The sequence below is a fragment of the Sorex fumeus genome, unplaced genomic scaffold (assembly GCF_029834395.1).
Source record: "Sorex fumeus unplaced genomic scaffold, SorFum_2.1 ptg000007l, whole genome shotgun sequence".
Taxonomy (NCBI): domain Eukaryota; kingdom Metazoa; phylum Chordata; class Mammalia; order Eulipotyphla; family Soricidae; genus Sorex; species Sorex fumeus.
The window spans coordinates 25,309,552-25,381,640 of NW_026606064.1; the positions used below are offsets into that span (position 1 = coordinate 25,309,552).

Sequence of the window (72,089 nt, forward strand, 5' to 3'; positions counted from 1 at the left end):
ATTCTCCCCTATTACAGTGACTATTGTTGAGACCGAATGAATGCTTCCTCTCTGCACCAACACTAACGAGGGCAGTTTTAAAGAGATCATCTCATGTAATCACACAAGAACCACATGAAATCTTGTTTCCCAGACCAAGAGTTATTCCTATTTTAAGGATATGAAAACTGAGGATGAAAGTTATGAAGAGGCTCATCCAAGAATCTTTATCACTTGTAAAAGCCATAGGTCACCTGCTATGTGAGAAGGAAAGGAAACAAATCAGCAGAAGCAGTTATTTCCACCTGTTTTGTAATCCTGTGTTGTATTAGGAGAGTGTTAGTGCTTGGTATTGGAGAGATAGTACAGAGGTATAGACACTTGCTCATCTCTTGGCCAACTCCATTAATCCCAAGCAGTGCCAGGGAAGTGACTCCTGGGCATAGAGCCAGGGTAAGCCCTGAGTAACCAGGTACAACCCAATTCCTCTTTGTCTTACACACACACACACACACACACACGCACACATACACACACAAAGAGTAATAGTGTTAGAATAAGAAAATTTAAAAGTACAGAGGCCAGAGAGATACATAGAACAGTTGCTAGGATAGCTTGTCTTGCACATAGCAAACCTGCATTTGATCTCCAGCACCACATATGGTACTCTGAGCACTGTCAGGAGAAAACCCTGAGCACCACTGGATGTGACCCCTAAAGGAAAAATTAAACAAAGAACACCAAAAGCAAAAAAGAAAGAAAGAAAGAGAAAAAGAGAGAAAGAAAGAAAGAAAGAAAGAAAGAAAGAAAGAAAGAAAGAAAGAAAGAAGGAAGGAAAAATGAGAACATAAACATACTTAAAAAAACACACACACACAAAATTGTTTTTAACATTTTGGAATCCTATTCATCTACTTTATTCTGCTTTTTAACACAGTTGCAGTGGTCTTATTTATCTTGTTTTGTGCTCTGCCTTTGAAAAATAGTTAACATTGCCACAAGTATTACTTCTGGTCATTAAAATTTGTCCAAAAATATTATTTGCATGTTGTTGGTAAAGGTAAAGGTAAAGGTAAAGGTAAAGGTAAAGGCCCTCCCGTTGATCGTCGATTTGCTCGAGTGGGCCCAGTAATGTCTCCATTGGAGACTTTGTTGTTACTGTGTTTGGCATATCGAATACTCTCGGTAGCTTGCCGGGATCTCCGAGAGGGGCGGAGGAATCGAACTCGGGTCGGCCATGTTGGCCGCTTGTAAGGTGAACACCCTACCCGCTGTGCTATCGCTCCACCCATAAATATGATTCCACTGGTTGTTGAAACCTTTTCCTCTGGCCAGCAAAGCAGTGTGTAAATTTGGATGTTGTCAATGTGTCAGTATCACTACACAAGGTCTCTGCTGCCTTGCCCAAAGCACTGCATTTGCTATTTGGAGGTAAATTTCCTTCAACCAAAGTCACTCCTAACATTGTTCAGTGCAAGTCACAATGAGGTGTTCAGGTGAATGAGGCTGATATCATGCACCTGCTGGCAGATATGCATGGAGTGGGGCAGCAGGGACCCATAATGAAGAACTGCACCAAGTACAGTGAGAGAACCTGTGGCTACTGCTCATTTGCTCGTGCACTGATGGTTTCCTGGGAAAAGCAAGGTGCCAGGGTGGAGAGAAAAATAGGAGCTCACATGTTCTCCTGGACCCCGGAGTTAGTACCCACCAAGACACCTCATCTGGACACTTGGCAATAGTTACTTGGCTGGGGTTCAGGGATCTGGACTGGGTGCACTGCACTTCCTGTCACCCCCAAAGCCTCTGCCTTGCTTCTGCAGTAGACGTCCCACTACACACCAGTGAAGAGAACACAGGGTAGCGCTTAACAAACAAAATTCTCCCTTTCACTTCCTCTCCCCTTCTTTTCCAGTCTTCTCAGTTGTTCTAAATCACCCTATTCAAAGAAAGAAGACTCTCCTCTTAGGAGGGCCGAGGAAAAAGGAGCGAGATGAATACAAAAGATCTAGGACGCTGCATGACCAGTTTTATCTGTCTTCATGCTTTCCTTCCTAAAGTGTCCCATTTCCACTTTCATATTTTACTCAAAAAAAAGCTCACCGAAGGTATGCCACATGCCAAGCACTGTTTATTGTGATGAAGAATGGAAGCGATCGAAGCTCAGTTGAAAGCAAAATTCCACACACATTTGCTCATATTGGCTTACTCAAAAATTCAGGCTATTGTCTACATTAATGGTTCTAGATATGAGAACTATCAAGTCGTTTACTAAAAGAGATCTGAACATGTCTAGCCTCTAGGACTTGAAATGTCATTAAAATGTCATTTCCTCACTTTGTACCAAGAGTCCAAGAGTGTTCTGATTCAGATGGCCAAATGTAACAAACCAGAATGCAGGACACCCAGTTAAGCATGAACTACAGGTAAACAAATATCTTTAGTGTCTTTCATGTAGTTGCTCAGTGCTCAAATATCCTTAGAGACATATTTATATTAGAAATTGGGTTGGAGTGATAGCTCATTGAGGAGGGTGTTTGCCTTGCATGCAGCCAACCCAGGTTTGATTCCCAGCATCCCATATGGTCCTCTGAACACCGGCAGGAGTAATTCCTTAGTGTAACTCCTGTGCATCACTGGGTGTGACCCAAAAAGAAAATTATTTGAGGGATGGTGGCTGGACCGATAGTAAAGTAGGTAGGGCATTTGCCTTGCACACTGCCCACCCAGGTACAATCCCAGGCACCCAGTATAGTCCATTACTATCGGGAGTAATTCCTGAGTGCAGAGCCAGGAATGACCCCTGAGCATTGCTGAATATGGTCCACAAACAAACAAACAAACAAATAAGCAAAAACTCAATGATTTTTTTGTGGGCTAGTTACAGTACCTGGGGTAAGGAATATTTACTTTGCATGTGACTCACCCTGGTTCTATGCCTGGGCACCCCATATGGCCCTTGAACACTGACAGGAATGACCCTATGCAAAGCCAGGAGTAAGCCCTTTACACAACTGCGTGTGGCCCAATAATTCTCCTCCCTAATTATTTGTGACATATCTAAAATTCATTTTTAATCGTCTTAGGTGTGAAGTGATGGGCTGAAGGTGACACGGGATCATGATGCTGAGGTGGATTGGAGAAAACAAAGAGAAACCTTGATACTTTGGTCGTGGTGAGGTGTAGTAACTGTGTATATCTAGACCATAAAACACACTATCTTAACTGAAGGAGAGGCTGATAAAATCTCTCAGAGGCTGAACTAGGCTGCCAAAACAAAGAAGGACAAAAATGACTGCCTGTACCTTCAACACACATATGCTGACATCAGATGCATCCATGGAGGACCTGCTGGTACAAGCGTGAAAGATCAAGTACGACCTCATTGGTCTGACTGAGATGAGAAGGCATCAAACACATCATGCCGTTTTTGACACTGGAGAAAAACTGTTCCTCGGAACATGCGACAAAAGAGGCATCGGAGGTGTCAGTGTCCTTGTCAACACGAACTTGGCCATGAGCATTGATTGGTTCATTCGAATGCCTAACAACCCAAATCAGACGATTACGCTTGAATAGATGCGGTTCACTCTCAGCAGTTTCTATCTTCATTGTCTACACACCAACATCGAATTATGATGAAGGAGAAATTGAGAAGTTCTACATAAGCTGGAGAAGTTCTATAAAGAAGACCACACCTTCTACAAGATCATTGTCGGTGATTTTAGTGCCAAGATAGGACCCAGAAGATCAGCCGAAAACTCCACATCGAGACTCATGGCCTAGAATGGAATGAACAGGATGAGAGACTGTCTGAGTTCATCATGTCGACCAAGACCATCCATGATAACCCACAGTTCCAGAAGGCCGAATCTAAACGTTGAACATGGGAGTCTCCTGGTGGACGGTTAAACAACAAAATTTACCACATCATATTCAATCGACAGTTTTGCCTGATCAATGTCACTGTTGTCCCAAAATTCCAAATGGGATTGGACCACTGTCTCCTTCGTGCAAAATTCTACTTCACAGAGTGGGGAGAAAGGGCTGCAAAGTTTAAGAAGAGAACTCCCAGAATAACCACCCACTGGGAGCTCTTTGGCATTATTGCAGCAACATGGGAAGATGCCGTCATTGACAACATTGAAGAAGAATACCATTAACTGGTTCAGCATCTCCATGAGTGTGTGAAGAATGCCAAGAGATAGCCACAAAAAATATGACTGTCTTTGAAAACTTTTGAGCTCATTTGCCAACGTGGCTTGGCGCAAGCCTCAGGCAACCGGAAGCCAACATCTGTGCTCTCAAAGCAGTGCAGAGATGCGATCAAGGAAGACCTCAAAGAGAGAAGAGCAGCAGTGCTGGTAGATGCGGCAGAAGCTGGGAAAAGCATTCGCAACGCCCACCTATCCTTCGCCAACTACAAGACCAAGATGACTGCCCTCTGATGTCCTGATGGATCTATCACATCTTCCAGAAGGGCAATGGAGAAGATTATCCATGACTTCTACTCAGATCTCTTTCATAGCCACATCTACCTACCCACATACCAAATTTCGAAGGATGAATATGTTGTTCCCAAGGTTCTCCCTTCCGAAATCTGACACACCATCTCGTCAGTAAAGAAGCAAACAGCACCTGGCCCAGACAAGGTCAGACCCAAACCTGAAGAACCTGCCGTCAGTACTCATCAATACACTAGCTCAGCTCTTCACATGCTGCTATCTCTCTGAATGCAAGGCTCCATCCCAATGGAAAACCAGCAGGACTGTACTACTGTACAAGAAGGGAGACATCCATGACATTCGCAACTATCGCCTGATCTGCCTGTTGTCTGTCATCTACAAGCTGTTCACTTGAGTCATCCTGAATAGGATTGGCAGAACACTAGATAAAGGACAACCATGCGAGCAAGAGGGTTCCACAAAAGATTCAGCACAATTGACCAAATCCACACGATAACCAGACTCATTGAGGTTTCTTGGGAGTTCAAGATGCTGCTCTGTTTAACGTTCATTGATTTAAAGAAGGCCTTTGATTCTCTTAAGATGGAAGCAGTCATCGAAGCCCTAGCCAATCAGGGCATTTAAACTCAGTACATCAGGATCCTCTGTGAGCTGTACTGTGGATTTACTACCAGGATCTCACCATTCTACAAAGAAGTGATCATCCACCACGTCAAGAGAGGGGTTCAGCAGGGTGATACCATTTCACTGAAACTCTTCAGCGCCACCCTCGAGAATGTCATGCGATGTCTGGAATGGGAAGGAATGAGAATGGAGATAGATGGTCGGCAACTACACCACCTCCGCTTTGCTGATGACATGGTTCTAATAACCCTAAAGATTAGCCAAGCAGCACAAATGCTGGTCGACTTCAACCGTGAGTGTGGAAAGGTTGGACTACAGCTGAATCTCACGAAGACAATGTTTACAAGAAACAGTCTCCTTCCTGACGTTCCATTCACTCTCAATGGAACGAACATTTCTGAATGTAACAGTTATGTGTACCTAGGTCGAGAAGTCAACATGACGAATGACCTGGCACCTGAGTTGCTCAGGAGGAAGAGAGCAGCTTGGAATGCTTTTAAGAGCACCAAAGAAATAGCTAAGAGGATGAGGAACCTCTGGCTCCAGGCACATCTCTTCGATTCCACTGTTCTTTCTGCATTAACATACATGCATTAACATCCTGGACCCTACGAAAACAAGATGAGAACGCTATTCAGGTCTCCCAATGAGGAATCGAAAGAACTATGCTTGGAGTATCATGCTTCACTCAAATGAGAGAAAAATTCATTGACGATCAAGAATCAGGAATGCTGTCTTGGCATCATTGCCAAGACATCGAAAATCAGGTGGATGGACACATAATGAGATTTGGAGATGACCGCTGGACCAGAGCCATTACTGCCTGGATTCCACGAGATATCAAAAAATCGCGTGGCCGCCCACCTATGAGATGGTCAGTCTTCTTTGTCAAGACCCTGAACAATTGGTTTGAGGCTTTTTGTGTTCCTGGAATAAGCAGACGCCATTGAGCTATGCTAGCATGTAGCAGGGATGAACGGAGACATTACTGGTGCCCACTTGAGCAAATCGATGAGTAACGGATGTCAAGTGATCAAGTGATTTTTTTTTTTGCTTTTTGGGTCACACCCAGCGATGCTCAGGGGTTACTCCTGGCTCTGCACTCAGGAATCACTCTGGGTGGCGCTTGGGGGACCATATGGGATGCTGGGAATTGAACCCAGGTTGGCTGCATTCCAGGCAAAGGCCCGCTTCGCTGTGCTATCACTCCAGCCCTGACCAAGTCATCTTGACTGAAATAAATCTAAAACATCACAAACAAAAACTTAGCATAAAATTTGACTGTATTCCTGTTTATCTGGCAATGCTATTGCCAGTGAATAAAGTGTTTTGGTGGATCCTCAACATTTTAAGATCAATCTCCAGAAATTTAAGATAAAAAAGGATTAATGTATTACACAGTAATTTTTTTTTACCATGAAGGTGATTTGTACTATCTCAGTGTTAAATGAATGTAAAAATGCATCTTCAATGTGTTGTTTTTGGCATTATAGTTTGAAAAGTAATATGGACTTATTATTGGCCTCCTGAACACTACTGATATAGCCTTCATGACTAGCTAGAACCACTGGGTTTGGTCCCAGTGGTCCCAGTACCAGTGGGTCTGAGCAATACCACTTTGATGGAGCTGACGACTATACCATCAGGCCCACCAGCTGGGACAGTATCTTTGGTAGTGTATAGTGTACTCTAGGTCCCCGTAGATTCTAGGAAGACTGTCTCCACTCCCAAAGAGTACCAATTATTGAGTATCTGCATCAAGCACAAATCTTGACATCTTTATAGTGAAGGCATGAATAACGCTGGAAAATAAAGCTTCTTGAAACTAAGTGACTTGTGTTAAGCCAAAAATCCAGTAGTAGAGACAGTATTTAAATTCAGGGCTGTATGACACTAAAGCTTATGTTCTATTTTTCTGGATTATAAACACTTATTAGGGAACTTGGACTACTTCTGATTGCTTGTTGAACACACAACTTGAATCAAAAAAGGTGAGAAGGTGAATTTGCTTTTCTCCAATTAATATGTGGGATAATAGCCTGCACCCTTCCCTCTCTCCCTCTCCATCTCCCTGCACCAAGGTGCCCCTAAAGCATTTAAAACAGCACTCCAGCCCTACCTAAGAAATGAGTTCTTAAAATGTATACCTTCTCCAAAGCAGGTCAAATGTGTCACTGGACGTTTGTAGTAAAACATCGCCCTCTTCTGGACAGATGGGTATCATACAAGGGCAATGGATACAAAAGACTTCCTATTTTAAGACAGAACAAAAGTAACATGTGTAGTCTGTAACACAATGGAAATCTGTTTTCACTTATCAGGTGTGTAGCTTGTTCTTCAAAATGATCCTTCTTCATGGGTTCAGATAGGTCTTTTTGTAACTTACTCAACAATGGTTTTCCATCCTTTATGGAGGCGACTGAGTGCTGGGAATAGTAGGTAAAATCATTAACAACAGGACATGTTATAAACACAGTGTAATAAGACACAGACCATCAGGATGGAACAGCTCCAGTGAATCCTGCATACAAAGCACTTCCCATGGAGAGAGAAACAGAGACAGAGGGAAGTGGATGTAGGTCAGCATTTGCTCTTTGGAGTCAAAGCGTTCTAACCGATTTTTCCGTCTGCTTTACAAGCTTTGTGACTTAGGAAAGTTTTAAAACCCTGAGCCACAATTGATTCCATTTGTAAGATAATAATTATAAAAAGTATCTGCTTAAGTAAAATAAATAGGAGAAAGACAAATACTGTATGGCATCACTTACAGGTGCAATTTTAAAAAACAAAAACAAAAACAAAGATAAAAATCTTTGAAGTAGCAGAAGAAAAAAATTTTAAAAAGCCAGGGACTGACAGGTGGGAGAAATAGGGAGAGGGTTGAATAGTTTAAAAATTTCAGCACTATGATGAAATCAGTCTGAGAACCTCATGTAAAACATAAGGACTACAATTTATAACACCGTATTGTATAATGGGGGGTGGGTAGCAGCTAAGTAGGACGGGGGGAGGATGAAATAGCCCAAAACCTAACAAAGGCAGCTTGTTGCTATGAGTTAGACTCAATACAGGTGAACTGGTAGTTTATTCTTAGGTCTGCCTCAATTATTAATAGGAGAGAAGCTGCTATTTTTAGTTTTGTAGCACAAAGCTAAAATGTCTATAATGTAGATGTAAAAAACTTTTCTCTGGTCTTGTTTTATTTTTACTGAACAGCAAAGGCTTAACATTTAACAAATCACATTTTTCTCTAAACTGTCCAAATTTTACAGCAGCATTTTTTAAAGGAAATCAATGCTGCCCCTACAAAGTTTTTTTTTATTTTAATGGAATCCTTAGAAATAGGTGAACCTGTGGATACATGGCAAAGATCATAGACATTCTGTTTTATCTTATTCAAAGAAGAAAAGAAGTGTAAAAATACACCAATATACAAAAATATCAAAATAGATGAAAGCATTTAAATATTCTTATCATAAAAGATTGATACTGCTTAGCTTTTAGGCTGGGGATGTAGCTCAGTGAAAGAGCACATGTTTGAGTGTGTGGGGTCCTGGTTCACACACACACACACACACACACACACACACACACACACACAGAGTATGTTCCTTCTCCAACCACACGGAATTAAGTGCCCTATAAGGGCAGAAGGGCAGATCTGTTAATGCTCAAATTTAACTTTGCTAGCAGTATGTTATAAATTGCCTGTCTGATAAAATTATAGGCCTTACACTAATTGCAAAGTTTATTCAGACTCATTTATTAACAATTTCTAATATTTAACCTAGGTTATAGCTATGAAGCATAGGATACGCTATATAATGAACCAAATATTCAAGCATTCAAATACAAGGAATTCCAGCCTAAACACCCAAATACTATACCTTAATTATGTTTCATATTTTCATTAGTGTTTCAGACCCAGTGGGAAATTACTAGTCCTTTAAATGAGGTTTTAGTTAAGTCCCTGAGAACTATAAAGAAGATTTTATAAGTTTAGCTTAAAGGACAACTATTTGCCCTTTAAAGGCTTAGTTAAGTCTTTAAGAACTATATTGAAGATTTTACAAGTACTAGAAAAGGAATAGAGATGTGGGTGCAGGTAACAAGTTTATCCTCCTTAAACTAGATTGAAGTTCCAATAACATCTATTTTAAAAGTCCCATTCAACTTTGAGTTTTTAGTTGTTTTTATCTTCATATACTTAGGACAAACTCTCCATTTTGTCACTGCTTTGTATTTACTTAATGACTCATCATGGGGAAAACTAGAAAGTGATTTAGTTCAGTTACTGAAAAGTCTGGACACTACTCCCACGACCCAGCCGTCGCCACACTCCAGGATGCTTTCTGGACCCGCGCGGCCGCTTTGCAGCCACACGACACATCATAAGACATTAAATACCCATCTTCCGGAATTGTCATACCGTATTTGATAGGGTTCAAATATGGTAACACCTACAAGGGTGATTAGAGGTCGCCCCAAAAGCCTCTATCCCTCTTGGGAAGACTGGCAAGCTACCGAGAGTATTCCGCCCGCACGGAAGAGCCTGGCAAGCTATCCGTTGTGTATTCGATATGCCAAAACCAGTAACTACAACTGGTCTCATTCACCTGACCCTGAAGGCTTCACCGACATGGCAGCACTGAGAAGGATGAGAAAGGAGAGGCCGATAAAATCTCAAGGCCGAACTAGGCTGCCACAACGAAGGAAGACAAAAATGATCCTCTGTACTTTCAATGCACGTACGCTAGCATCAGATGCATCCATCGAGGACCTGATGGTACAAGCGTGAATGATCAAGTACGACATCATTGGTCTGACCGAGACAAGAAGGCACGAATCTCACCATGCCGTTTTTGACACTGGAGAAGAATTGTTCCTCAGAACATGCGATAAAAGAGGTGTTAGAGGCGTCGGTGTCCTTGTCAACACAAACTTGGCCAAGAGCATTGATTCATTTGAATGCCTAACAACCCGAATCGGACGTTTACATTTGAATAGATGTGGCTCACTGCCTGCAGTTTCTATCTTCGTTGTCTACGCACCACCATCTCATTATGATGAAAGAGAAATCGAGAAGTTCTACATGGAGCTAGAGAAGTTCTATAAAGAAGACCACACCTTCTACAAGATCATTGTGGGTGATTTTAATGCCAAGATAGGACCAAGAAGATCAGCTGAAGAACTTCACATCGGGACCCATGGCCTAGAATGGAACGAACAGGGTGAAAGACTGTCTGAGTTCATCATGTCAACCAAGACCATTCATGGTAATTCACAGTTCCAGAAGGCAGAATCTAAACAATGGACATGGGAGTCTCCCGGTGGATGATTCCACAACGAAATAGACCACATCATATTCAATCGACGGTTTTGCCTGACTGATGTCGCTGTTGTACCAAAATTTCAAATGGGATCGGACCACCGTCTCCTTCGTGCAAAATTCTACTTCACAGAGCGGAGAGAAAGGGCTGCAAAGTTCAAAAAGAGAACTCCCAGAATGACCACCAACTGGGAACTCTTTGGTACTATTGCGGCAACATGGGAAGATGCCATTGTTGACAACATTGACGAGGAATACGATCGACTGGTTCAGCACCTCCATGAATGTGCGAGGAACACCAAGAGAGAGATAGCCACAAAAAATCGCCTATCTTCGAAAACTCTTGAGCTAATTTGTCAGCGTGGTTTGGCGCATGCCTCAGGCAACTGCAAGCTAACGTCCGAGCTCGCAAAGCAGTGCAGAGATGCGATCAAGGAAGACCTCAAAGAGAGAAGAGCAGAAGTGCTGGTAGATGCGGCAGAAGCTGGGAAAAGTATTCCTAATGCCCGCCTGTCCTTCGCCAACTACAAGACCAAGATGACTGCCCTCCGACGTCCTGATGGATCCATCACATCCTCCAGAATGGCAATGGAGAAGATTATCCATGACTTCTACTCAAATCACTTCGATAGCCATGTCCACTTGCCGACATACCAAATTCCACAGGATGGATATGTCATTCCCAATGTTCTCCCTTCCGAAATCCGACACGCCATTTCGTCGGTAAAGAAACAAACAGCACCCGGCCCAGACAAGGTCAGACCTGAACACCTGAAGAACCTGCCGTCAGTACTCATCAATACACTGGCTCGGCTCTTCACTCGCTACCTGTCTGAATGCAAGGTTCCGTCCCAATGGAAAACCAGCAGGACCATACTACTGTTCAAGAAGGGAGACATCCATGACATTGGCAACTATCGCCCGATCTGCCTATTGTCTGTCATCTACAAGTTGTTCACTCGAGTCATCCTAAATAGGATTGGCAGAACACTAGATGAAGGACAACCATGTGAGCAAGCCGGGTTCCGCAAAGGATTCAGCACCATCGACCATATCCACACAATAACCAAGCTCATTGAGGTTTCCCGGGAGTTCAAGATGCTGCTCTGTTTAACGTTCATTGATTTAAAGAAGGCCTTTGATTCTGTTGAGATGGAAGCGGTCATTGAAGCCCTAGCCAATCAGGGCATTCAAGCCCAATACATCAGGATCCTCCGTGAGCTGTATTGCGGATTCACTACCAGGATCTCACCATTCTACAAAGAAGTGATCGTTGATGTCAAGAGAGGGGTGCGGCAGGGTGATACCATTTCACCGAAACTCTTCAGTGCCACCCTCGAGAACATCATGCGACAACTAGAATGGGAAGGAATGGGAGTGAAGATAGATGGTCGGCAACTACACCACCTCCGCTTTGCTGATGACATTGTTTTAATAACACCAAACATCAGCCAAGTGGCACAAATGCTGGCCGACTTTGACCGTGAGTGTGGAAAGTTAGGACTACAGCTGAATCTTACGAAGACAATGTTTATGAGAAACAGCCTCGTTCCTGACGCCCCATTCGCTCTCAATGGAATGACCATCTCTGAATGCAACAGCTATGTGTACCTAGGTCGAGAGGTCAACATGACAAATGACCTGGCACCCGAGCTGTGCAGGAGGAAGAGAGCGGCTTGGAATGCCTTCAAGAACGTCGAAGAAATAGCTAAGAGGACGAAGAACCTCCGGCTCCGGGCACATCTCTTTGATTCCACTGTTCTTCCTGCATTAACATATGCCTCAGAGACCTGGGCCCTACGCAAACAAGATGAGAACGCTATTCAGGTCTCCCAAAGAAGAATAGAAAGAGCTATGCTTGGAATATCACGTTTCACTCAAATGAGAGAAAGAATCTGGAGTTCTGACATCCGTCGACGATCAAGAATCAGGGACGCTGTCTCATTTGCCAAGGTATCAAAAATCAGATGGGCTGGTCACGTAATGAGATTTAAAGACGACCGCTGGACTAGAGCTGTTACTGACTGGATTCCACGGGATGTCAAAAGACCACGTGGCTGCCCACCTACCAGATGGTCAGACTTCTTCGTCAAGATCATGAACGATCGGTTTGAGGCCCTTCATGTTCCCGGAGCGAACAGATGCCATTGGGCTACACTAGCACGCGACAGGGACAAATGGAGACGTTACTGGCGCCCGCTCGAGCAAATCGACGACTAACGGGAAGTTAAGTGATTAAGTGTGACTGAAAAGTCTGAAGTTGACTACAGATAGAGGTATTGAGGTACTCAGTCTTGGACTTTGTCTTCTAATTTTATCTATGTTGTTTACATTTTAAGATAAATTGATCACAATTGGCATTCAAATTATTTGCTGGAAGGTCTAACTTTAAATACATAATTCTAACAACTCTCATTGATAAAGAGCATTTTTTTTCTTTAGTCAATGGATGTTGGCTATGATTTAGTCAACTGTCATTGGCTATGACTGACTGGACTTAGTCATGTATCTACCCCCAAAGCATCCACTAAAACTAGGAGATATTGAATTCTCTAAGGCCAAGATTTGGAGATGCTCATATCCCCAAAACCCCAAAGTGAGGTCTACACTACTTGAACTACACTGACTGAGAATAGAACAGTGATTGCTCAGAGGTTAATTGCAGTTTTAATACCACAAGGAGAAATTAATGCTGGGTCTTCAGGACACCATGACTTGTACTAAAGATGGTGTGAACAAAATAAAAATGAGGAAAATTAGCTTGAAATTGATTCAAGAATGTTGAATCAGAGAAAGAAAAATTGTTAAATAAGAGCAAGTAATTTTTAAAATGACACACATATATACATACATATATGTATATATATACACACACACATATATATATATAATTGACTTACCTAATCACAGAAAAAAATCTAGCAAAAGGTTTATATTATTTGACTTAGAGTCAGCATCTTTCCGGGAACCAATTTGGAATAGACACTAATTAGGTTATTGCATTGCCCAAGGTTCTCTTGAGAGCAAGAACAAATAGGATGAGTATATAGAGAAATATTAAAGGAATACACGGTTATGGGCCAGGGAAATCTAGGATTCTAGGGAAGAGTTGATATTACAGCTTGAGTCTGAAGACAGTTTGCAGGCAATTTCTTCTTCCTTTGGGTCCTTTTTAAGGCTTTTGATTACATAAGGGCCATTCAATCTGAAAGGAAAGTTTTTAACTTAAGATCTATTGACTTAAATACAAATTACTTATTAAAAATGCCTTCACAGAAACATCAAGAGTAATATTTTAGAGTAATATTTGACCCCAAACTAGATGCCATAGCTCACCCATGGTGACACATAAAATCAACCATAACATAGGGTTGGAGCGATAGCACAGTGGGTAGGGCGTTTGCCTTGCACACGGCCAACGCGGTTCGATTCCCAGCACCCCACATGGTCTCCCGAGCACAGTCAGGAGTAATTCCTGAGTGCAGAGCCAGGAGTAACCCCTGTGCATCACATCACTGGGTGTAACCCAAAGAGCCAAAAAAAAAATAAAACAATGATAACAGTTAATTACCTGAATTCTGAGTGAATCCTTTATGATGTTGGTTTCCCCAAAGCAAAGACTAAGTCCCAGTATAATTATCAAAATATAATAATCAATATTAATAATAATAAAAATTTTGATAATAAAAAAATCTAAGTTTTATGCTGAGGTAAATGCATTTTTTGGCATTCCACAGTTTATATCAAAGTGTATTCAACCTTGCAAAACACCATTGTAGTGCAATGAGTTTTCAAGAGTGGTTTCTAGACTAGACACTACAATCTTCCCTGCAAAGTCTTCTTGGAAAAGAAAATTTGGTTACCCTCTCCCAGACTCACTAAATCAGAAATCCTGGGGGTTAACTCTGGCCCCATTGTTTGACTTAACAAGTTAATACATGCATTACATGTATTAGTCTTTAGTCTCTTTAAACACAAAGGGCAGCTAGATTGATAAGACTCTTTAGGAAGGAATAATCCTCATAAAGGTTTTCCTGAGTAACAGAGAGTTTGTTTTAAAGTTGTGTACAAAAGAAGGATCCGACTTCGTGGCTAGATATTGTTGAGATTGGTTATTTTCAAGCTATTCATTCTAATGTCAGCAAAGCTGGAGAGCTGCTTGTTGCATCCCTCCCTCCCCCAAATAGGTACTGAACCCTAATTTCCTAAGATATTGTCCTTTATTTTCTCTTTACTATTACTTATGTTCTTTCACCTTTAACACCTTATTTAAGTCCCTGAGGAAAATCTGACTCCTTTAAGGTTAATTAACTTGCCTCACTCAGTGTTTGCTTTTCTTTTTCTTTTTTTTTCTTTTGGCTTTTTGGATCACACCTTGCTATGTTCAGGGGTTACTCCTGGCTCTTTACTCAGGAATTACTCCTGGTGGTGCTCGGAGGACCATATGGGCTACCAGGGATTGAACCCAGGTTGGCAGTGTGCAAGGCAAACACCCTACCTGCTATATTATGACTCCAGCCCGCAATGAGTGCTTTCTGACCAAGGTAAAGATAAACTCTCAGGGCTGGAGTGATAGCACAGCGGGTAGGGTGTTTGCCTCGCACGTGGACAACCCGGGTTCGATTCCCAGCATCTCATATGGTCTCCTGAGCACTGCCAGGAGTGATTCCTGAGTGCAAAGCCAGGAGTAACCCCTGAGCATTGCCAGGTGTGACTTGAAAAGCAAAAAAAAAAAAAAAAAAAAAAGATTAACTCTCCCACCAAGCCCAATCATTTGGGGCAGGAGAAAAGAAAATGTGGAATGTTACAAATCTCAGGCAGGGGATATGGTTCAGTGAGAGAACATACACTATATTGTAAGCCTTGCTTTGATCCCCCGGCAACAAAAATCTGGAAAACTCCAAACTCCAAACCCAAATAAATTTTCTAGGGCGATTTTCTTTCCATCTGGACAGTCTCCTACAATTGATGGCCAGAGCCTGAGACTTGGTCTGTTAGGGAAGTTTGTTCTCTGACCCTTAAAACCTGTCTACACAACAGAAAGGAGACGTTAGGTACTTGTTCAACTACACCTTCTAGGAATGCATTGGAAACTTTCACTAGAAACTTTTGGAAACGTATCCCTTTCAGCATTTTATTGGATGCTCTCTGACACAATTTGGGAATGAGACAAGTCAAATTTTCCACACTCTTTTTTCCAAACCCCAACGGGTGTGTGGACTACACCTGTTGGTGCTCAGGGGACCATGTGGTGCTGGGGTTGACCCCGAGCCTCCTGCAGTGCAGAACTCTCTCCACCACAGTCCTATTGGTGTGTGTGAGACTGAAGGCTTATATATATATTTTTTTAATTTATTTTTTTATTAGTGAAACACCATGAGGTACAGTTGTAGATTTACAATTTTTTGTGCTTGGGTTTCAATTATACAATGATCAGGTACCCATCCCTTCACCAGTGCCCATTTTCCACCACCATGGATAATATCCCCCCCACCCCCATTCCCCCATCCCCCCCTGCCTCTGTGGCAGGACAATCCCCTGTGTTCTCTCTCTCCTTTTGGGTGTTGTGGTCTGCAAAAGAGGCATTGAGTGGCAAACATGTTCAGTCCATAGTCTACTTTCGACATGCATCTCCCCTCCTGGGAGGATCCTCCAAACACCCTTTATTTGGTGCTCCCTTCTCTATCTGAGCTGCCCTTTCCTCTAGAATGTGAAGGCTTATATTTTATGCAGAAATTTTCTCTGCAGGGTCTCTCATTCACTAATGAATGAGATTCATTAATGATCAGAAACTTGTTGGCATTAAAAAAAAACACCTCATTTAACCCTTCTCCCCCATGTCAAAAAAAAAAAAATCAAGTGAATTTTGTGTAGATCATTTCAGATTGGCATGTTAAATTCTTTTACTGATTTTGCCATATTAAACTGAACTGAAAATGAGATATATCCCAACCAAACCAAAAGGCTAACCTTTGCAAAGGATGTAAGATTGATATTTAAAAAGCCTCATTGATGCCATTATCACTGAAATCCTCAGTAATTTTAATGCCAAAATAAAATCTGTGGGGCCAGAGCGATAATACAGAGGTTGTTTTGCATGTACGCAACCCTAGTCCAATCTCCAGAATAGCATTTTGTACCCTGAGTCTAAGCAGGAGTGATCCTTGAGCACAGAGCTAGGAGTAAGCCATGAGCACTGCCAGGTGTGGCCCCCAAACAAAATAGAATTTGTATTTAACCAAATAGGCTTTATTTACAAAGAACAAAGTATTGCAACTATCAGTTACATTATGCCACCAAATAATGAATTTATTTTTAAAAGTTAACTAAAAGTGAATATTTTCTTGAAATGTAAATAATGTGGGCTACTAGAATTTAGTTATAACAATAATCTAACTTATCACTATGTTCAATGTTAATACATAGTTGGAGTGATAGCACAGCGGTAGGGCGTTTGCCTTGCACGCAGCCAGCCCAGCCGAGCCAGGTTCCATTCCTCCGCCCCTCTTGGAGAGCCTGGCAAGCTACCAAGAGTATTCAATATGCCAAACACAGTAACAAGAAGTCTCATAATGGAGATGTTACTGGGCCTGCTTGTATTATTTTTGAATTGACTCCTTTTATTTTTTATTTTTTTATTAGTGAAACACCATGAGGTATAGTTGTAGACTTACAGATTTTTGTGTTTGGGTTTCAGTTATACAATGATAGAGTACCCATCCCTCCACCAGTGCCCATTCCCCACCTCCAATGCTCCCCCATCCCACCCCACCCCTGTGGCAGGGCATTCCCTTTTGTTCTTTCCCTTCTTTTGGGTGCTGTGGTTTGCAAAAGAAGCATTGTGACTCCTTTTAAAGTCCTTGCTCTTAAAGCTTAGTTTTAGGTTAAGTTCTCACTTGAAAATAAAATGATCCCACAACCTTAAGGCACTGTCTAGTTTTAAAGAGAAACTTATGTTTGTGAAAAAAAAAAAAGTACTGTAGCACTGTCCTCTCCTTGTTCATTGATTTGCTTGAGCGGGCACCAGTAACGTCTCCATTGTGAGACCTGTTACTGTTTTTAGCATATGGAATATGCCATTGGAAAATTGCCTGGCTCTGCCGTGCGGGTAGGATACTCTCGTAGCTTGCTGAGCTCTCCGAGAGGGATGGAGGAACTGAACCCTGGTTGGCTGTATGCAAGGCAAACACCCTGCCCGTTATGCTAAAGAAATTAAAAAGTATCACACACCCACCATATTTAATGAACACCTGGAGTCTCAAAATTTTAAGTAGGACAAGTGAAGCTGCAGTTGGAAGGCTTTGGTCATTTTAGCAGTATTTGAAAACATTTGACTTTTGATAAATCCGTTTATTTTTGAAACATAATCCTGGAAGATTATTGCAATTATAATAAATTACAACTGTTCTTGTAGTGAAAAAAAATGAGAACAAGTCAGTTTCTCTTCAAATGTATTTATTTTGGAGGGGCTGCAAAGAGAGTCAAGTGTGTAGACTGTCTTTAACATACCAAATCTGGGTTCAGTCTCGGCACCACCTATGGTCCCCTGAATCTTGCCAGGAGTGATTTCTGAGTGCAGTGTTAGGAGGAAGTCCTGAGCATCACTAGGTGTGACCCAGGAAATATTTTTAAAAATTGTTTTGGTTTTAGAACCACCCAGCTCTGTATTCAAATGTTGCTCTCAGCAGTACTTGGGAAAGCATGTGGTGCCAGGGATAAAACCCAGGCCTCCTACCTGCATAGCATGCACTCGACACATTGAGATCTCTTCAATATCAAAACTTTATTTTCTGGGGGTTGGAGCAATAGTACAGTGGGTAGGGCATTTGCCTTGCACGCGGCTGACCAGAGTTTGATTCCCAGCATCCTGCCTGATCTCCCAAGCATCACCAGGAGTAATTCCTGAGTGCAAAGCCAAGAGTAACCCCTGTGCATCACGGGGAGTGACCCAAAAAGGAGAAAAAAAACCCCAAAACCAAACAAATAAAACAAAACTATATTTTCTAACCAATATTTTATAAATTACTCCCTCACAGTTCCAAAGGGAAAAATTCATGCATTTTAGCTGTACCATTTAAAAGGCAGTTAAGATGACTTCAGGTTAAAATGATGGTATGTAATACTAATGCACCAGAGCAATGGTTCTTTATTTGGTAAATCTTTATCTTCTAGAAATCATTTTGGTAAGATTAGCCTATCTGCACAACTGTCATTAAAAATAATTTACAAGCTGGAGTTCTATAATTTTCTTTTTAGGGTTCTCACCTCTTGGTGCTGAGGACTATGTAGTATCAGGATATCATGCTTGCAAGGTAAGTGTTGCAACTTTCTAAAGTATCTATCTTGCTCACCTTGGCTTATACACTCAGATGAAATATTAGGATTTTATTTTATTTTTTGGTGTTGAGAAAATTTACCACTGAGTTATATCTTCAGCAATTAAAAAAAAATTTCCTCCTAGCCCCTTGATAAAAATGACAGTCAAGCCCTTTCCTCCGCCATCGTTGCAGTGTGAACGTGGCTCTTGACCATGTCTTCCCACAAGACTTTCAGGATCAAGCGGCTCCTGGTCAAGAAACAAAAGCAGAATCGGCCTATTCCTCAACAGATTCGGATGAAAACTGGTAACAAGATCAGGTACAACTCCAGAGGAGACACTGGAGAAGGACCAAGCTCGGTCTGTAAGGAGAGACACATGAGGCGCATGAGATTAGCTGTGATAGGCTGCTAGCAGGTGAACACAGCAGGTGGAAAGGCACAGCAAGTCTGAAGTCATGTTTCTTGGATTAGGGAATCTGTATGTCTTCTCTAGTTTCTGTATCTTGTTGCTAACTTGGTAATAAATCTTGTGATACCATGACAAAAAAAAATGACAGTCAAAAGTGCCCATTCCTATTTTCATATCCTCACCCATATTCTTTTTTTTTTTTTATTAGTGAAACACCCTGAGGTACAGTTACAGACTTACAAATTTTTGTGCTTGGGTTTCAGTTATACAATGATCAAGTACCCATCCCTCCACCAGCGCCCATCCTCTACCACCACGGGTCCCAGCATTCCTCCTACCCCCCATCCTCCCCATCCCACCCTGCCTCTGTGGCAGGGCATTCCCTTTTGTTCTCTCTCTCTCTCCTTTTGGGTCCTGTCTCACCCATATTCTTAAAAAATACACTAAAACCTCCAGTTGGGGAAGACCCAAAAATGCTGAAAAGTGAAGTCATTTCACTTTATTTTTAAAAGATTCCTCTTCACTGTAATTACCAATGCTCACAGTTTAACTTAGAAGAGATTAAACATTTAAGATGCAGTTTACTTTCATGGAGATACCAGCAGATGTCAGCAAAAACACAGGCAGGATCAAGTAAATCTGCCCAAGCACTACCAGGAGTGATTCCTGTGACTCAGAGCAGAACCAGCAGTAACCCCTGAGCACTTCTGGGTGTGGCCCAACACAAAACAAAACAAAGAAACTGAATGTCTAAGACTGCTCAATAAGCTTATCTACAACATATCTACAACACTAAATAACAGGCCAAACTATGTTTAAATGGCCATGCTCACTTAAAAATAATGAAATGATTTCCAGAAAAGTAAGCTTACCATTCGCAGCCGCCCGACATCCTATTATCTCATTCTTACTTTGGACAACCCAGCAGGCTACCGAATATAACCTGCCCACAAGGCAGAGTCTGGCTAACTCCCCGTGTTGTGCCCAATATGCCAAATACCAGTAACAATGATGGGTCTCATTCTCCTAACTCTGAAAGAGCCTTGAATATGGTACTTTTTAAAAATTTCAGGGCTTGGGTGAAGGAGACATTACTGGTGCCTGCTCAAGGCAATCGACGAACAACAGGATGATCATGATCGTGAAGCTTGCCACCCAGGCATCCGACACAAGTGTAGATATTCTGAACAAGCCTTATTTGTAAACACATTTTTCTGGATAGTTCACTGCTTTCACCAACTTCTCAGAAACCTTGGGTCTCCAAAAAGTTAAGACCGATACCAAAAAGTTAAGATCAAAGAACTTGTTATAAATAAAAACATAGAAATTTATGATGGAGACTTTATAGGCATGCATTTCAAACTTAAATGTTCTAAAACGTATCCAGTTAAATATTCATTAGTTGAGTCCAGGCCAGAAAAGGTTTAGAAGAGATTGTTATCTATAAAGTATTCTGTATAGAATCAGACGTATTTAAAATATTGTGTATAAACTTTTTTATCGTTATAAAAAAACAAAAAAGACTACACAGGATTAGGATGTCATTTATTTTATTATAATACAACAAAATAGGGAAGGTAAAGGTATAATTTAAAAACCCATTTCAGTGGTCGAAGAAATAGTACAGTCGGGGCTGGCACTTGCTTTGCATACAAGTGGGATGCTGCGGTTTGATCCCCAGCACCAGAATTGGTGCCTGGAGCCAGTCAGGAGTGAGCCCTGAGCACAGCGTGGTGTGGCACCCAAACCAAACCAACTCAAACCACTCATTTCATCATAGCTTAGGTTCAGATTATGATTTTCTTAGGGGATCACTCCTGAGGATTTTGGACTGAAGAAGAAACAGGAAAGTATTTCCTATAATTACTCAGAATTTATACATGGTGATAAGTGAGATTTGAACTGTTCTGTTTGGGGACTGCAGTACTTTATTATCGTCATTGAAATTGTGAATCAAGAGCTGCCTCCTATAACCCACTAGTTTACACTGACCCAGACAGACTTAAAACTGACTGCTGAACAGTATCTGCCTAAATTTAAAATCAGAAAAAAAAAAATATTCCAAAGCATTCTAAATGTGAGGTCAGAACAGGCTGAGGTGGTTTTTTAAAATTTCTGTTATTTGGCAAGCAACGTTAGAACGTATCTTAGAATGACAGAATTTTATAAGCGAAAGCCTGTAAAGATCCTTTTGTCTGATACCACGAATTATCCAGCATGCTTATTATGAATGATTTCCCCTCCTTCAATCTCGATTTGCTCATACAGCCACTTGCGGTCACAGCGGCATTCGGCACCACATTTGGTAGACCCACAGGCAGGACAAGCGTAAAAACATCCCAGGCAGTCTTCGTCCAGGCAGTCACAGAGGTCCATTCCGCTGAAAATCAGGAGCCCCTGGCTGTCATAGACCTTGCTCTTCGCTGGTATCACTTGTCTAAGAAAGAAAACACAAGGCTCATGACATCTCAAAGAGACATGGCTACCAGAAGTGAGATAACAAAAATATGTAAGATACAATGGCTTAAATTTAGGGTAATGTTTTGTCAAACCGTCACATCATTTAATAGACCTGTGGCTTCTTTACGAAAAAATAGTCAACTCTAAAGTGTTGAGTTGCATGCAAAAAAGTCTCAACATGCCTTTCCAGGTTCACTTAAAAGGAAAGGAAATTTGGTAGTGGAAAAGAATTTTGTTCCAAAATAAATAAGTCTTGGTTGGAACTATTTTCCATTTTTGTCTTAAAAAAACAAAAACAAAAACAAAAACAAAAACAAACAAACCATCAAACCAGTTAGTACATTTTTACTGGCTCTGTTTTACTCTGTGAAGTATTATTTTTTGTTGAATACACTACCTGAATTGTTTTTTTGTTAGTTTGTTTGCTTGTTTTTGTTTTGGGGTCATACCCAGCAGTGCTCAGGGGACCATACGAGATGCCAGGGATTGAACTTGGGTCAACCGCATGCAAGGCAAGTATCCTACCCTCTGTACCGTTGTTCAGCCCTCCAAATTAGTTTTCATACTGTAACAAATCAGGGTTTTGTAAATTATGAACTCTACTAAATCTTGCCTTGCCTAGCCATATTTAAAACACTCAACAGGAAACTCTGAGAGACAGATTAAATGGCTTATTTAGAAAATAATTCTAAATGATTTCTACCAATATTTCCTTGTCAAATTACATTTTAGGAGAAAAACCCCCCCTCATTTAAAAAGTCATGTTTTAAAGAATTTAGTTCTTTTTATTCATTTTATTGAACATACCAAGACAATAAAAAAATATAAAAGTCATCTTGTATTCTCAAACAATTCGATTTCTTTCAAGATGTCATTCATATTATGGACACATCAATTATATAATATCAATGCTTTTCCAAAAAATAATTTTAGTCCTAAGAAGTACTATTTTACTTACTTGCTTGATACTCAGAAACTTTTTTCTTTTGGGTGGGTCTGAGTGGGGTGGAAGCATGTTGGGCCATGCTCAGAGCTAACTCCTGGTCCTGCATTCAGAAATCACTTCTAAAGCTGCTCAGAAAACCATATGGGATGCCAGTCAAACCTTTTTTGTGTAAGGCAACACCATCTCTCCAGCCCAGAAATCATTTTTATACCCAACAGCATGCCTTATTTTACATGAGGTTCTTAGTATTTCCAGATCATCCAACTTTACAAAATTGCTACCCAGAAATTTCAAACTGCAAGAGAAAGACAGGGTATACCAGATGCAAAGCAAGTGAACAAATTAACTTACACCATGAGTAGCATATACGACCTACCTGTCTGAACCTACAGATGTGTTTTTGGTAAGTCTTCTTTTTTCTCTTTTACCAGTTTCTGGAGCAAATTCGGTCTGCTTGCCTGGGTTTGCAAACTGTAAAGACCTCAAAGCTTTAGCAGTTCTTCCCTGAATAAATGAAAACAAATGATCAACTCAAATCTTGATATCAAACCTGCAGAAATATCCATTTAATGTTAACCCAGATCATTTCTAAAATTGGGGGACAGCCTATGGGGGCGGTGAGAAGAAATGAGATTTTAAAGCCCAAGACCCAGGAGCATGCTAAAAGTTGACTGGTTGATGTATTAATAATATTTTTACTACCACAGTTCAGTTTCTGGTGAGCAGAGGCAGACAAGCCTGATGAAACTACATTGGATGACCACAGGGGGAAAAAATAATCTGCTGTGTCACTCACTGGCATATAACGGAGGGTCCAGAGGAAAAACTTGCTCTTTTGGTACCCCATGGATGGAACCAGATAGGAGAATGTGGAAAAAAAAATAAGGCAGAAGGAGAAAGCCTACCACCTGATGATCACACTCAGATGTGGTCTGGTGAAGGCCAGGGAGTACAACTCAATAATATCCAATGAAAACTAACCCATATTAGATGAGAGAGTCTTACTGGCAGTGGTACAGGTGTGATATTTAACTGGAAGCCTTTGTGGTGACACTCTATCCTAGCCCTCAAGCAGATAAACATTTAGATACTTGTAGAACTATGTTACTTCAAAATAAAAAGATTTTTTTTTTAATTAAAAGCAAAACAAAAAGGGCAAAGAAGCTTAAGCAGTAGATCAGTCTCAAACTTCTTGCTTAGGATAGATTTAAACTTTGTGGGATGCATTTTCCTAATGAAAATGGGGATAACATATCTACCTCATATTATTGCTTAGACTAACTTAGGTGTTGTATACAAGATACAAGGGATAATGTAGTAAGTATTGTCTGATAAGCGGCCAACATGGCCGACCCGAGTTCGATTCCTCCGCCCCTCTCGGACAGCCCGGCAAGCTACCGAGAGTATTCGATATGACAGACACAGTAACAACAAAGTCTCCAATGGAGATGTTACTGGGCCCGCTCGAGCAAATCGACGATCAACGGGAGGGCCTTTACCTTTACCTTTACCTATTAAGCATTACTGGTATTTAAAATGCTTCTTTTTGGGGGGACCACACCCAACTGTGCTCAGGATTTACTCCTGGCTCTGTGCCCAGGGATACTCCTGGTGGTGCTGAGGACCATATGTGGCTTTGAATTCTGAAACCTCAGGGATTGAACCGAGGGTTGCCCATTTCCAAGTGCCCCCTGAACTATCTCTCTGGTGCATGACTGCTTTTGTTAAAACCAGAGAAAGGCCAGAGAGACTGTTCAAAGGCTGAGCAAATGTGCTGTATGAGGGAGGCTGCACTGCATGATCACTTGAGCACTGCTGGGAGCGATCCCAAGCAGAGACAGGAAGAGCTTCTGAGCACAGCGAGGTGTGATTGGGGAGGGGATGGGTTACTCATGGGGGGCTCAGAGGACCCTATGGGGTTCTGGGAATCGAACCTGGGTTGGCAGCGTGGAAGGCACGTACCTTACCCACTGTACTGCTGCTCTGGCCCCTCCATATCCTTCTGTATCAAAGAAAGGTTTATGAAATCCTGTTATTCTAAAATAGTTAAATAACTGAAAGTAGGGATGTAACTAAAGGAGATAGCCATGTGTTATTTAATACTTCACAATGTAAGAACGTACACTTTCTGACATTAGGAAGTCTTAAAACTAGCCATGACCATATATCAAGTGAGAATTCAAAGCCAGAAGCAAAGAAATCTCACAAGTATCTTAACAACCCAAAGAATGGGATAATGCCAAAGTTCTTCATAAACAGGAAATTTTCCTGTCATATGGACCCTTTCTTGTTCCTTTGTAATCAGAAAAGAAACTAAGATAGTTAGGTTCTGAAAGAATATAAGTTTAGTCTACATATGAGGGGTAAAACCTAACATTATCAATTGTCCAGGCTTACTTTAACATCTAATCCAAGGATAAGGAAATATTTAGAAAAGCCACGTTATTTCCACACTTTTTAATGGATTGTGCTCATCATAAGATTTCCTTATAAACAAAACCCCCTCACTATATAAATAATATAGAAGAACAATTCCTATTGTACATACATCTGAGTCAGGTTTCCTTCTCTGCCGGTCTTCGGACTCTACATCCACACTTCCGTTGATGATCTGGGTACATTTTGGACAAAGCTTCCAACCAGGAACAAGCTGCCTTCCAAATTTTGCACTCAGAAAAGTAGCATCATCTAAGTCAATCACATGTAAATTTTTTTTCGCTAATTTTTTATGAATGTTAAAAGGGTCACAACATGACTTCTGCAAATCTTCAAATCTGTCAATGTAAATCTTTGCATGATGAAAGCAGATTGTATTGTTTCCAGAAAGTGTCATTCCTGTTCTAAGTTGAAGTAAAAGCATGTCATTTGATGACAATTCCTGCAGAGTCTTAAAACCAGTGTGGCGAGTATAGTAGGTCTTATGGCACTCATTTGTGGTACGAAGCTGGACTCCCACTGAACAAGGATCCATCATTCTTGATTCAGGAAAGCTCTTTCTTTTATTCTGTCCAGCGATCTTTCTTATTGGTCAGATGCTGATCACCCTATTAAATGAAAAGAATTTGATAAGACAACAGTATCTCTTTAAAAGAAAAAGCCAAAAATCCTCTTGGGATTGGAGAGCAGTTCAGGCACTTGCCTTGCAGATGGCCACGCTGGTTTGATTCTTGGCACCACATATGAGAGATCTCCTGTGCACCACCAGGAGTGATCCTTGAGCACAGAGCCAGACCTAAGTCCTTAGCACCACCTAAGGGATATGTTCCCCCAAACCCCCGAAAGCCTTTAAGAATGCAAGGAAGAGGTATCTTCAGAAAACTAATACAGTATTATTACATTTAAATGTTATCATTTGATGTATCCTCTATTGATACTAGAGAAGATCACAGCTCCCATTTAGTGCTACTTTGCTTTATTTTATCATTTTTGAGACCATACCCAACAGTATGGTTATTCCTGACTGTAGTCAGGGGTTTCTCTTGGTGGTGCCTAAGGAACTATATGTGGTGGCAGGCATTACATTGGGGTCAGTAGCCTGCAAGAAAGAGCCTAAGCCTGAACTATTTCTCTGGCCCCTTACCAACATTTTACAAGGTATATAAAAAAAAGTAAATAAGAAATCTGACCTAAATAGCTACACTGAAAACATAAGACATTTAATAGACCAACTAATAGAACTAGATAATTCAATAATGATGCTTAAAATGAAAAACACCGTAAAATACCTTATAAAATATATAAACCTTAACGTGTGTGTATATATATATATATTTACATATACATACACATAAATATAATTTATATATACATTTTCTCCATTGGGATATATATATTACCCCAACGGAGAAAATGATGAAGTGTAAGACAAAAAACGAAACACTAGTTATAGAAATGTATCACAGGAAGTTTGGCTACAGTGCATATGTCCTCCAAAAATTTATCTATAAATTCTATACTATTTCAATCAAAATGCCTAAGTAGTCCAACCACAACCCCTCATAATTTAGCAAGTTGTTTTATATGAAAGAATAAATGTCAAAGAAGACCCTCATTTTGAAGGAAACAAAGACAACAACTTATTAACAAGCTCATTATAAATCAAGGCAAGGTGGTCGTAGTATAACACAAACAAATCCGTGGGAAGATGAGTGTATGGTATAAGACAGGTGGTGTGAGAAAAAGGGGGTTAGTTGTGAACGGGAAAAGGATTCAATAAAAAGTTGCCTGAATACCATTGGCTAACAAATGAAAAAAAAAAAAACACCAGTATCTGCTCCTGAAAGATTCCAAATGCTGTAAAGAATCACCATGGAAAAAGTTTAAAAAAAAATGTTTATAGAAAACATCAACTTTGTGACACTGGGATGAAGGATTCCTGCAAGCTCAAAAACACCTATCAAAGAAAAAGATATGGATCCCTTTAAATATCAAAATGAAACAATTTTTTGCAGAACTCTAAGGAAAAAGGGCGCACTTTCAATCTGTTACTATTGTGCAAGTTGCTTGTGGGTGCCTAGAGATCTGCAAAGTCCAGAGCTTCTTGATGTTGGGGTGGCTGCACCAGGTGGCCCTGAAGCTGTTACCATGCCACAAAATGAACATACTGAGTTACTACATAAGCACTATGGACATCATTTGGATTATCATGAGAGGAAGAGAAAGAAAGAAGATTGAGAGGCTCATGAATGTTCAAGGAAAAAAAAAAAAAGCAAAAAAGATGACTGGCTTGAAGGCTAAGCTCTACCATAAACAGTGTCATGCTGAGAAAACACAAATAAAAAAGACTTTTAAGATGCATAAAAGAGAAACACCAACCACAAGTATGACTCCACAAGGAGCAATGCCGGAGTATCTGCTGGACAGTGAGAGAGAAACAATCCTGAGCTAAAGTACTTTCCAATATGATTAAACAAAAACAGAGAGAGAAAGCAGAATGGGAAGTTCCTGTGCCCAAAGTTCGTGCCCAGGGAGAAACAGAAGTATTAAAAGTTATTCAAACAGGAAAGAGAAAGAAGAAAGCATGGAAGAGGATGGTTACTGCTTTGTTGGACACGGCTTTACATGAAAACCACCTAAATATGAAAGGTTCATTAGACCAATGGTTTATGTTTCAGAAAAAAATCCTGACCTGATGGATTGGGCCTGCAGTGATGAGACACACGGGGCCTCACGGGATGGGGTTGGAGCTGGCCCTTTCCTCCCCTTTTTCTGAGTCGTCACCCACGAATGGCCTCTCTGGCTCCTGATCAAGCTGCTTAACGGCCATGATCCAAGAGACTCAGGAAAAAATCTCGGAACCCAGCAGGTTTTGGCAGAAATCCCTCCGTATTTAACTGTTAAAATTTTGGAATTCCAAAAATCTCACGGCCACTACTGTGGCCGCGTGACATGACATGTTATTCATAACCAACAATAGAAAACAAATTGTCTACTGTTGCCTTTTTGCAGATCTGAGTGTTGGGGTAAAATCCCAAATAATAATGGTGGGTCTGGTGTTGAAATATTGAATGTAATCAAAGTAGAGAGAGAGTAATGTGGAAATCTTCTGCCCCACAGCTAGGAGGAGGGTGTGGGATGGGGGGTATACTGGGGTTTTTGGTGGTGGAGAATGGGAACTAGTGAAGGGATGGGTGTTCCATTGTATGATCGAGACTTAAACCCCAAAGCTTTGTAACTGCTCTCATGGTGATTCAATAAATAAAATTATAAAAAAGGGGGAAAAAAAAAAGTAAGGTGGAGTTCATGCCCAATTCAATCAGCCTAACCAATGGCTGAATAAATAGCAATACTCCTACGTTAAAAAAAAATATCCTGCTCCTGAGAGGTATTTTTTGACTGTTAATACTTGGTGTCAAGAAGAATCTCTCATCTCCACTTTACACTACTTTGGGTGTTATCACCAAAGCTACTAATCACCGAGGTGAATGTGACATTTGGGCCTTGACACACAGGGAGGCAAAGTTATTTGGGTAAAATATGTCTAGGAAACCAGCAATCCTGAAAATGATGGATGCATCAATGCAGTCTTACTGGTTTGACATCAGCTTATTCAAGTAACTTCTTATACCTATGGAAAACTATATACTAGTCAGGGAAGCCACCATTAACATATCTGCAGTCATCGAGAAAAAAAGCATATGATATTGCACAAAACATTAAAGTGGTCTAACTGTCTTAAAAACAAACACCCTCCCAAAAAATGAAACAAAAGAAAACTGTTGTTGGATTGTCCCAAATAAAGGAAATTTACTGAGCAAGACAGAAAAACAGCCAATGAATACAGCAAATGTTCATCTTCATAATTGTCAGTCAAATGCACATAAAACACCATTAGTCAATTTTTACTTGACAAAACTTACTTTGATAACCTAGCACTTATTAACATGATTAAATGTTACATGCATGTTATACACATTAGTAGAAAGGTAAATTACTTTTTAAAAAGGTAAACTGGTGCAACTGTCTTAGAGTGTTTCTTGTCAATTTCTCAAGCCACTGAAGTACTCACCAAGTACTTGTACATTTCATTTTAGCAAACTGTGCTAGAGAAATATATGTTCTATATTGTAGCACTGTAACACTGTCTTCCCATTGTTCATCATTTGCCCCAGCGGGCACCAGCAACAATCTCCATTGTGAGACTTGTTGTTACTGTGTTTGGCATATCAAATATGTCACAGGGAACTTGCCAGGCTCTGCCATGCGGTGCGATACTCTCGGTAGCTTGCCGGGTTCTCCGAGAAGGGTGGAGGAATCGAACCTGGGTCTGGCTGCCTGCAAGGCAAATGCCCTACCCGCTGTGCTATTGCTCCAGCCTGCATGTTCTATATATTAGTACAAGAAATATAGGAACTTTCAGCATTCACCATTCTCTGACTAAAACTGTAATTGATAAGAAATTGTGCAATGGGTAAGAAATGGTGGGTTATTTATTCATATATGTGGAGCAGGGCAACAGGCACTGGAGCAGGAAAAACTCAACCTCGCAAAATGGCCCTGAAGTGAAACCCTGAAAGAGGGAGTAACTGGGCAGAGTTAGCAAAACTGGGCGCCTGCATCATGTGTCTGGCCTTGAGCCTCACTTGATCCCTTATGCCTGAAACGCAGAAACCATGACATATGCCTTAAGCAAGTCATTCTAACTGCAACATATATCCTTGAAAGGGATTGGACGGGGGGCCAAGAAGAGAGGAAAAATTGGTAGGCCAATAGTGTAAAGCTTTATGTGAGTGGACCTCCTGTAAGAGAAGACCCTCTATAAAATATGTGTATTTGGCAAAAAAGTGAGCTGTGATCAACTGCTCCTGGAGGGGTTTCTCAGCATGCTCATCCTCCTTTGCCCCACGGCCAGGCTCCTGCCTGGCCTGGTGCCAATGTGTTTGGGCATGTTGGGGATAACTGGTCCACAACACATACAGGTTACACAGCAGATGTAAAATTTATGTAAAATTGTGAACACATAAAATAGTATGAATTTTTCATGACTAGAAACTTGAATACATACCATGATCAACATTAAGGGTAACATGCTAATGTGGAAAGTAGACTATAGACTAAATATGATTGTCACCCATTGCCTCTTTTGCAAACCACAATACCCAATGAGAGAGAGAGAACAAAAGGGAATGCCCTGCCACAGAGGCAGGGTGGGATGGGGGGGATGGGTGTGGGAGGGATATTGGGATCCGTGGTGGTGGGAAATGGGCGCTGGTGGAGGGATGGGTATTTGATCATTGTATAATTGAAACCCAAGCACAAAAATGTGTAAGTCTGCAACTGTACCTCATGATGTCTCACTATTAAAAATTTTTTTAATAAAAAAAAACCTGAAAAAAAGAGTAACATGCTAAATCTGTGGCTAATTTTAGGGATATGTACTATTATTTATGGGCTGGAGTGATATCACAGTGGGTAGGGCGTTTGCCTTGCACGTGGCTGACCTGGCCGACCCGGGTTTGATTCCTCCGCCCCTTTCGGAGAACTTGGCAAGCTACCGAGAGTATCTCGCTGGCACAGCAAAGCCTGGCAAGCTACCGTGAGGTATTTGATATGCCAAATACAGTAACAAGTCTCCCAATGAAGTTGTTATTGGGTCTGCTAGGGCAAATCACAAGGGGAGGACAGTGCTACAATGTTATTATTATTTATAACCCGGAATGGGGCTGATGAGGTAATACAAGTTGTAAAGTGCTTGCCTGCGTTTGATCTCAGGCACTGCATATGGTTTCTTGAGCTTCACGAGTTCTGTCAGGAGTAAGTCTGAGCACACTAAGGCAAGGTCCCCCAAACCAACCAATAATCAACCATCCAGGAAAAACAATACAAACCACAAGCCAGTATTAGCTATCAGCTGTGAAGCTATTACAAGTGCCCCATATCAAGATGGGCCCCAAACCCCCAAGTTCTGCATTTTAATATAATCTGCACTTATACAAAGACTGAAACGTGCTGAGATAGAGAAGAGACCACCAAGCAAAGGATGCTTGGAGGCCTTGCTCGGGATGGGAGATGTGTGCTGAAAGTTGACTACAGACCGAACATGATGGCTACTTACTGCCTGTATTGTAAACCATAACACCCCGAAGGAAAGAGAGTAAAAGGAAATGTGCCTGTGTGTGTGTGGTGGGGGGGGGGGGGGAGGGGGGCGGGGGGGGGGGCAGGAGGGATAATGGGAACACTGGTGGCTGGAGAATGGGCACTGGTGGAGAGTGGTGGAGAGATGAGTACTCGATCATTGTATGTATAACTGAAATGTAATCATGAAAGTATGTAAGTCTGTAATCCTATCTCATACTGTTTCGTTAAAATTTTTTTAAAAAGGCCGATAGGTGCTTATATGCACATTACAGCTTTAAATGAAAGAGCTCTAGGTAACTCAGTGAAAAAACAAAACCAACTCCTACACATTTACCAAGCATCTTAGCATTTATAGAAATCATTAAAAAATAAGAAAAACACACAAGACACAAGACACAGGCTATTGCCTTCCAAAAAGTCAGAAACCAGGGCCACAGGGAATTTTAAATAGGCAAATTTTGTCTTCCCAAATGGAAAAAAGTACACGTTTCAATGGAAAACTACACCTTTGAGAGCCTAGCCTTTAGGGCTTCCTCATTCTAATTGTATGGGGGCCTTTCTCCTGGAAAGGGCCTTTGAGCTATTTGACAACTGACAACTATAGGTAGGTAGATAATGGACAGCAGTGCAAAACAAACCAACCATAAAACATCCACTTTTTCTTTTTTGTTCCTGTAGACATTTACTTTCAAGTCCCTCTGTTCACTTTATTTTAATATTCCTGATTCATGAAACTGGTCTTTTGAATGTCAGTTGAACTGGCTGCATTACTACTAAACCCTCCCCTCATTGAGAGGTATGTACAAGTCAAGCATTCAAACTTTGGATCCGGAAGAGAGTCATGATTTTATATACATTATCCTTTCTTTGTGGAGGGAGTTACGTTTTTTCCCTTCTTTTGACTGTTAATTTGGAGGCCACACCTCACAGTTCTCAGGGGCTATTCCTGGCTCAATACTCGGGTGAGTATAAAATGCTGGATGAGTATGAAATCAAGCCCAGCTCTTCAGCATGCAAAGCCTGTACCCAGCCAGTTAAGCTATCTTTCTGGCTACTGAAAATGATCCTGAAAACAAAATAACAAAGTAACTTGCTTCAATGCTGATCAGTAAAATACTTAGAATTCCTCATAGGAAAAAAAAATTTTTTTTTTTTTTATGGAATAAAATGCAAACCAGTAACAACAGCTAACAACAGGAAATTATTTAGGTTCTTTTAAACTGTTTTTTTATGTTAATTTTTTTTCCTTAAATTTTTATTAGTGAAACTCCATGAGGTACAGTTGTAGACTTACAAATTTTTGCGCTTGGGTTTCAGTTATACAATAATCGAATACCCATCCCTCCACCAGTGCCCATTCTCCACCACCACCAGTCCCAGTATCCCTCCCACCCCATGATTATTGGAGATGACTTAGTTTTGCTTCCTTTTAGGAAGGTGTCTCTAAGATACCAATGAGATGTAAGTATTCAAGTACTTCAAACTTTGTCTTTATGTAGGATTTATAAATATTGACATTTATTTAATTTCTGAGTGGGTCAGTGAGTTTCCCAAAACTTTCCTATACAGATGTTTGGGTGAATTTTCATTTGTGTAACTTTTTTCCTTTCAAACAGTACAAAAATGTTTTGGACACATCTAACTTTTGTGAGACCTGTGCTCATGTTTCTCTAACACCCATGGTTAAGAAATTCTTCCAATATTTCCCCATGATTCTGTGAGAATCCAGAACTAGGACAAAGACCCTCTAAATTCCCATTTTCTGCTTCATATATTATGAATTTATGATTAGATGAGTTACTTGTCCTCAATGATCAACTGAAATAAAATGCTTGTTAATGGAACTGTAAGTCCCTCTCCTTTGAGGTCTCTGAATTTTAGTTAATAACAGGCTGTAGTTTCCTTCTAGACTGTATGGCTCAGACAGTTTTGGACCTACAATCAGCTCCGTCAGTTTTACTCTGTGAGATGCTGCTAGGCCTTTTTGGTCAAAGAGTTTTCACCCAAGTTTGGAGGATGACTTAGAAGCTAGAAACTGCTTTCAAAGTGTGAAGTCTTGAGTCTGATGCCTGGGAGTGGTCACAGGTTCTCAGGGTAGTTCTTGTGGTTCTGCTGTCTGGAAGCCCTGCAACTGTGTGAGATCTCCAGCACACAGCCATGGGCACAAGCACTGCAAGTAAGGTGCTCAATCCCCAGTGAGCACCAAGTTTAGGAGTGTGGCCCCCCAAAAGGAGTGTGAGCTCTCTGGTGACCTCCAGCAATACTACAAACAGAATGCATGTCAGCAATACAAAGAAATACATGTCACACCCCACCCATCCCCATCATTCTCAGATAAGTGTTTAACAACTGGTGAGCATCATTACCAAAAATGCATGACAGCAAATCACAACAACAGCAACAAAGGGGAAAACCAAAGCAAACCAAAACCAAATAAGAATTCTCTCCATTGCACTCTACTTCCATCCCCTTGCAATAATCCTACTGAATCAAGCCTCTCCTTTACCAACTCTGGAATTGCACTGTAACAACTTCTGGCAAAGATTTTGCAGTTTGGAACTTCTTTTCTTTTTAATTTTTTAAATTTTATTTTATTATTATTTTTTTATTAGTGAAACACCATGAGGTACAGTTATAAACTTACAAATTTTTGTGTTGGGTTGCAGTTATACAATGATCAAGTACCCATCCCTCCACCAGCGCCCATCCTCCACCACCACGGGTCCCAGCATACCTCTCACCCCCCATCCCCCCATCCCACCCTGCCTCTGTGGCAGGGCATTTCCCCTTGCTCTCTCTCTCTTCTTTTGGGTCCTGTGTTTTTGAGTGGCAATCATGTTTGGTCTATAGTCTACTTTCAGCATGCTTCTCCCGTCCTGAGAGGATCCTCCTAACACCCTTTATTTGGTGCGCCCTTCTCTATCTGAGCTTCCTTTTCCCCTAGCACATGTGGCTGGCCTCCAAGTCATGGAGCAAAATTCCTGGTACTAATCTCAGCCATTCCTGGGTGTTAGTCTCCCATTTTGTTGTTTTATGTTCCCCAGATGAATGCAATCTTTCTGTGTCTATCCCACTCTTTGTGACTCATTTCTCTTAACATAATACTTTCCATGTAGTACCACTTGTATCTAAATTTCATGACTTCATCTTTTCTAACTGCTACATAGTACTCCATTGTATAAATGTACCAAAGTTTCTTTAACCAGTCATCTGTTCTCGGGCACTCAGGTTTTTTCCAGATTCTGGCTATTGTAAAGAGTGCTGCAATGAACAAACAATTGCAGATGTCACTTTGACTATACTTTTTTGCCTCTCTGGGATATATTCCCAGGAGTGGTATTGCTGGGTCAAATGGGAGATCAAATTCTAATTTTTTGAGAATCGTCCATGCAGTTTGGAACTTCTTTTGCCTTAGAAAGGTCAACACTTACTTTAGTCTGTAGCCCCAAGATGAAGAGTTACAATATTACAAAACAGAAGAATTCAGAGAGCATGAAAGAGATACAGTGCAACATTAGAATCATTTGCTCCTCTCAGGGTATGAACAAAGCAAGCTCATGGGATCAGTTTTCCCGCATTACTGCTTGCCACTACACATTACCAGCTATAGGGTACATGAGACACAATGAAGGGCTTAGTGAAAACCTCTCGTTGCCAGAGAAATTTTTATGCAATCCCAGGTATGTGGGTATATAAATGTACAAATCAAACATTTACTGCCAATAAATCATTAAGTAGTTAATTTAAAAGAATGTATTCTATTCAAGGGCCTCACTGTTGTAGCCTGGGGGGTTCGGGCAGTTCAGTGCATGGGTCAGAGGATGCGATACTGCCTAGGTCTTAGGTGCAGTGATACTTGGGCTTCCCTAGTGGTGCTGGGGGCTACCAGGGCCACAACTAGATGTACCTGGGAATGCTTGGGGAGGAGGGTAGGGAAGATGAGGCACAGGGAATCAAAACCACTAACCACTATAACTATCTCCTGGTCCCTTACAGTGAATTTTTAAAGTTCCGTGACCCCACAGTTAAAGAAGCTCTGGGCACAATGGCTGTGGATTAGAAACTCTAAGCAAACTCATACAAGAGCACACATCACTAACAAGCTTTCTATAAGTCCAGTACATTTTCTCAAGACTCCTATCGGATTGAAAGCAGAACAAAAGAGTCATTGAGACTAAGAAAGGATCAATAAGAAAAACAGAGAACATTGGGGCAGGTGAGACAGTACAGAGGGTAAGGTGCTTGCAGAGCGGGGCTTATCTCATCCCATACAGTTTTCTGAGCCCACCAAGAGTGATTTCTTAGTGCAGAGTCAGTCAGGGGTAACCCGGGAGCACTAATGGGTGTGGCCCCAGATACAAAAACAAACAAACAAACAAAAGAGAAAAACAGAATTTAGAGCATTTGGCATAAACTTCTATAGTGTTAGGTATAGCAATAAGTACAAACAGCACCACACCTATTTATCCTCACAATACTAGTCTTGTCATCCCTATTTACAAATGCAATAACCGAAGTGTAGAGGGTAGGGTCAGTTTCCAAGCTCTAGGAGAGTGACTCTTAATTCAATGAAGCATTTGCTAAATTTAAAAAGAACAGTAAGAGAATCACCTTTACTGTGAAGAATCTCGTCGGTGCTAATGACTTACTCTAGGCCCAGATTTATAAACGTTTAGTCCAGTGTACTTTCAGACTACTTTTGGAATAATTCGGTGAACTGTTCAGGTTTCCAAACCCGATTTTCAATTTGTGTGTATATCTGAAAGTTCTTAAGGTCAAAGAAAATATTAAGAGGAATTTCAAAAGAGTTTTCATGCGAATGTGACCAAAAAGAATGAGCAAAAGCTAATGTCATTTTACCTAATTCCAAATCGCAGCAAAATTGCTGGTTAACAGTGGATGCTGGGCTAGCCTTGTGAAACTAAGCCGTAAGCCTTTAGAAAGGTCCTTAAGACCTTTCTAAAAACAGTGGGCTCCATTACACGTGATACTTGTTCCAAACAACACACCACTGCAAGTCTAAGTACACTATCTGCAAAATGCTTTTATACTCTGTCTTTTTATTTGTCTTTTTTTCTCGTGGCCCACGGCTCTTTCTTTGCCAGGCAATGCTAAACTTAGCAAGACAGCTGCAGAGTCTGGGTGACCCACAATGTGCTGAGTTACTCAAATACAATATTACACTTCCTTCTTCCCGAGTTTTCCTACACTTTCTGGATTATGGAAACTTTTCCTCTACTCTCAACTGCTGGAAGACAAGAGTTCCAGGGTTCTTTTATGCATCATCCAAAGCAAAAGAAAAACTTCAGGGACTTCCTTGTTATGGGCTTGTCACTTGTATTACTATTTTTTTTTTTGTTACATATTAAAATCTGTCGAGTCAAGAGATCACATGAGCCCTGTTTACAGTTTTGGCACCCTTGACCAGCTCGACAGAGCACTCAGTGAACACTTAAGCATCTTCTAAACAAACACAAGTTGAGAAACTGCGTGAATTTTACCTCCAGCAAGCGGAATCGCCTCCAAACCAACGTACCCAGGTGCCTGTAATTACTTCCACCCTAGCCCTGGGTCACTAGCATCATACCTTTAGCTCAGTTTACCAGTATTTCAAGCCAACAGGTAAGTCCAGTGAGCATTTAATAGATTTATGCTCTCAGGAAGGTATAATGCTATGGATAATTAGGTTCACGATCTCAGAGGTACTCGTCTAAATCGTGGAGGTCCAACTCAGATTTGAGAGCTTCGAGTCTTCGGGAAAGCCATGACGGTCTCGGGAACATGCTAGGCCTTGGCACGGGTGGCAGATGAATGGGGCGAAGGCGAGGAGGCTCCAAGGAGGCCCCAAACAGCTGCTGATAATCCCCGGTAAGCGCCTGGGCCGTCCCACGGGGACCTGCAAAACACCATGCAGACTCCCTCTCCTCCCTGGGGCCCGATTCCAGATCCCCGATCCTTTCCAGAACTTCCCCGGGGCCCCACGCTACCTTACAGCGAGTTCTTCTCCGCCCGAATCCACGCACCTAAGCCTTGACTGGCCGCTTCGCAGCGCGTCTTCGCGTTACCACCGAGAGGACGGCGAGCGGGGGCTAGAGAAGCACAAGGCGACCATAAAGAGAGGCCTGTCAGCGGCCTAGAGAGGACCCGAGCCTGGTTGCCTTCTGGGTGCAGAAGGCGGGGCGGCGCGAACTCGCTGGTGATTTAAGGTGAGGCAATAGTTGCTTCAGAAGTTCACTCACTTTTGTCGCTGGTTCTCGGAGCACAGGGAATTGAAAGCTCCCTGGAGTCATCCCTTACAAGACACAGATTTGGCTAACTTGGGCTGTCCTTGCAAAACTCAGCTGTAGATGATAAAATGTTTGCCCCTCCTAATTCCTAGAGGAGAAGCGAATCAATGAAAAGGACGCCAGGAAGAGAAACTTTATTTAAGGTCTCCCGTTTTATTTTCTTAGCATTCAACCGGAATATATTCCCCCAGTGCGTCTCCTTTATTGTAAACTTTAAAAAGCAGCGAGGTTTATTACTTTCAGTGAAATGTGGGCTCCAGGAAATGCTTGTGAATTTACTGGGTGGGTGGGGGATGGGGAATGAATTCGTCTTTTAAGTACCCCTGCCTATTGTCTATGCCATCTAGTGCTTAAAGTTTTAATTTTTTTTTCTTTTTGGGTAACACCCGGCGATGCACAGGGGTTACTCCTGGCTCTGCTCAGGGGACCATATGGGATGCTGGGAATCGAACCGGGTCGCTGAGTGCAAGGCAAACGCCCTAACCTCTGTGCTATCGCTCCAGCCCCTAAAGTCTTAATTTTTAAAGCCGATTATTAATTTGGAACCACGTGTTGTGAGATGTCTTGACTGAAGAGGCTCAGCTCTAATCCATTTTGTTTTTAAAGGTGGGGTGAGATGGGAGAAAAAGCCCAAACTGTGTGTGTGTGTGTGTTTTAATTTAGTAACAAGTCTCACAATGTTACTAGGCCCGCTGGAACCAATCGATGAACAACGGGAGGACAGTTACAGTGACAGTAAAGTGATACATTTACAGTGATACAGTAACGAAAAAAGAAAATGAGAACCACCAAGATTCAGCTTGTTAATGTTTACATACTTGCTGTAATTTTTTTTTTCTGCTGTGACTACTACAACATCTCACCAAATAGGGAATGGGGAAAGGCAAAAATAATTCCACCACCGTTCTTATCTGTCTGCTGGAAGTCAGTCCAGTAGTTTTTAAGCATCTCCTTTGTTGTTGGTTCATTGCCAAATTTTGAGCTGAAAATAATAAAACGTTTTACAGCTTTCAAAGATTTCACAGACCATGAAATGGGTAGAGTTCATCACAGTGTGATATGATGAAAGGCCAGAACAGAAACTTAAGGCTATGAACACCATAGAATGATAGGTGCTAAAGCAGTTGTCTTCTGGGAGGCGATTCATGTTAGAGTTGAACAGCCATAAGAAAAACTAACTTGGTGGAATGGTTGCCTCCAAGAAAACTACTAGGCAAACTATCTTTATTTAATGATACCAAGGATTCAAAACTGCAGGCTTCCAAAACATGGTATATTGAATCTCTTTAAATACCTTGTATTAAAGGGAATACCCTGCCACAGAGGCAGGGTGGGATGGGGGAATGGGGAGTGGGAGGGATACTGGGACCCGTGGTGGTAGAAAATGGGTACTGGTGGAGGGATGGGTGTTTGATCATTGTACAATTGAAACCCGAGCACAAAAATTTGTAAATCTACAACTGTACCTCATGGTGTTTCACTAACAAAAATTAAAAAAATAATGTAAATGATGGAGAATGGGCTCTGGTGGAGGGATGGGTACTGGATCATTGTATAACTGAAACCCGAGCACAAAAATTTGTAAGTCTACAACTGTACCTCATGGTGTTTCACTAATAAAAATTTAAAAAAAAATTAAGGGGCATGCAAAGAAAAAAAAAGAATAAAATATTTCAAAAACTAAAAAAATATAAATACCTTGTATTTAAAGCAGGAGAAAAGAACTGGATTAAGTTGACACACAGGATAGGATGTTAGTACGTGGAAAGTCATCACCACCCAAATCACAGGTTATGCCTTGTTTATATATCTTTCATTATCTACCTTTTCCATCTGCTTTGGAGAACCAGCAGTTTTAACCAGGAGATCCACAAGTGGGAAGTTTTTAGAGCCATTGGCTGACTTTGTTAATCAGACACAGGGGAAGTATGCTCGCCCCCACAGGACTCAATAGACTTTTCCTGATGACGTGACACGGGTTTTATTTGGATTTCTTTATAGAGTGTTTGAACACTTAGGTACCTGTGAGGGACTGGTTTAGGGGTGACATAGCTGTCAGTCAGGAGATGGCATAATTCATCATATGTTTTGACTATAAAGCATCTTCTTTTCCTTCTTGTTGTAAATTTATTTTAACTTAGCCATGCCTTAGAGTTTTCTAATTTTCTGTGTATATTTAATGTAATTCTTTTTTGTTTGGGGATCACATCTGGCAGTGTTGGGGACTTACTTCTGGCTCAGGAATCAGTCTTCGTGGACTCGGCAGACCATATGTGGTTCAAGGGTCAAACCTGCAAGGCAAATGCCCTACCACCACTGTACTACCATTACAGCTACATATTTAATGTAATTCTGTGTAAGTTTCTTTTAGTATGTGCTTATTTTTAGAACTGTGTCAGTGTCTCACTATCATCCCATTATTCATTGATTTCCTTGAGTGGGCACCAGTAATGTCTCCACTTGTCTGGGCCCTGAGATTTTAGCAGCCGCTCCTTATTTGTCTTTCTCAATGCTAATGTATTGGAGACTCTTTCATGGTCAGGGGAATGATACCCGTTATTGTTACTGTTTTAGGCATATTGAATACGCCACGGGTAGCTTGCCAGGCTGGCTGGTGATACTCTCAGTAGTTTGCTGGACTCTCCAAGAAAGATTTATTTTTATGATTTATTTTTATACCACATATAAACTTTCCTAAGAGTTTTGCATTTATATCTTAAGCTACCAGTGTACCTACAATCTATATTAACACCTATTGTGAGTTTCATCCATTCCTAAGGAAATTGTAAGAAACTTACTAGGGCTGTAGTAATAAGCTAGAAAGGCAAGTAGAGGGACAGATGATGCCCCCATATGCCATGTTGAAAATGTTCAATTTTTATCCTAAGGAAAACTATTAAATTATAAGGAGTGTAGTAAATGGGGTAGATGCACTTTTAGGCAAAAGTCCACTGCAATCTCTTGCCCTAATGCAGGTAATTAATAATGAAATCCTTAATCAGCTAAGACAGTGGCTCTATGGGATCTGACATGACCCTCTTCCATCCTCATCAAGATAGTTGTTAATGTGTGGAGTATTTTTATTTTCCCCAACAAGGGAGTGCTACTGTTATTAACAGCATGAGATAAGGGAACCAAATAAAACCTGTACTGCATGAGATAACTCTTCACAACAAACTGGATCAGAATTTCAATAGTGTTAAGATAGAGACATTCTGAATGGGAATTAAGAAGCAGAGAAGGGATCAAAGTTCAGCAGATTTGTTTGGAATTCATAGATGATTTAGGGAACAAAGGTTTTAGGGTTCTAGCTTTTGTAAATGGAAAGATGAGAGGAGGAATGAGTTAGGGAGAATGGAGACAAGAAATTAAATATTGAATATGTATATTCTGAGATAACCAAGTAAAGATGCACAGTTGCAAAGAAGGCAGTAAGAAAAAATCGGCAGATAATGGAAATCTGAGTTGGAAGATGAGAGCTCAAAATTAGTTGGAATGTAACAAGATCTCTGCAGATAGTATCTAAGAATTTGTTGTTTAGCAAGAAATTAGGAGATTTGCAGCATCCTAAAATTTTAGAGTGCTGTAATAATAATGGTATTATTATTTTATTATCATTATTTTGTGGTACCAGAAATGAACCCAGTGCCTCACTCCTGTGAGACATGTAGCAAAATAATAGATTTAGGGCTCCAGAAAAGGAGTTAGAGAAGATGCTGTGGGAGAGTAGGAAAACTAGAGGAAAGCAGAGTCCTGCAATCAAAAGTAGAGAGGTGAAGCAGGATTTATCAGTACAAGAGGACTGGCTACCTGAAGCAGTAGAGCAAGTCACATATGTGATTGTAAATATTCTAGTAGTGGTTCTAACAAAGGTTAAAAAAAGAACCTTGTGAAATCTGTTAGCTCTAATAAGAAGGCAGTGAGTGCTAGTGCAACAAAAGTCCTTCACTTAAGTCATGGGAAATTAAACATTATACCAACTCAATAGAGCAGATTTTCAAGAAGCTTTACTACTGCTGTACTTGGTCTTTTTGGGTATCTTTGATTATGATTATGATAAATTGAACGTCAAAAAACAAGATGTAGTTTTTATTGTGGGTTTACACACTTACATTTGGGTTTTTTTTTTTTTTTTTTTTTTTTGCTTCTGCAGAGAGTTGCCCTAGCCCTGGGAACAACTAGAAAGGATCCCAGTTACTGCCTGGAAACAGTGTCTCAGGCAAAGATCATTCAGAGGTCCCTAAACAGAGATGAGGGATACCATCAAAGGGAGGAGACCGAAATGGAGATTGAGGCAAATGCAGGCAGTCTGAAAGAAGGAAGTGACAAGAGAGAATTTTGGAAACACACGGAAGTGTCATCTTAAACCTTTGAGTAAACTGTGTTCTAGTTTCTATTTTTTTTCTTTTTGGGTCACACCCGGCATTGCATAGGGGTTACTCCTGGCTCATGCACTCAGGAATTACTCCTGGCTGTGCTCAGAGGACCATATGGGATGCTGGGAATCAAACCCGGATAGGCCGCGTGCAAGGCAAACGCCCTACCCGCTGTGCTATCACTCCAGCCCCCTGTTCTAGTTTCTTTCTTTTTTTTAACATGTTTGGGTTTTTTTTCTTTTTTTTTTCCCTTTCTTTAGCTTTTTGGGTCACACCCGGTGAAGCATAGGGGTTAGTCCTGGCTCATGCACTCAGGAATTACCCCTGGTGGTACCTGGGTGACCATATGGGATGCTGGGAATCGAACCCGGGTCGGCCGTGTGCAAGGCAAATGCCCTACCCACTGTGCTATTACTCCAGTCCCCTGTTCTAGTTTCTTAAACTGAGGATCATGACCCCACATGTGTTCACAAAAGTGGATGTGAGAATCATGAACCAATTGTAAAAATATATTTTATGGTTTCGTATAAATAAATGTCTGATTTGCTTACATGCTTACCCAGGGCCACATAACTGTTTCTCTTGTGAGAAGTTGTTGTGAGGCCCAAAGTTTAAGGTGCCCTGATCTAAGCAGTAGCACTGCACTGTAGCACTGTCCTCCCATTGTTCATCGATTTGCTTGAGTGGGCCCAGTAACGTCTCCATTGTAAGACTTGTTGTTACTGTGTTTGGCATATCTAATACATCACGGGTATTTGCCTTGTGGGCGAGATACTCTTGGTAGCTTTGCCATGCAGGTGAAATACTCATGGGAGTTTGCCAGGCTCTCCGAGAGGGGCAGAAGAATCAAACTCAGGTCAGACAGGTCGGCCACATGAAAGGCAAAATCCCTACCTGCTGCGCTATCACTCCAGCCCATCTAAGCAGTAAGAAGGTGAAACTGCTACCAAAAAACAGCAGGTCAGCCATTTCCTGATGTTTCTATAGGACTTGCGATGGTTTGTCTTTCCATCAACTAGAATGGAGACACCTTGAATAAATCATATCTGCTCTGCCAATCAAAATGAGGAGAGTTGTTTCCAGCCAGCTTCTTCCTTCTCCTATTCCTGTCCTTCAGAATTCTCCACATGGTCTCTTGAGGCTAATGCGGTCTCCCTTGCAGGGTGCCAGTGGTAGTTTGACTTCTAACTTGGTGGCTTAGGGCTCCCTGTGCTTGTGTGCTAACCTCTCCGAAAAGCAAGTGCTAACCTCTTCGAAAAGCAAGATGAGAGCTGCTTTGCCATTTCTCCTTGTCCCTGGAAGTTCTGCAGCATTGCTTCCATGCTGTTACGTTGGTTGTATGTGGCTTCAAGGTGAGGAAACAACCTTCACCTCTTAGCGGGAAGAGTATTAAAACTTTTCTGTTTTAAAAATCCCAGGTTCGTACAGGCAGAGGAGATGGTACAAGAAGCGAAGCCTTTACCTTGCATGCAGATTGCAGATGTACCAGGTTCAATCCCAGTACCACATATCCCTAAGCACTGTCAGGGAATCACTCCTGAGAACAGAGGTGGGAATAAGCCCTGAGCACTTCCAGGTGTGACCCCCACAAGCCTCAAAGTTAAAAAAAAAAAAGCCTCAGAAAATGGCATAGACTAATGCTAAATCTTAGATTTTTGCAGATGCCGATTATAACTTCACCATACACAAATATAATATACATCTTTTTTGTTGCTAGTTTTTTTTGTGCTTAATGCAAGTTAGAAATTCATTCCTGCTTTAATGCAACAATAGTTGTCACTGATGAATTGTATTTTTTATTAAATGAAGGAGGCAAAATTTTATTTTTTAATTTTTGTACACTGGAATGATTTAATGTGATTTTAATAGTCCAGCTGTGATTTTTTTTTCTTTTTGGGTCACACCTGGTGATACACAGGGGTTACTTCTGCCAGTGCTCGGGGGACCATATGGGATGCTGGGAATCAAACCCAGGTTGGACGCATGCAAGGCAAACATCCTACCTGCTGTGTGATCGCGCCAGCCCCCAGCTGTGAACATTATGTCTTTGGTGTACACTCACTAAATGTGAAGTGAATTCACATTTTTGTTTGTGAATGTATTGTAATGGTGTAAGTATTATGAAATTGTTGGCTTATATTGGGTATGACTTAAACTGTCAGAAAAAGTTTTCAAAGTAGCTGTACAAATTTACAAGGAAATGGGTTTACCAACACTTGAGATGATTATTTGTCTCCATTTTCTGGTAGGTGTGTAAATGTCTTCTAAAGTTAAGTTGCTTCATTGTGCCTGGAAGGTGGATACAATACACTAATCATAATGACTGATTCCTCTGGCTACAAGCCCTTAAGCTTCAGAGTTTTTCCAGTAGATTCTTCATTACTCAGGAAAGAACATGTTATTATTATGACTAACAATAGAAGTTGCTATCACTCTAGCACTGAGAATTCTCAGGGATGAATGAAGGCTGATATATATATATATATATATATATATATATAAATGTGTGCTCTGTAAATATATATATATGTATATATTTACAGAGCACACATTTATAGTCATGCACATGCATAGTGTGTGGCACATATTAAGCTGTCAATAATGGTAGCTATAATTCTTCTTGCTACTATGTACAGGCCTCCAATTATATTTGCAAATCTGGAAACACTGGAATGATCAGCTCACACATTCTTTCAAGACATGCTGTATTTCTACTTTGAAACATGTATATTAAACTGAGAGGTGTAGTTATGATTTGAACCTATATATCCTGTCTTTCCTCTTATCAATTTGTACACCCTCCCCTTTTTTTTTCAATGATTATGTTGGAATCAATTGATTTAGAGAAATGTGCTATAGTGAATTTAAGTAATGACTGGATGGTAGGACAGATTGAGATGACATTTTTAGCTTCTTATTTTTCTCATTTGAAGTGAAGATTTCAGATTGTTGTGGGGGTGGCGTAGGGAAGAAATATAGATCTGTTCACAGCTGTTACTCAGAATACTAGCCACATAACCAGGAGAGAATTTGGCACAAATTAAAATCCTGGGGCTTTTCATTGCCATAATAATAATTATTGTATCAATTAAGATTAATTTTGGTGTCCACAGTATATCTGGCATCACATCAAGAAAGGAAGCTGATGATCACAGGAATGGTTTCAACCATTTTGCTTATATTTGAAGATGGTTCAAATGGTATAAAGAAAAAACAGAAACAAATCATTAGCATTTTACAATTTAATAGCACTTGGAATCACGATATATTAGAATATGAAGAGAATCCAACAATTGAGTTGCATTGGCTCTTTATTTAGTGATGTATGAAATTCGGTTCCAGAAATGATAATCTTACACAAACCTATATATAAGTGACAATTAGTAAAGCTTATATACTCAATATCAGGGAAGTCAAGACATATACCCAGGTCTTATAACTCAGAATGCTATTTTCATGACTCTGCAAGGCCACGTCTGGTCTATAAATAATGATAATATTCTTAGAATTCCAGAAAATATAATTTTGAATACATCTCTTTTTGAATCCCAAAACCAAGAACCAACCCAGTAGATTCTACTGATCTATAATTCCCATCTTAGCTTGTATTAGTGTTAGGGATAAATTCTACTAATGGCTTTGTGGGGATGCTTTTATTTGTTTAAATTATTATTGACAATAGTAATTGTTCCTTATTCAGGGGCAAAAGACATAGTTCAACAAAGAGCTGAGCATATTTTCAGGATGACAGAGTTCGGCAGCATGGCAAAAATCCCCTGAAAACTGCTGAGTATGATGCCTGAATGTTGCCCAAGACAAAGCAAAATGACATTTTTAACTATTCTGATGAACAGTGTGAACAATTCTAAATATTTTTGGTCATCCATAGGAACAGCCTTTAGTCTTATAGCAGACACTTGAAGCAATACTTGAAGAAGCCAGCAGAGGGAGAGCGGGACATTGTTTTGCTCATTTTGATCAGGTTTCTCCTCACTCTGTTTTACCTTTTATTCTTCCCCGCCCTGCCCCACACACCTTCATTTCATATGTACTTTGACAGTAGGGAGAAAAATACTACCTTTTCCCATATTTACCCTCTACTAGGGTAAATAGAGTCTCTATCACTAAATTAAGAGTTTGATTTAACTAACAGCTCAACACACTACCAGATGAGCTGAATCTTGAAAGTTGTAAGCATAAAAGAATGGGGATGGATGACGGGCACTGGTGGAGGGATGGGCACTTGATCATTGTATAACTGAAACCCAAGCACAAAATTTGTAAGCCTATAACTGTACCTCATGGTTTTTCACTAATAAAAAAAGAAAAAAAATACTAAATAGCTATTAAAAAAATAAAAAATAAATTAAAAAAAACCTTTAAAAAAAAAGAAACTTATTTGTGTGACATTACTATGCTCTTTTCCATAATATTGGACAACTTTAGTGATTTTATTCAAGTCAAGCATATAGATTTTTTCCACTTCTAATAATTCTAAAAGAAAGTAACACTGTAATAAGATTTGGAATTACCTCACTGCTTGTTTTTCTCTGTTAGAAGAGAAATGTATACTGACTCAAAATACAGTTAAGATGATGACTTTTCATAGTGGGAGTTTCAGAAATTTCAAGAAATTTTAATTTCAATCGATTCCCTACTTACCTTTCCAGAAATCTTTGAGCAAGTGTACAAATTTATTGCTGCTCCCCACCCCCCATTTCTGTTTTTGGAGCTATACTTGGTGGTGCTTTGGGATTACTCCTAGAACTGAGCTCAGGGATCACTCCTGGTTGGACTCAGGGGACTATGGGGAGCTGGGGATTGAAATCAGGTCAGCAGCATGCATGCAAGCATGTACTTTCCAACTGTACTATCTTTCCAGCCTTTTCTTTTTCTTTTCTTTCTTTCTTTCTTTTTTTTAATTCTCAGAGTCAGAGTTGGAAACTGAATATGATAACACTTGTTTTCAAAGTGTTCAGTAGGAAAAGCTTATGGAAAATATAAGGACAGCATTAGATCATTAGACAGTAAGGTGCATAGAACAAAAGCACCCAACTCAATAGAGGAGTCTACGGTGCTTCTTGGAAGAGTATCATCACCTCAGCTGAGTTGTAAAACTTAAGCAGGAATGCTTTCTATGCAGTATATTCCGTAATTTGCTCAGTTAACTTTCCTTAACTTTCCTAGGTGCTTCCTTCCTTTATCAGATGCTTATGTGGAAAACCAGTGTTCATACACTGCTGCATTGTATTCCTTGTCTATACATTTTTAATCCATAAGTAGGTACCTGAAGCAGATGAGGACAATTAGTATCATAGGATTAGTTCATAGGATTTTTCAGCATAGGATGTAGTGAGGGTTGAGAGCTGCCAATTGTTCTCTGTTCTTCAGTTTGCAGAAAAAAATAAAACAGCAATAAGTGTCACACCCCAAAACATACACACTCACACACATGCACGTGCTCATGCTATTGGAGAACACATGTTGTCAGCATTCAAGCCTCCATTTTGATTGTTGCCTGCAGTAGATGTGCAACCACTTCTCTGTCCTTCTGTTTCAATGAGATGCCTCAGTAGCCTTTTAATAAATCTCTTTTTTTTTTCAAGACAAGCTGGTTTGAATTGGCTTTCTTTCCTTTGCAGCCACATGAATTCCCGCTGGTATAAAGGATTACAGGGGCAGAGAGAGGGTGAAGGATGTTTCAAGGCCAATGAAGCAGAGACATTGAAACATTAAAAAAACAGGGGCTTGTACAGAGAAATATAAATAGTTCAGCATTGTTGAAACAAAATGAAAAAGAGTGCCAAGACTTGGAAATGGATATCTAGCATTTTAGGGAGTTAAACTTTACCCTGAAGGCAATGAATAACTGTAGAATGGCTTTTATAGTCAGTAACATAGTCAGATTTGTGGTTTAGATAGTTCACTCCGGCAAGGGTTTCTTCAGTTTCTTCCATCTCTGGGTTGATTATCATGTTATTCCCACATATAGGACCCTAGAGCAAGGGTTTGAATTGGGATTTACCTCACTAACCTGTGGAAACCCCAATTTCATGACTTTCTTAATGGCTTTCTGTCTTCCCTTTTTTTTCTGAATAAATAAGTAGTGATGAAGTAGAAGAGATAAAAAAAAATAGGATGGGGCTGGAGCAATAGCACAGTGGGTAGGGCATTTGCCTTGCACGCGGCTGATCTGGGATTGATTCCCAGCATCCCATATGGGCCCCCGAGCGCAGCCAGGAGTAATTCCTGAGTGCATGCGCCAGGAGTAACCCCTGTGCATCACCGGGTGTGACCTCCCTCCCAAAAATGTAAGGGTATATTTTGGAAGTAAATAGTAAATACTTGATGAGTTTGATAAAACTAGCTACATTTCTTGAGTATGATGCATGAAGCAAGAGGCCTAGTGCATGTTTCACATATAATCCTTTAATCTTTATTACAGCAATTCTCAGTGTAATATGTACCATACTCTTCCCATTTTAAAGGTTGGGGAAAAGCTTTAAAAGACTAAATACTAGCTTGAACCTTGTAGAATTTCCATATAATAACATGCCCAATATAGCCAGTGAGTTAGAAGCAAGGATCTGACTCACCAGGCTCTATGGTTGCACATAGATGTAATGGGGAGGGACAATAGAGAATTTATAATGGTCCTCAGAGTAGAGAGATTTCTCAAAGTGTATAGAGCACATGCTTGGGGTCTCGAGTTTGACCCCTGGTACCATGTAACTCCTCTTGTGTGGCTGGTGGCTCTCAAATCACCGATATCTTGGGACTTCATTTTGGGATCTCAACATGGCAGAGGATCCGCCAAAGAAGAATGACACCAGAAGAATGTTTTCTGAAGTCAGGAATACAGAGCAAGAGCACCAATACCTGTGAATAAGTATAAATTTAATGTGAACTTGGGACATGCAGAGAATACAAATTGTGGAATTACTACATGACACTGATCAGCTGTGTTCTATGGGTCTATAAACTTATTGTTGAAGAGTTGGATGTCATTGATTATTAGGTTGCCAGTGAAATTAAAATATTAGGTGAAATCTAAGAAAAGTTACTTGGTGAGATGGGTACTGAATGGAGAAACACATCTTGAAAATATTGCTAAGACACAGAAATGAGAAAATCCAGAAAATGCATTCAGTGTTTCCCTCCCTCCCTTGCTTTGGGCACTCCAGTTTGCAACACAGGTATTGAACGCATCTCTGAGAAATAGGGAATTTTGGAATGAAGAAACAGGAAAAAATGATCTGTGAAGACATATACAGCAGAGAGTTCCTGTAAAATAGGTACTGAAAACTTCCAGTTTGATCTAACAGCCAGTGTTGTGGACCTGAATTAGCACAGTGTTACAGTTGTTGGGCAGAAGCCATACTACCTGTTACTGACTGAAAAATATCAATAAGGATAAATAATTGTAAGGGGTTTTCATTATGAAGGAAAGAGGTAAAATAACAATTTGAGGAAGATTCCGGGAGGAAAAATAAGACATTTATGTTGAGTGAGAGTGAGAGACAATGCATGTGAGCTATAGGAAAGAAACCAGTTGAGACATCAAGGAGAGAAGAGTTATTTTGGAATGGAGGTCTCACAAATGAGAGAGGATGTAAGATAAAACTCAGAGATAGAGGAGTTCACCTTGATGAGTTGGGGCTCTGAACTGTTCTTGAGAAAAATTGGTAGGGATGTATGTGAATTGTATACATGGAAAAGAACTTTGAGAGACATCCTTCTTTCCTTTAACTTTCAAAAAAATTGAGCACTGTGAGGTACACAATACAAAGTTGTTCATGATTGGGTTTTAAGTGATACAATGTTACAACATCTGTCCCTTCACCACTACTTTCCCACCACTAGTGTTCCCAATTTCCCTCCTGCTAACCACCCCCACAACTCCCAGCTTGCCTCTAGGGCTGGGCTGGCAGGCACTCTAGTGTTCTCTCTCTCTCCCTCTACCTACCCTCCTCCTCCCCCTCCCTAACCCCGCCCCCTCTCCCTCCTTCTCTTCCCTTTCTCTCCCTCTCTCTTCCTCCCTCTTTCCCTACCTCCCTTCCTGCTTTCCTCCCTCCCTTGCCTTGGGCATTCCAATTTGCAACACAGGTATTGAAAAGTTATCAGAGACACCATTCTTGATGAGCTTGATTCTTTTGATTTATCAGAAATAATGGGTTGTCTGTATAGGAGATTTAGAAGAAAATATAGATTAGTTATTAGTCAATATTGGAGAACAAGCTTACCTAAGATAAGTAAAGGATGAAGTTCTGAATCAGAGATTGGATAAGATAGTTCTCTTTTTGGTAAGGGTAAGAATTGATATGGTTTTGTGCCATCTGCACTTCTATATTTTTGCAGCATTATTCACAATAGCCAGAATCTGGAAACAACCTGACTCCAAAAACAGATGACTGGATAAAGAAATTGTGTCACATCTACACAATGGAATATTATGCAGCTTTTGTATGGACATGGAGAGAATCATACTGACTGAAATGAGTCAGAAGGAGAGGGACGGACATAGAATTATTGCACTCATCTCTGGGATATAAAAAACACAATATGAGACTATTACCTGTAAAAAAAAATATCTTACATCCACGGAGGGATGGGAAGATGTGAGTTGTTGGCAGGCTCTCCAGGCAGCTCTCTCTTGCTGTCTGCATTCGGTGCTCTAGAGCTGCTGTGTATGGACCAGATCGGGATGGCTCCTCCTTTGTGCTCTGCTTCTGTGTATGCCGCTGTGCTCTCTCCTGTCTGTCTCTCTATTTCTGACTCTCTCTGTAGTCTCTCCTTTGGTCTCTTCCAATCTCTCTCTCTGGAGCCCTCCTGCTTCTCTCTCTGGAGCGCTTCTGCTCCTGTCTGGAGCCCTCCTGCCTCTCTCTCGCTCTCTCTCTCTCTCTCTCTCTCTCTCTCTCTCTCTCTCTGGAGCATTTCTGCTCCTCTCTCTGGAGCCCTTCACTCTGGATTCTGACTCTGCCCCCTTCTTCCGTTCTCTGCTTCTTCTTCCTTGGATCCTGACCTTGATTTCTGGAGCCCAACAACCTCTCACTTTTGACTCCATCCCCTTCTGCTCTTACAGTCTTAGTTTATATAGCAATCACATAGGGTGGTGACACAAAGGTGGGTTTAACATTAACAAATCAACAAAGAGGGATAAGACCACTCCTCCAGGAGATTAACTCAAGGACAAAATCTCATCTAAGGAGATTACTCCAGATTACTAAGCAATCTGCTTAAGGGTGCGACCCCATTCAGAGTCGCACCTCAGCTAGTTATAGTTATAACTATACTCAAATAGTTATAGTAAATTTACTTCTAATATTTCTAACAATGTCATTCTGTATGAGCACAGTAAGAGATATAACAAACTTAAAGTTTGGTTTTTCCTGAGGATGTCTAACTATATAGTCCAGACCACAGTCTTCAGGCCAGGTTAGTCTTCCTAACCCCAGCAGGGTCCTAGTCTCGTCGTTACTTTTGGATCATGACAGCATTTGTCTATGATCATGCTCTCAATTTATAGTTGAGTATTGTGGCGCTTTGGCCTGGTCCATTTCAATGCCAGGGTCGCCCATAGCTTGCCCTAGATCCATTCAGTCCCTTGTCAGGACCCTGCTTTTGGGGTGCTAGGAACTAAGGGCAACTGAGTCAAGAAAGCAGATGCCTAGGAGTAAATATTATTGTAGTCAGTCAACTCCCAAGTTACAAAGCATAATATTAACTGTCTTTCGTGAGAAAGACATTGCTTTTTTAAAAAAAAATTATTTATTTATTTATTGAATCACCGTGGGAAAGGTAACAAAGCTTTCAGGTTTAGGTCTCAGTCATGCAAATATCAAACACATTTCCCTTTACCAATACTTATTTTTTACCATGAAGAATCCCAATAAAACCCCACCCCCCACGCCTCCCAGTCCCTGTGGGGCAGATGAATTCTAGTTAACACTCTATCTGTTTTGATTAGATTCATTGTTTCAATAAAAGATTCACCCCTATTATTTAGAGTTTACCGCCCCCCCAAAATCAGACATGCTGAAAAAGCATTGTGAAGTGATTTGCTTTCTACAGCTGGGTTCAAGAATTAAATGTTGGTTTTGGATTTCTGCTATTTTACTTATTGACCCTGGAAGTATTTCTACTGAAAGTCAGATAGTTAAGAAATTGGTTTCTGTGCTCTGGAGTCGTGGCCGTGCTGGAGAGCCGCTAGTGGGGGGCAACTGGTGGCCTCGGTAGGGCGTGAAGGGCGGACCGAAACACCCCCATTCCCATGAGGTTTTAGTCGCCCCCACTCCCCCGGCTCATACCTGCTGTCCACAAGGCTCCCATGCGGCCGTCATCTTTCTTTCCAGAGAGGAGAAGGCGACTGGGGCAACACCCTTTCCCCTCCGGACAGACATGATGGCCTGGATTAACGCATAGTCCGTTCACTTTTCTGCTCCAAGCTGCCGGGTTCTGCATTAAGTCCTTGTGCTTCTGGGGCCGTGGCCGTGCTGGAGAGCCGCTCGCGGGGGCAACTGGTGACCTCGGTAGGGCGTGAAGGACGGACTGGAACGCCCCCCTTCCCATGAGGATTTAGTCGCCCCCACACCCCCGGCTCATACCTGCTGTCCACAAGGCTCCCGTGCGGCTGCCATCCTTCTTTCCAGAGAGTAGAGGGCGAATGGGGCAACACCCTTTCCCCTCCGGCAGACTTGATGGCCTGGATTAATGCATAGTCCATTCACTTTTCTGCTCCAAGCTGCTGGGTTCTGCATTAAATCCTTGTGTTTCTGGGGCTGTGGCCGTGCTGGAGAGCCATGCGTGGGGGGCAACTGGTGGCCTCGGTAGGGCATGAAGGACGGACCGGAACGCCCCCCTTCCCATGAGGTTTTAGTCGCCCCCACACCCCCGGCTCATACCTGTTGTCCACAAGGCCCCCATGTGGCCGCCATCCTTCTTTCCAGAGAAGAGAGGGCGAATGGGGCAACACCCTTTCCCCTCCGGACAGACATGATGGCCTGGATTAACGCATAGCCCGTTCACTTTTCTGCTCCAAGCTGCTGGGTTATGCTTTAAGTCCTTGTGTTTCTGGGGCTGTGGCCGTGCTCCAAACTTAACTATGATTTTCAGAGAGAAACGTTGGGTGGTTTACTTCCCATGGTTCACTTTGTATATAGAGAGATGTCGCGCAGCCGCGTAAGCGGCCGCGCGGTTTTTAGGAAAAGTCCTAGTTCCCGCATACTCGAGCTGTCCTTGTAGAGGCTTCTGGTCACCGGGGTTCCATCTGGGGGAGGCGGGATGCGGTACCTACCCCATCTGGGACTTCCCGATGATTTCGGCTCTTTTTGGAACCTGTTTTTTTTTTTTTCCCTTCGGGATCTGTGGATCCTGCCCTCCATGTAGTCCTTCTCTTCGGCTGAATGCTGTAAAGATGGCGCTGGGGGGCGGGCTGTGGGCGTGACTTCCGGAATCTGAGGTTACCTGGGAGTTGCAGTCCCGGCACACTTGAGGAAAAGTCCAAGTTCCCGCATACTCGAGCTGTGGTTGTAGAGGCTTCTGGTCACCGGGGTTCCATCTGGGGGAGGCAGGATGCGGTACCTACCCCATCTGGGGCTTCCCGATGATCTCGGCTCTTTTTGGAACCTGTTTTTTTTTTTTCCCTTCGGGATCTGTGGATCCCGCCCTCCATGTAGTCCTTCTCTTCGGCTGAATGCTCGAGAAAGACATTGCTTTAAGGTAAACTAAGTTCCCCGCGGCAAGGCTGAAAAGACAAACCCAATGTTATCCTACAATTACCCATGAAATGAGTTCCAGGAGGACTGGCCCTCATTTGGAAACTTGTCACAAGTTGGGGGAAAGGTGTGAGAACTATTAGGATAGAGAAGGTCCCACTACAATAATGACAGTTGGAAATGATCACTCTGGACAAGAATTGATTGCAAAAAGAAGGTAAAGGATGTACATGATAACCTTACAGTATCTGTACCCCAAACCATAATGAGAAAAAGGAGAGAGACAGACAGAGAGAGACAGAGAGAGGTGTCTGCTGTAGAGGCAGATAGGAGGTGGGGATGGAAGGAGGGAAATTTGGAACATTCATGGTGGAAAATGTACATTTGTGAAGGGACAGGTATTGGAACATTGTATGACTGAAACCCAATCATGGACAACTTTGTAACTTCTTATTTCATGGTGATTTAATAAAAAAAAAATTAAAAGGAGAAAAGAAACAGGAATTACCAATTCTTCCATGTGAAAAATATAAGCCACTGAGAAAGAAAACAAAACAAAACAAAAAAATAAAATGTTGATTTCAACCTAACAAAAATTGATATGGTTTTGAAGTATTCATTGACTTTGTTTTTCAAGTTGAATTCAGACCATCTGATATGACAATATCACAGTAGTAGATATTGTTTTGTTCTGCACCAAAAAATCAGATGGCAGTGCTCCCAAAAGGTAATTGGAGAGAAATTAGTGAATTGCTGTTTGGTTCCCACCTTGAAAGTCTGGAAGAAGAGCCTCTATTTCATGTAATTATCTACCTTGTTGTACATCAGCTGCTCTCCATCTGGAGATTTAACACTGGTCTCTCAATTTTAATCTATTGGTTTGGGGTCTGCCTTTACTTTGGTACCACACAGTTTTGATTGCTTTAACTTTAGGGTACAGTTTCAAGTTAGAGAATTAAAAAAAACATCTTTCTTAGCAATGTTTTGCCTATTCAAGAGTTTTATAGTTCCATACAAAATTTGAAGAGTTTTTGTTCCCAGTCCTTAAAGAATGTCAACCAAGAAAGTTCATTGTATTTCTGTATAGTAAGAAAAATTACTGGAAGCTGAAATTAAATAATATATGAGATCATAAAACATGGACTCTAACTTTGAAAAACATACATAATAGGAAATAAAAGTTTGACAAAAATAGATATAAAAGATGTCTAATATAAGGCATTGTTGAATATAATAAAGAAGACTACCTAGAGATAACATAATCATAAATTAAAACGTCAGTTCAGATGTCAGTTGTCTCCAAAATAATCTATGATCTATTATAATCCTAAATAAAGTCTTAACAGGATTTTTTATTATGAAAATTGATGTGTTGTGTCTAAGATTCTCATGCAAATGCAAATGACCTTCAATAACCAAATTATCATGAAAAATTAAATAACAAAATTGAGGGATATATCTGAGTTCCTTACTAATGCATATTTACTAAGTGAAGTCTATGAAATAGATTCATATTCATAGTTAACTGATATATATACATATATAAGATGCCAAGTTAATTAAATGGGGAAAGGATGATATTTTCAATCAGTGGTGCTATAATTGTTAAATATCCAAATGCAAAATGTAAGCCTTGACCTTTATTGTTAAACTCAGAAAAAATAACAGGACTAAGTGTTTGTGCCTATAGTTTTCAAATCTTTCCTAAGGAGCAGAGGTAATTTTTTGACTTGTATAAAATAGAATTGACATTCCTGTACACATATAGATCTTGGAATCTCTGTGACAGAGGAATGAGAAAAACTAAAATAAAAAAACAAAAAACATTCTCCCAAGAAGATTCTCCTGAGAGATACAAGGCTCTGATTTTATTTTTCATCTGAACACTTATAAAATCATAAGGTGTTCAGTTGAAATAAAAATCTGTAGTGAGGCCACTCTCCACGTGCTCAGACTAGCCTCACCCAAGAAGGAACCAGCAGAGGAACCCAGGTATGAGGGAACTGTGGCTGAGATCGCCAAGCCTGCTTGGATTGGGCCTCCTCCACCCAGATCCCCAGTTTTCCAGTAGCTTGGCAGTCATACCCACAAACTATCCTGGCGTCATGTAATCTCATCAACGGCCAAGATCCAGAGACTATAAAATAAAACTCCCAGAAGAGAGCAATGTAGTATTTCCTGCAGTCTTGTGACCTCTTATACTCTAGCCCACTGATGTACCCAAAGTAGCATACATTTGTTTGGTTTTAGCATACTTGCCTGTATTCTCTCATATATGGGCAAAAGAATGAAATACAACAAACTTCACACACTTCCCTCTTATTGTGGGAATATGCTCTCTATGGGATGGGTGTTTGAATATTATCTGTAACGAACTATTGTGAACTACCTTATGAGAATAAAATTTATAAGAATCGCAAAAAAAATCTGTGGTGATACTTCTAACAGTCTAGGAAATTAGGAACCGTCAGAAATATCTAGTGATCAAAATATTTAAATCATGAAAAAAATTTCATGAGAATTTATCAGTGTGCTGGAAAAGAATATTAGACCTTTAAGGATTTGAGAAAATAAAGTACTCTGAAAGATAAAGTTATAACTATTAATATGATCAAGGGAGTATAAACCAAAAGTAAAGAATAGGATTTTATGCTCCTAGAGACATGAATTTGAAGAACAGTTGAAGAGAAATTAAATGATTCAATGGGAGGGTTGGACAATAGGTTATAACAATAAATCAGATTTATTGAATTGCAATGAAGAATTGGGAAAATTAACCAAAGTGCAGCAAAGATAGGTACTGTACTGTACTGTCCTCCCGTTGTTCATCGATTTGTTTGAGCAGGCCCAGTAACGTCTTCATTTTGAGACTTGTTGTACCTGAATGTGTAGAGCAGCAAAGATAAGTAAATGAAAAATAGTTTAATAAGTTGAGTATACATGGACAGGAGTAAGGTTGTGTTCAATGTAATGAGTTATAGAAGAGAAGAAAGGAGAAAAGTAATATTTAAAGAAATTGTTATAATTGGATATATTGTAGTTATAAATACCATTTATATTAATAAACAAACACTGTCCCCCTGTTGCTCATCGATTTGCTCAAGCGGGCCCAGTAACATCTCCATTTTGAGACGTGTTGTTACTGTGTTTGGCATATCAAATACGTCACGGGGAGCTTGCCAGACTTTGTCGTGCGGGCAAGCTACTTTTGGTAGCTAGCTGGGCTCTCTGAGAAGGGCAAAGAATTGAACCTGGCTCGGCCGAGCTGGCTGCGTGCAAGGCAAATGCCCTATCACTGTGCTATCACTCCAGCCCATATTAATAAATACCATTTATTTAGTTCTTTGCCTTTTATTTAGCCTGTCAGTTTTTTTCTGTGTATCCATTTTTTGGTAATAAATATAATTATATATCCTGATATATCTGGATATATATCATAATATATAATCATAATAAATATAATTATATATTCTGATATATCTGGATGTATATTGATCTTTATACTGCTATTTTGCTCTTATTTTTTTCTATATTTCTTTTGTCTCATGATGGGTTGATTAAATATTTTTATTAAGTATCTTTCTCCTTTAGAAGAAGGAAAATCATATCGTCTGCTATTGATTAGATTTGTTATATTTTATACAGTTTATTAGGTACATGTGGCTATTTAAATTTAATTCATTTCTTCCTGGCCAGGACCAGTAGCCACATGTATAAAGTCACTATTGGATAGCACATACATAGGCCATTGAGGTACTTCCTCAAATTCTACTGAACAGCACTGATCTAGATAATCTGAGGGTATGTTTATGTCTTCTGGCTTTCCTTTTGGTCTTGTTTCTTGAAAGGCTTTTTTTTTGTCATTCACTAAACGGTGGATCTATATATAAACTTGTATAAATTCTAGGTGATTTTATCTTGCCTTAGAAAGGGTCACTCTGTTCCCTGTCAGGAAGCTTGGCTGGGATCAGATCACCTTGACTGATTTAGACAGCTCTAATTTGGTCCCATGCTTAGTCTACAGACTTCAAAGGGTTCTAAAAAGCTGTGTTTTTTTTTTTTTAAATCAGGACTTGATCATTTTTGCAAGGTCCTGAGTATTTTTTTGCACTGTAAGAGTATCAGAAGTTCCTTATGGTTTTAAGTGAAATTCTACTTAGATTCTTTCCTGCTTGCTTTGAGTTTCTTGAACATTTGACTGTTGATTATTTCTCTCTCCCTCTCTTGTCTCTTGTTGACATAGCACTGTAGCACTGTCCTCCCATTGTTAATCAATTTGCTTGAGTGGGCCCTGTAACGTCACCATTTTGAGACTTTGTTGTTACTGTGTTTGGCATATCAAATATGAATATGTTTGTCAGACTTTGCCATGAGGGAGAGATACTCTCAATAGCTTGCTGGGCTCTCCAAGAGGGGCGGAGGAATCGAACCTGGGTCAGCCGGTTCGGCCACATGCAAGGGAAAAACACCGTACCTGCTGTGCTATCGCTCCAGCCCTTGTTGATATAATTCTCTACTATTTGTCTCCTCTGCCCTGTGAGATTACCAGAAATTCTTCCAACTATTTAGCAACTACACTCAGCTTTGGACTCTGGGTCTTTAAGGATAGGATATTTCCCAAGGAGAAATTTCTCAAGTGCACCACTCTCTGCCTCACTTCTCTTTAGACTCTCAGATCTCTAGGTCCTGGTTGCTTCACCAGCCTTCCATGCTTTGTAAAGGTATTTAATTTTAATATTTTACCCTTAGTGTTTCTTGAAGGTTGGAGGAATGGTATGATTGCTAACAAAATTTTACACTGGCTTGCTACCTAAGCTGTTAAAATATATAGCAGAAAATCAAAGCCTACCCACTATATTTGAAGTCATGACTTGTTTTGTTACAGAGTCTACCAGTAGACTATTATTCATTATGACTTTAACCAAGAATCACAACTTTTTCTGTATAGTTTTATCTATCTCTATATTCTAGTATCAATATGATCACTATAAAAAGCCTTTAAACTCTTAATGAAATATTGAGGATATATGATTGAAAACTTGTATGAATTAATGATACTATTTTGTAAGGTAAACCATTCAGAGCTCTAATAGCAAAAACTATTTGTCAACAACTTGTCAAATGTTTTGTATATCAGTAGTTATTGCTTCTAATTATTAGCAGTAATTCTGTAACATGCGGTAACATGCATATTATTATTTTAACTTCACTGACTCAGAATGGTTAAATATGGTTAATTCCCCCTAGCCAAATCTGGTCTGAATGACTTTTAAGTCCTCAGCATCATTTCCCACCTATTCTTGAGAGTGTAGCAAAAGCTTTGGAAGACTTTGTCCTTTTCATCCCCTCACACTAGCTAGCTGTAGTCACTTGCTTGTAATGCAATCTAGATTTTATAGGTGATATCCTAAAGAAATTAAAATAGAAATAGTGACAACAGTTCATGCTTATTGTACTGAGAGGCTCCAAAATCATTTTAATGAGCTAAATCTATTAGTATTAGTAATAGTCTAGTAACCACCAGCATGTTTTCTGCTTCAGGCAAAGTTTAGTTGGCTGGGTGTAGATGAGAAAATCACAGATGAGGACTCTTTTCATTTAAATAAATTAGCAATGCCATGACATTCATTATCTATAGTAGCTATTTTAAGCTTAGAATATGATGCAGAGCCAAGTAGAAAATGCTGGGTTTTTCTTTTGTTCTACCTGCCAGCTTGGAAGAAAGTCACATTTCTCCAGCACTGTTAAGCTGACAAGACTCAAAAACTCTTTTCAGTGTCTTGTGCCCATGCAGATTCTGAACTACCTATCACTTGTTTCCTTACTCCCTCATCTCCATCTCCAGTGATCTCCGTATTCCATTCTTTATGATATTTTATTCTACTATGTTATAGGATTATGAGATACTGAATTGTGGTTGTAGATATCCAGTAGTTCCAAGTCAACAAAGCAATGGCTGAAGAATGAGTCTTATTTGCTGAGAACTAGAGAGTTTATTTTAGACTCAATCTCTGTCTATAAACATTTGGGGATGTGTGACTACAGATACTACAGAAAAAGAATCTGATCATATAAATAGCTTCTTATAAACTTTATCATTCAGAAAATGATCTAAAGTGTTTTTTTTTTCTGCCTCCACTGGGTTGATTACCTTGCAGTCCTAACAATTATGAGTTTCTCTATAACTAACAAGGTAGCATATTTATAGTATTTATTATTATATTATATTAATTATATTAATTATATTTATATGGGCTGGAGTGATAGCACAGTGGGTAGGGTATAAGCCTTGCATGTGGCCAACCCGGGTTCGATTCCTCCGTCCTTCTTGGAGAGCCTGGCAAGCTGCCAAGAGTATCCCACCCGCACATCAGAGCCTGGCAAGCTACTTGTGACGTATTCAATATGCCAAAAACAGTAACAACAAGTCTCACAATGGAGACATTACTGGTGCCCGCTCAAGCAAACCAATGAACAATGGGAGGACAGTGCTACAGTGCTATTATTTTATATGGTTATATGATTAATTATATTAATCATATTCTCCATATCAAACATGAGATTGATCTGGACATGAGGAGAAAATAGATACATATTTAGTAAATAAAAGACATTGTTCTTGCTTTGGTTAGTATACCACTTGGCAATTCAGAGCAAACATACTAAGACAAACAGTGATATGTATAATGAAATAGTAGATGATAAATTGCGGGAAATATGTTTGGTGTGATTCTGTACATATACCAACTAGATATAAAAATATATTTCAGCATATAGATGACAGTTCAAACTACCGAAATTTATGAGGTCAACAAAGGAAAGAGAGTGCAGAGATAAGAAAGAGATTCCTGGCTTGCTCTTCAGGGCTGTATTCTACCTTGAACATGCAATTTGCTTACTTGTCTCTGTGTCTCTTTGTTTCCTTGCTTTTCCACTCCAGAGAATCTCATGTTCTCTCTTCAATATGTACCTCTTTTTTTTTTTCTCTTCCCTCACATCTTTCTAAATAAGTTTCAATAAAACGTATCTTGCTTCATGGTGCCAGAGCAATAAACAGTGGGTAAGGTGCTTACTTTGCATGCATCTGATCCAGATTCTATCCCCAGCATCCTGTGTTGTCCCTTGATACCCTCTAAGAGTTTTCCTGAGCTCAGAGCTGGAATAAGTCCTAAGCGTCACTGGGTGTGACTCCAAAATAAAAGGAAGGCAATCTTGTTTCACCAGAAATGAAAGAAAGAAGAGAGACAGAGAGAGAGAGAGAGAGAGAGAGAGAGAGAGAGAGAGACAGAGACAGAGACAGAGACAGAGACAGAGAGACAGACAGAGACAGAGAAAGATTCCTGGACTAGACCCAGGGAACTCACTTTTTTTTTTCAATGTAAATGAGGCTAAGTCTGGTTTCATCTGCTAAAATTGCTCGAAAGTTCATTATCAGGCATTTAATTTCACATGCTGTTTTCCCCCTTTCTCCTTGCTTGTTTCCTTCCTTCCTCCCTCCACACCCTCCCTTCCTTCCTTCCCTCCCCCTGGGGAATGACAAGAATGATAACTTTAAAAGCTAACACAACAGATAGTCAAGGTTAATCATTTAACCTTGTTTTGTTTTATTTCTACTATACCAAGTTGAACCTCCAGGAGCCTAACCCTTCTTACCTATTCAGAGCCTTCTGCAGGCCTTTTCCTTCACGGACATCTTAGGTAGATCAGTTCTGGCACCCACAGCAAATTCGCAGTTCCAGAGAATGAACTACCGTCAAACTGCCAGAACACACTGACACCTTTATTCTTTTCTCCTCTCCAGAGTTGCTCTAATTCTCTAAATGGAACTAGATCTTTGAGGCATATAGACTTACTTACTTGACTGTATTCATGTTAGCAGATGTCTTTCTGCCAACTCCTCTTCTTGCCTCCGAAATTCCCTCTGATTTTTTATTCCTCATTTGATATTTTGAGGAAATCAGGCCTTTGGAATCAAGGCCTGACCATTTCCCTGGGTGGTAGAGATGATGTTCGTCCCTTTATCTTTCTAAAGTTGATGCTGAATAGAAATAAAATGCAATTGTAATTCTAGCAGTTTATTCTGCCACTTTAAATGGCAGAACACATTTTCAATAAGATTAAATTCAAAATATATGATTCTGTGATGGTGGAATGGAAACTGGTATGTTTCTGGAATTTAAATTAGCTGTGTAACTATGACTGTACTTTATGAACTAGAAATGCCATTTATGGATATGTTAATGGAGAACATAAACAGGAAGGCATTAGAGATATGGGAGGCCCAGGGTAAGTACCAGCTCACTCCTGAACCTCAAGGAAAGTAAGGGAAGACTCAAAACTGCATTGATTACATCACAAATTCCACACAGTGGCCATCAAACCACATTGCAGTCCTTTGATTTGCTCTGCCTCTTAGTTAGCCTCTGCTACCCTAAATTTCAGGACCATCTGGAAATTTGACAGGGGCAAGATCTAGCTTTTATGGGTTCAGAAAAAAAAATGTGAAGGTTGCCTCTTTTCAAGGAACCTGGGTCTTTTTTTGGGGGGGGAAGAATTTACTCAGGAGACTAAGTTACTTTCCAGTTTACAGTACTTAAAGATGTTACTCGAACATGAACTAGGGTCAGGGGCCATGCTGGTATTTTTGGTTTTGTTGAAGAACAAATTTTAAGGACAAAACAGTGGAGATAGATACAGCCGGAAGAGAAGGGCCACATGGAGGGCGGGACCCACAGCTCCCGGAGAAAAAGAAATAAAACAGGTTCCAAAAAGAGCCGAGATCATCGGGAAGTCCCAGGTGGGGTAGGTACCGCATCCCGCCTCCCCCAGATGGAACCCCGGTGACCAGAAGCCTCTACAAGCACAGCTCGAGTATGCGGGAACTAGGACTTTTCCTCAAAACCGCGCGGCCGCGTAATCTCTCTATATACAAAGTGATCAATGGGAAGTAAACCACCCAATGTTTCTCCCTGAAAATCAGAGTTAAGTTTGGAGCACAGCCCCAGAAACACAAGGACTTAATGCATAACCCAACAGCTTGGAGCAGAAAAGTGAACGGGCTATGCATTAATCCAGTCATGTCTGTCCGGAGGGGAAAGGGTGTTGCCCCATTCGCCCTCTCTTCTCTGGAAAGTAGGATGGCAGCCGCATGGGAGCCTTGTGGACAGCAGGTATGAGCCGGGGGTGTGGGGGCGACTAAAACCTCATGGGAAGGGGGGCGTTCCGGTCCATCCTTCACGCCCTACCGAGGCCACCAGTTGCCCCCCACGAGCGGCTTTCCAGCACGGCCACAGCCCCAGAAGCATAAGGACTTAATGCAGAACCCAGCAGCTTAGAGCAGAAAAGTGAACGGGCTATGCATTAATCCAGGCCATCATGTCTGTCTGGAGGGGAAAGGGTGTTGCCCCAGTCGCCCTCTCCTCTCTGGAAAGAAAGATGGTGGCCGCATGGGAGCCTTGTAGACAGCAGGTATGAACTAGGGGTGTGGGGGCGACTAAAACCTCATGGGAAGGGGGGCGTTCCGGTCCGCCCTTCACGTCCTACCAAGGCCACCAGTTGCCCCCCACTAGCGGCTCTCCAGCACGGCCACGACTCCAGAGCACAGAAACCAATTTCTTAACTATCTGACTTTCAGTAGAAATACTTCCAGGGTCAATAAGTAAAATAGCAGAAATCCAAAACCAACATTTAATTCTTGAACCCAGCTGTAGAAAGCAAATCACTTCACAATGCTTTTTCAGCATGTCTGATTGGGGGGGGGGGGGTAAACTCTAAATAATAGTGGTGAATCTTTTATTGAAACAATGAATCTAATCAAAGCAGATAGAGTGTTAACTAGAATTCATCTGCCTCACAGGGACTGGGAGGGGTGGGGGGTGGGGTTTTATTGGGGTTCTTCATGGTAAAAAATAAGTATTGGTAAAGGGAAATGTGTTTGATATTTGCATGACTGAGACCTAAACCTGAAAGCTTTGTAACCTTTCCCACGGTGATTCAATAAAAAAAAAAACAGTGGAGATATTATTAAAAATATTTATTATAGAGATAGTGCACACCTCATACCTGAGTGTAGGTACTCTCAAGGGAGTATTGTATATGAATTACAAAAATCTCTCCATGCACCTGGAATATTTCTACATTTTATTTAAAATTTTTTCAATATTGTTGTATAATTTTCAGTTGACTATTGTATTAATTTTACTTACTATATTAAGTTTATCCCTAAGTAACTTATATTGTAATATTTTCATAAGGGGTGTTTCCTTCTCCAATGATTTTGCTGTTAAAAAATACCATTCATTTTTGTGTCTTGATTTTAGCCTATGCTTTGCCAGATTTACATATCAATTCTAATAGAATTTCTATACATTATATAAAACTTTTAATTAATAATGACATCTATAACTAGGGAAGCATAATTTGTTCCTTACAATTATTTTTCTTGCCTAATTTTATAGCACAGCGGTAGGGCGTTCGCCTTACAAGCGGCCAACATGGCCGACCCGAGTTCAATTCCTCCGCCCCTCTCAGAGAGCCCGGCAAGCTACCGAGAGTATTTGATATGCCAAACACAGTAACAACAAAGTCTCCAATGGAGACGTTACTGGGCCCGCTCGAGCAAATCGACGATCAACGGGAGGGCCTTTACCTTTACCTTACCTTTACCTAATTTTATGGACTAGGAATTTATTTGGCTATTGTGTTATATTGGCCTTATGATAAGGCTGATCTTTCCTTTAATTTTGTCTCCTAGGAGAGTTTTTATAAGATTATTATATCTTCCCTAAATATTTGACAGATTTCTTCACTTGGATGAAACCAGAACATTGAACTGCCATTTTATTTGTAGGAAGCTTTCTATTTGCAATTTAAGTTTCTTTATTGGATAGCAATACTCCAGTGTTTTTTTTCCTTCACTTATTTTTTTCCTTCTTTATTTTTTCTAAGTCTAAGGCTTCCCCCCCCCTCCCATTTTATGTGTTGATAAAATGTGTGTGATAATAAAAGAAAACCATTTGTTTATCTGGGAGGGAATACTAAGACTACTTCTAAGAAATTCATTTGAAGATTAGTAAGGTATGCTAAGGAAAATAGATTAAAGCTTGTTTTTTTCTAGATTTCTACCCAACACTTTCACTCTTCACAAATTCTGTCTGGTCACAGTTTAAATCTTCCCAGTAGATAGCCAGCTTCCATCAACCTGATATTTGTTCTTTTTCACGGTAGTTGTTTTTTGACAAGCCAGGGTGGCATTTTAAAATTCTGTCAAGACTCTAAGACCCTGGTATAGATTTAGACCACTCTGTCTTTGCTTGTTCTATTTCCCTGTTATTGGTATACTACTTCACAGATTCTGGCTGCTCAGCATCCCAAGTTCTGCTCTCTCTCTCCCCAGTTCTGTAAATGAGACTTTCTCTGATTGACATATATGTCCCTGCTTTGCAGTAAGGACAGTTTTTAGGGCAAACATAGAGGGTAAACAAAGGGTTTGGGAATCTTGTTTTACCTGCTATCTATAGTCTGAATATAATTTGTTCATACATTTTAAACAGTTTTCCTTTTTTTTTTTTTTGCTTTTTAGGTCATACCCAGTGATGCACAGGGGTAGTTACTCCTGGATTATGCACTCAGGAATTACTCCTTGCGGTGCTTGGGGGACCATATAGGATTCTGGGAATCAAACCCAGGTCGGCCGCGTGCAAGGCAAACGCCCTACCCTACCCACTTTGCTATCACTCCAGCCCCAATTTTTCGTGTTTTTTTTTTTTAATGCGCCAAATGCATAGCTTTACATCAGTTACTTCATCTGGACCAGAAACAGATCATGCTTTCCCAGAAGTCTACAACAATCCTGTCCTAGACCAGAATCAGGTCAATTTTCATTTTCATTCTTGAACAGATAACTAGCAAGGGTTATCTGCCTTGCCATCCTTTGGTACCATCTAATGAAAATACACCCATTGAACCGAGGATGGTGTGCATACTTAAGACCACATTTAAATGTGGGAACCAAAGGAATAAACAGCACAACTTTATACCACCCAAACTCATCAAATCATTAAGTTAAAGTTGGTGAATTTTACTGTGTTTCAGTTAACTCAAAAAAGGCAATTAAAAATGATTGCTGTCTACTTTGGTTGCAATATACAGAAAACTGCTTTGAAGGGAACAATTATTAACAGAAAAGAGCATGAGCTCTAGTCTCTCAGCCTCGGAGAGAGCCTTGTATGAGATAATGCTTTAACTATTGAATGACGAGCAGTGAAAGAGAGTTGATATCTTTCTAGGTCAGAAGTTTTGAGTACTTTTTTCTTCCTGATCACTGTCATCCCTAATTTTTTTTTCCCTCATCACTGTCATTTCTCAGGCAGCCAAGTTCTTTCTCTCCCAGTGCATGAAAGGAAAAGAGCTTTTCTCTTTCCTTAATGGAATGGCCTCTTTTTCTTTATAGAAGCCCATCCTCCTCTGTTGCCTTAATAGCCTGGAGAATAAATGCAGCATCTTTGCTTAAGCCTCCTAGAGAAATAATATTCTCTTGAGTATCAGAAGTCATATGTATGTATCCACTTGTATGGATGAAAATATATATTAGTGTTAACATTTGTGATTATCTTTTTAAAAGATGCTGTCACATAAAAGGGAGAGATTTACAACAGGAAAAATGCTTTGCAACACAATTTATGATGTTCTCAATTTACAGTTATCTAAATGATCATACACGATTATGGATCAAATTCAAGCCAGTCTTGTCAAATCAGCTTCTCAGCCTCACTAGGTTGCAGGAGACAATGAGAATGGAATGAATGAAGCAAATTTCTTTTGCTGCTGGCAGGACTCAGAGGCTAGGAGATGTACACAAAAAAAGTTAGAACCAATTAAAATGTCATATGCCACAGACTTGATAAAGGCTAACCAGAAATCAATATTTCTCAAGCAGAAGGCTAATTCTATTTATCACAAGTTCAAAACACTAAAATACAAAAAAAGAAAGGGTTATATACTTAGGCTTCCGGTCCTTTTTTTTTCTTTCCTTTTTTTTAAAAAAATCATCTCAAGGAAGACACTTGTTTGAGGGAGGAAAAATAGGAGGAACTCCCTTCCTTATGCGTCTGAAATCTACCTTAACTTAGCAAATTATATGTTTTTCTGCTTAACATTTTGGCTTTAGTATTGATTAACCTTTCTTAATTAAAAAATAAAAACAAGCAGGAATTCACAACTCCAAATACAAATAAACATTTTATCAAGTCATTTAATTAATTATTTTTGGGCTACACCCAGGGGTGCTCACGGCTTACTCCTCGTTCTGTGCTTGGAGATCTCTCCTGGTGATGCTCAGGGGATCGTATGTGATGTTGGGGATCCTAAGGGGGTTCAGCTACATGCAAGGCAAGTGCCTTACCTCCTGTATTATCTCCCTGACCACAGATAAAGAGATTTTATATGGTTATGATTTTGGCAACACAGATGATGCTGAAAAAACACAAATTGAATATATTTTGTTTATAATACCCTTTAGTCAAAACTGCAGGTGGCCCTTCCCGTTGATCGTCGATTTTGCTCGAGCGGGCCCAGTAACGTCTCCATTGGAGACTTTGTTGTTACTGTGTCTGGCATATCGAATACTCTCGGTAGCTTGCCGGGCTCTCCGAGAGGGGCGGAGGAATCGAACTCGGGTCGGCCATGTTGGCCGCTTGTAAGGCGAACGCCCTACCCGCTGTGCCATTGGGCTGGAGTGATAGCACAGCAGGTAGGGCATTCGCCTTACAAGCAGCCAACATGGCCGACCCGAGTTCGATTCCTCCGCCCCTCTCGGAGAGCCCGGCAAGCTACCGAGAGTATTCGATATGCCAGACACAGTAACAACAAAGTCTCCAATGGAGACGTTACTGGGCCCGCTCCAGCAAATCGACGATCAACGGGAGGGCCTTTACCTTTACCTTTTACCTTAGTCAAAACTGAAGAGGTAAGACTCACATTTCCTTGTTAATAGGATATACAATGCCCTGGATCCATGAAAAGTACCTGAAACTTATTACTGTAAGAAACTATTTACAGCAATCATATATCTACAAAATCAAAGGAATATTTTTGGTTTATTCCCTGAACTGAGCTGTTTCTGTGATTATAGTTGGAAAGACTGTTAGTGAAGTGGTTTTATAAATTAGATGGACTGTTATAGCTGTAACTAAGTTTCTAGGCAAGAGGCTTAATAATTTGGTCAGTGCTAGGATGCCTCCTTTTTGCTTCCATAACCTCACCAGCATCCTCTCTTGATGCTTTGTCTTTTTTTTTTTCTTTTTGGGTCACATCCAGCGATGCACAGGGTTTACTCCTGGCTTTGTACTCAGGAATCACCCCTGGTGGTGCTCAAGGGACCAGTGGGATGCTGGGAATTGAACCTGGGTCAGCTGCGTGCAAGGCAAACACCCTATCTGCTGTGCTATCGCTCCAGCCCCTCTCTCTTGATGCTTTGTACAAATATTAAAATGTTTCAAGTGTTTAGAGGAGAAAAATTTCCAAAGATTATCATAAAAATGAAAAAAATGTAAAAACTTTAAAAAGATTAAAAAAATTTTAATTAAAAATAAAACGAGTCCTAGGTAGAGGGAAGAAATGAAGACACATATAGATGAAAGAGTTCAAGAAAGTCCCAAATTACTACAGAAGTTGAAATGACTGAGTAAGGAACAGGTGTCAAGAAGAGCATCCAGAGCTTAACAAATAACTTACGTGGTTTATTTATATTCCATCCCCACAATGTTCACAGGAAAGGGAGAAAAAGTAATTTAAAAGCATCAACCCAACAAATACACACTGACCTTAGAAAATACAATTTATAACTTTATCACGTTGCTCTTTTCTCCTGTACAATTTACGTGTCTGCTTTGAAGGATTTTTTTTCCTTCTGGATTTGCCCTTGCTGGATGATCTCTTGCCAGTTCTATTCAAAATAGTACTAAAAGTACTTATCATAGTAGTTAATGAAGAAAAAGATAGCAAGGGCATCTAGATAGGAAGAGAAGCCAAGCTCTCACTGTTTGAGATAACATGATACTATGCTTAGAAAATCCTAAAGACTCTACAAAAAAGCTCCTAGAAACAATAGATTTGTATAGTGAAGTGGCAGTTTACAAAAATCAATACCCCAAAATCACTGGTTTTCCTATATGCAAATAATGAAAGAGAAGATGGGTGTTGAAACATTGTATGACTGAAACCCAATCATGAACCACTTTGTAAATGTGTATCTTATAAAATAATAATAATTAAAAAAACCAATATAGATCAGTACTGGAAATGTGAACTTGAAGATCAGATAAATGGTCTTTAAAGCTAAGGGACTTGGTTATTTCATCAACAGAATGAATGTAGCATAATGAAAGAGGTATAGATCTGGGCATCTCAACTTATAGAGATCAAGAAGATCAGGGTGATGTCACAAAAAAAAGGTTTTGCAAATAGAAGGAAAATCTGACATAACAGTTTCCTGGAAGCTACGGGAAGGAAATCTTTCAAGTAAGAGCTTTTAATTTCTTTAAAGAGACTATAAGAATTAGCCACTGTAGCTGGCAACCTTGACTTTTATGGTACCCTTGTAAAGTGTTTCATTTAATTTTATAATATTTTAATTTGCTTTTAAACATTCTGTAAAAAAATGAAACCATATATTTTTCTTTTGCTTTCCTTTTAGATATCATAGACAGGAACTCATTAACAACTCCAAAATGTTCTCATAATAATAAAGTAGTGAATGAAATTAGAACTTCAGTTTCATTGGTATCTAAATTGTGTTTTATCATTTTACTCAGAACTGTTTAGCTTTTGGAGCATTAATTCATAGAGTGATAAATAGTTCCCCACCCAAGATTCTGTTGTTTTGAAGAATCTCTCATATAGAAATCTAGCTTTTTAAAATGAAAATATTTTATTTATACAGTGACTTACAATACTTTTAGAGTTTTAGACAGACAACCTTTTAACTCCATACCCACCCCCAGTTTCACTGGCCCTCCACTAGTGTTTCATATTCCCCTCACATCTGCTCATCTCACCCTTTTGGAAATTCTTTTTTGCCATTTAATTATTACAGTTTGAGTTACATGTTTACAATAGTGTTAACACTTATGGCTTTGATGTATACAGTTACCTTACCTTTCTACCATCAAAGTGTCCAAGACCCTCAATCAAATGAACCTGTCTTCTCCAGTATGTTTTATCATTCCCCCTTCCTACTCCATGCATACTTGTCCTTTTCAATTTTGCAATCCAGTACCAAGCTTTTGCTTTCATTTGATACCTCTCATTTAGAAACCTAGTTCTTACCATGCCTGATACATAACTCTTAGAATACATTTGACTTGAAAAGGCTGACTTTCCTAATCACATTCAAAATACTCCTTTGAAAAGATGCAAAAAAAATTATATTTAAATGAACTCAGATCAGTTTGTTCATTTCCAGGCCAAGTATAACTGAAAACTCAGAAGGAAGATTAATATAAAATACAAAATCTTTAGCATATAGTTGCTTAGTAAAAATGGATTTTAAAAAGTGATTCATACGGGGTTCATATGTTCAATAGCGTATTTAATGAAGATCTCTGCCATTATAGTCATAAAGATAGTTTTTGGATCAAATCATTCCCTCTCCTGGCAGAGTGGTATATCTCTTGTTTAAACCATCTAAAATCTCTTTATTTTGATAACAGTGTATGAGTTTTCACTAGACAATTATTCCTCTGTCTATACTTATGACTCATTTGTCCTGTTTTTACTATTCTAATTGATCTCAGAGAACTTTAGTAATTGATGAGGGATATGGTTCTTCTTTAGAGAGACAAGCCAACTAAAATAAAAAATTAAGATAGGATTGAAGTATCACTGTGCTACTCTTAATGAAAAATAACATTGGGTAAAGATCAGTGATATGGACTCTCATAGCATGAAAATGATGAAAATGGAGTAGAATGTGCTTCCTATTAGACATGAACCCTATTGTATGGTTTTCAAGTTTTTATACCTATGAACTGGCACTGGTCCATGTAGTGATCTTCAGAACAGTCCCTAATAATAATTATGATAGACCAGTGGTTTCCAGTGAGCCTTGGTTGCTAGTCAAAAACTAACAAGACTCACATGTGGTCTATAGCATATTTTGGAAATAAAATAAGATAAAATAAAATTAGACCCAAATCTTATCAATCTTTTAAATGTAATTATAGTCCATTAAAAAAGATTATTTTTAAAAAGCCCCCTCTTAGTGCAACCTCATTCACTAACATTTTTTTTTTTGTTAGTGAATGGCAATAAGGAAAATAAGGAGATATGAATGGGAAACCAGGCAGCTGAAAGAGAGTTAAATTATATCTATATCTATATCTATGTCTATATTTATATCTATATCTATCTATCTATCTGATGTGGAGTTGTAAAAAATTGCCCCATCCTATGCAACATAATTTTGCAGTACTTTCCAGGATGAAAATAATTTCTAAGATGACAAGTACTTTTCAGTAAGTTGGCAATACAACTTGTTTTGGGCCAAAAGGAGCAGTGGTGTGCCACTTCCAAACACAGTTGTCAAAAAGACTTGCATGTTAATGCTTTCTTTCTCACCCTTATGAAAGAATATCTGAACTAACCTACAGGTTGGCAATAGACGTGTGAATCAGGCCAACTCATCCATGTCATCCCAGATGAGGCCAGTGTACAGATCCAGCAGTCAGCCGAACCCAAGTAGAAAATAATCCTAGATGAAATCCAAGAGATCAGCAAAACTTACCTTAGATAAGTTGGCAAGGAATTTATTGTTTGTTTGACTTTAGGATATTGTCGGTTTTGTAATGAACAAATATACATCCATCAAACTGAAATATAATGATATTATTTTTGTTCTGAGAAAATTTTTTTTTGCCTTTTGGGTAACACCCAGCGATGCACAGGGGTTACTCCTGGCTCTGCACTCAGGAATTACCCCTGGCGGTGCTCAGGGGGACCATATGGGATGCTGGGAATCGAACTGGAGTCGGCCTGTGCAAAGCAAATGCCCTACCCGCTGTGCTATCGGACCAGCCCCTGTTTTGAAAATTTTTTAAAAAGAGTTTTTGGATTACATCTGGCTGTGCTTAGGGCTTACTCAGGCAACATTCCTGGTGGGACTTGGGGAACCATATGTAGTGCTGGGGATAGAATCTGTTTTGGCTGTATGCTAGGCAAGTGCTCATTGTACATAGTACCATTGTACTATGTCTCCAGTCCTTATTGTACAAGCTTTTGAGTAACTTATCAATTGAGATGTGGCCATACATGGTCTGACATTATGGAAATAATCTTTTTGTGTGTATGAGTTGGTACTATAAAGTTTAAAAAATTATAGCTTCTTTTTTTTGTATTATGTCATTGGTGTTGTAACTATGTTCCTAGTCTCTTAAAGATAATTCTGAAACAATATGATATCTTGAATTGTTTCAAAATAATTTGTGATAGTGAAGGGTCATGGGTATGGCTCAGTATTAGAGAACTTCCTTGATTATGTGAGACCCTGGATTTGATATCTAGCATCACACACAAAAATTATTATGGTAGTGGTAATTTGAGGAAATG

General features: G+C 40.2%; 1 protein-coding gene and 2 pseudogenes across 2 annotated transcripts; 2 read left to right on the forward strand and 1 right to left on the reverse strand.

The window, feature by feature from the left end:
• The first annotated feature begins 18,910 nt into the window (after positions 1 to 18,910).
• LOC130046213 (60S ribosomal protein L39-like) lies at positions 18,911 to 19,083 on the forward strand (annotated as a pseudogene).
• A 1,608-nt stretch (positions 19,084 to 20,691) lies between these two features.
• On the reverse strand, positions 20,692 to 37,162 carry ARL14EP (ADP ribosylation factor like GTPase 14 effector protein). Of its 2 annotated transcripts, XM_056133441.1 has the most exons (4): positions 37,097 to 37,162; positions 25,081 to 25,576; positions 22,909 to 23,036; positions 20,695 to 21,563 (listed from the first exon to the last, which is right to left on the reverse strand). In XM_056133441.1, exons 2-4 carry the CDS (start codon positions 25,504 to 25,506, stop codon positions 21,335 to 21,337), a joined length of 783 nt encoding a protein of 260 aa, XP_055989416.1. In that variant the 5' UTR covers positions 25,507 to 25,576; positions 37,097 to 37,162; the 3' UTR covers positions 20,695 to 21,334. The 2 variants fall into 2 exon arrangements, with proteins under 2 accessions (XP_055989424.1, XP_055989416.1); XM_056133449.1 differs by lacking the exon at positions 37,097 to 37,162 and having other exon boundaries at positions 20,692 to 21,563; positions 25,081 to 25,541.
• LOC130041353 (ribosome biogenesis protein NSA2 homolog) lies at positions 27,117 to 28,570 on the forward strand (annotated as a pseudogene).
• Positions 37,163 to 72,089: the final 34,927 nt, after the last annotated feature.

Bases quoted from the DNA above. Each gene is read 5' to 3' on its own strand.
- ARL14EP (XM_056133449.1), bottom strand. From the start codon at position 25,506: ATGATGGATCCTTGTTCAGTGGGAGTCCAGCTTCGTACCACAAATGAG. The intron at 23,037-25,080 runs GTATGTACAATA...TCATTTATTCAG, and splicing joins GAAGGAAACCTGACTCAGAT to GGAAGAACTGCTAAAGCTTT. The intron at 21,564-22,908 runs GTAGGTCGTATA...TTTCTTTCTTAG, and splicing joins ACATCTGTAGGTTCAGACAG to ACAAGTGATACCAGCGAAGA.